This window comes from Delphinus delphis, chromosome 6, assembly GCF_949987515.2.
Source record: "Delphinus delphis chromosome 6, mDelDel1.2, whole genome shotgun sequence".
Lineage (NCBI taxonomy): Eukaryota > Metazoa > Chordata > Mammalia > Artiodactyla > Delphinidae > Delphinus > Delphinus delphis.
In genome coordinates, this window is record NC_082688.1 from 90,351,833 (window position 1) to 90,423,921 (window position 72,089).

At 44.2% G+C, this 72,089-nt stretch overlaps 1 long non-coding RNA gene and 2 pseudogenes across 1 annotated transcript; 2 read left to right on the top strand and 1 right to left on the bottom strand.

Moving 5' to 3' along the window:
• Positions 1–20,481: 20,481 nt before the first annotated feature.
• On the top strand, positions 20,482–54,408 carry LOC132427508 (uncharacterized). The gene is made up of 7 exons (XR_009519927.1): positions 20,482–20,822; positions 37,240–37,367; positions 39,348–39,454; positions 40,459–40,534; positions 41,519–41,649; positions 44,542–44,665; positions 53,707–54,408. It is a non-coding gene; the product is annotated as an uncharacterized lncRNA (long non-coding RNA).
• Positions 54,409–61,903: 7,495 nt separating this feature from the next.
• LOC132427701 (thimet oligopeptidase-like) lies at positions 61,904–63,774 on the bottom strand (annotated as a pseudogene).
• A 32-nt stretch (positions 63,775–63,806) lies between these two features.
• LOC132427702 (serine/arginine-rich splicing factor 3 pseudogene) lies at positions 63,807–67,726 on the top strand (annotated as a pseudogene).
• Positions 67,727–72,089: the final 4,363 nt, after the last annotated feature.

Here is a 72,089-nt window from a genome sequence, read left to right on the forward strand (position 1 = left end):
GCCATGAAGGAAACTTACTGTCTTCAGCTGATATGAGCCCCTAGGGGATATGTTAGCATCCCATTGACACAGGGTTATTCTTTCCAAAGATAATGGGCTCAAAATGCAGAGCTAGAAAATCAAAGCCCAATGTTGATCTACCTGGCACCAATCAGTAGGTACAAATGGTGTTTAGGGAGTTTGCAGCTTTCCTATCACCCTTTAAATGACATCATATAATCAGTAAGTCTTAAGTCTACCCGTATTCCAGGGAACAGAAAATCACCCCAGGTCTTTACTTCATCCTGCATTACTACATATCACCATTAGATGACAACAGTTGGCAAATAACTGCGTAGTCCAGGCTGGGAGTGATTTTTATTTTTTTAAGGCAGAGCCGGGTCCACACTTGGGAAAGTAAAGCGTGGAAGGTGAGTCACACGAAATAGCTTTCAGTAGGCTTCAATTTTCTCCATTGTTCCCCATCTGATAGCCCATTTGGAAAAAAATGCCCCTGGGTATTCAGTATGTGAGGATTCCAAAGAACAATAGAACAACATCCCCTGAAGAACAGAATTCTGTCAAAGTGTTCTTCCATTGCTGTATCACAGGCCTTTGACTATTCAAGTGATACTGGAGGTATAAAGAAAATACTGTAGCAAATATGGCCTTGCAGTAGATCATGCATCTGCTTTAAGATTAGGTAAGTAATGATTTTAGGTAACTCAAGGATACATTTGGTGAAATGTTACCTAAGTAACATTTTGACATGTATAGACTTAACAAGACTTAAGTTTGCTTCCTTTGAGTGGAACCAAGGACGATGTTACAAGAGGAGAAGGGAGACATTTTCAAAAGTAAAGCTGGAACGAAATAAAATAAGGCCCGCTTGAAGAAGAAAAACAGCCAGTGTAAAAAGAGAAAAAGTGATTTATCCAAAAGATCAAAATCGGTAACTGCTGTTTCACTGATTTGGGCTGAGTTCTCTTAGCCAGCATTCTGCTATAATTGACCAATCACAATCGTCCCTCTGAGAGAGAAAGGAGTATGCAAATAAGGCTATGTAGAAGCAAGGACACAACCCCTGGCTCCTATTCTCTCTGAATGAAGAGATCTACAAGTTGTCTCTGGCCTTGGGAAAGCTCTCCAGGCATTGGATGTGCTAAACACTCGAATTCCATCAACTCACCTGATACTCCCGAGGACCGCATGTTAGAAGCAGGGGTTATGGGTTGGATCCCTGGTCCGCGGAGCTAAGATCCCACACGCCTCCCAGCCAAAAAACCGAAACATAAAACAGAAGCAATACTGCAACAAATTCAATAAAGACTGTAAAAAACAAGGAAAAAGAAATGCAGGGTCCAAGACCAAGACTCTTTCCTCCTCCAGGGCAAGATGTGGCAAAGTGAGAGGAGATAACACCAGCCGCTGAGGGCTCTGAATTCAGCGCAGGCACCTGACCCTCTCCTCCGATAGGTGGTTCTCCATCCGGTTCCACTGACGGAAAGAATCAGAAGAGTGGGAGGTGGAGAAACGTGGGTCCTACCCGCTGCCAAACTGAGACCACAGCCTGCAACTGTTCCTTACCACCACCCACGATGATTGGGCAGCTCACGTCTGTGTTTGCAGTAGAGACAGCCATTTCTGTGCTACAACCTTGTCTGTTGTAGTAATAAAACTGCTTGCTATTTGTTTTGTTTTGAGCATCACATGGCCACTTCCATCGTAAAGTTTCTCATAGGTCTTCGCTTAATGGTTTTGGCAGATATTGATGACTGGGATGGAGTCATCAGAATGGAGGGTTTTTTTTTATTTCCAGCTTTATAGAGATTTAATTGACATATAACATTCTGTAAGTTTAAGGTGGATGCCTGTTGAATTGATACACTTGTATGTTGCAGAATGATTTCCACCAAGAATGGAGATTTTTTAATCCTATCATTCCTCCTGCATTTATTAGCTAGAATTATCCAATAAAGAATGTTCTCTCAACAATTGTTGAATTACCTGAAACAAAAGAGGCGGGGTAGATGCTTCTTTCTTACCGTCTATTTGTCTATTTTCAGAATAGTGAGCTGGTGCCCACACAACCTCCAAACTAACTTGTTGATTTTACATACTTGATGTGTTTCAAAGTGTTGTAATCATTATTTGTTTTTACATTCTTCCCAAATTTGGCCAGTGGGAAATCCTTCAAGTTGGCTCGTATAATCTTGCTCTGGGGCATAATAATATGCCCCTAATTCATCTCACTTTCTTCCCCAGAAGTAAAATTAGGCATTTTTCTAAGGAGCCCTGTTCCCTTTAAGATGGAAGTGGTCCTTAGATTTTACATTCTGGGTACCCAGAGTGATCATTTAAACTGAGTTGGTCATGCTTCTAGGCCTTTTCAGTGGACAGGACTAGGAAATTTGTAGTTTTTAGAAAGAGAAAAATAAATCATAAATACTGATATTTCTAATTCAAATCAAAGATTACAGAATTTTTACTTCAATTCTTTTACTTTGTTTGTCTTTGTTTACTCTGAAAACCTTATCTCCTAAGTGTATTAACTTAATTTCTTAGTTGCTTTATCTTGCTCTCTATATAATGGTATTTAAAATAATAATGTGAATATTACCACTAACAACTAGCTGAAAGAATTCAATCTAAAAGATCTTTTTTAAAATTTATTTTATTGAAGTATAGTTGCTTTACAATGTTGTGTTAATTTCTACTGTACAGCAAAGTGATCAGTTATATATACATATACATTCTTCCATATTCTTTTCCATTATGGTTATCATAAGATATTGAATATAGTTCCCTGTGCTATACAGTAGGACCTTGTTGTTTATCCATTCTCTATATAATAGTTTTCATCTACTAACCCCAAACTCCCAATCCATCCCTCCCTCCCCTCACCTCCCCCTTGGCAACCACAAGTCTGTTCTCTATGTCTGAGTCTGTATCTGTTTCGTAGAAAAGTTCATTTATGTAAGAGATCTTTATACATTTTTTTTGTCCTTAGGATATATCTCCCTAGGAATGTAAAATCGAAATATGTCTTTTAAAATCAGTTGAAATAATTCTTGAGATGGTTATGCCACAGAATTGATATAAAGTTAAGTTCACTTTTTTCCAGTTTATTTTAAAGTTTTAGGGCTTGTTGTGTTTTGGTTGCTTTTCTCTTTGATTTAACTTTGTTTTTAATTATGTAAAATATTTACATGATTCCAAAGTCAAAAAAACAAAATAAATTTCATAGAGAAGTCTATGTCCCCTCCATATCCTCTAATTCCTTGTTCCCTCCATCCCATTTTTAATTAATTTTTGGTTTATCCAGCTACTGAAATTATAAATAAGTACGTGTTTACTATGTCTCCTCCTTTCTTGTCTAAACTATAGCATTGTGCAAACACTGTGATGCATTTTGTTTTTGTTACTTAACAATATGTCTCAGCTGTCACTCTATATTATGATGTAGAGATCTTCCTGATTCCTTTTCACAGCTACATAATATGGCATTGTGTGGATGCTCCAAAGTTTATTTAACTAGCCTCCCTTCGATAGACATTTGGGTTGTTTCTAGCTTTTTGCTAATTGGTTCTCTACCTTTGTCTTATTTTGCCCTCCCAAGAGTCCAGTATGTTTGGCTTAGTCTTATTTTATAGAAAAAGAAACTACTGCATAAGTAGTTAAGGACTTGGCCAAAAGTCACAGAGTTAAGTGGGGAGGAGGGAACCAAGGATTCTCCCGCTTCCATAATTTCTGTTCTTTGCACAAATCTATATAGTTCATACTTCGGTGTAAATAGCTGGTAACACCTTTGTTTTAGAGTGAGAAGGAAGGGGAGGAAGTGAGAAGCACATGCATTAGGGTAGATTGTGGAGGAAGATTTAGCCTTAAGTTCAAGGCTGGAATTTCAGGTCTCAGCCAGACTGTGGGACGAGTATCTGAGGGAACAGCTGGCCTCTCTGGCATTGTCCCCAGTCAAAGGAATGCCACACATCCACAGGCAGGTGGGTCTATTTTTGGCAGAAGGACCTTCTCAGTGCCTGCTAAAATCACATCATGTCCCCTTCTATCGCAGGGCACTTTGCTCTTCTGGTAAATCCACTCAAGACTCCCTTTAAAGGATATAAAACAGTCCCTTCTCGACTCTTCCCTCATCTGTGACTACCCCCTTTGTCTTCTTTTGTACTCTAAAGACCAGGCAGAAAATGTTACATATACTAAACCACACAGAGCAAGCCCAGTTCTGATAAGTAAACATCATTTTACAGTCTTCTTATGGGAGAAATTAAGCTGATATTTACAGGAAGACTTAAAGACTTTGAACAGAATCTTTCATTAATTTTCCCTTTTTCCATCACTCTATTTCTTTAAGGGACAGTGTCAATTCTGAAGGAACATAAGCCCATATCATAATGTTATTTTAAAATGAGCATCTCAAGGTAGTGCCTCATCTAAGAATATGTTTAGCCCAATCTCCTCCTACCTTCTCCTCTCCAAAATAATCATATTTAAAATAAAGCACGGAGACCACTGTAAGACAGGAGGATCAGCAGCTTTTCAACTTCAAGACACAAATCATATTCACTGCACAGTCCTTCCCAAGGCGAAACAGCGGCCACTACATCTTATAGAGATTTTCCAAAAACCTTTTGGTTTGTTTAAAACCAAAAGGTTTTAAACAAAGGAGATTTCATCTCTGCCTGAGTAGTTGGAATACACCATTCCCTCAGTAGTCTTGTTAATAAAGGTTGTATTGTGCCATTGCTACACTTCTGAAACCAAACAGCACAAGTAAATTAGGCACATTATCATTGTACTGCAGACGAGGCAGCAGGGGGGGATCTGATCTGACCACGGGAGGATCTGATCTCATCATGGATCTGACCAGCTTTCAAAGCTAGTCTGGCTCAGGACTCTCCCCAGCTCAGCTGGGTGGACCCACTCAAGTAAAGCCAGTACCCCATAACTCTGACCTTTGTCTTGTCAACTTTGACATGTGAGTCAATGCCTGAAAGTTCACTCACTCAGCATACATGAAGTTACTTTCTGCCATGTGTCAGAGATGAGGAAGAAAGTTGTGAGCAAGACACACACACTCCCTGTTATCTGAGAGAAATGGGGAGAAATAGGGATATAGAAAGACAAATCTATACAAGTTAAGTGTTACAGCAGGACCTTGGGTACATTTTTAAGCTCTTTGTGCCTGTTCGTAAAGGAGGATGACAAAAGTAGCTAAATCACAAGGTTGTTATGAAGAGTAAAATACCTAGTATCAGGTATTATCTACCATAAATGTTAGATAGAGTTAGTTATTAAGTGAATTTAAAATTAATGTAAAGCTAGGTCTTCTCCCTATTCTTTCTGAAGTATATCTTTCTCCTCCAGAGTTTCATTTAATGAACCCAACAAGCCTGTAACATAGATGCTACCCACATTTGGAGAAGTTGAGGCCACAGAGATGAATGGGCTTCTCCAAGTCTTACACCTCACATAAAGTAGTGGTGGAACCCAGATCAACTCATATCAATTCAGCCCCCAAAATTCCTTATGCTTTTAATCCATACTTTATGCTACATTACCTGTGAGAATCAAAACTATGAATAAATACCCAGAAGAGAGAGAGATTAATTCTATCAGGAGGCATCTAGAGAGGCTTCTTGAAGAAAGAAAGTAGAGCATGCACTGCCCTGCTAATCCACCCATGGCTCCTTACTGCTTTACAATAAAGTACAAACCCTTTACCAAAGCCGGAAATCCTCTTTTCCTTTCCTTTTCCTTGAGTCCCCAACAAGTCCTATAAGTTATAGCCACGAATTTTATCCCAATACATCATTTTTATCTATCTGTCTACTGCTACCACCTTAACCCAAAGTACCACCATCTCACGTTCAGTTTGGTTTCCCTACTGATCTCCCTGCACCCCTTCCTGCCAACCTAAAATCCATTCTCTGCACAACAGCAAGGGTAAGGTTAAAATGCAAATCCGACTGTGGCACTCCCCCACTTTAAAGTCCTCCAGTAAATATCATTTGTATTTAGAATTAAATCTAAATTCCTTTCCGTGACACTACGTATACATGATCTGGTGTCTGCTTATTTTTCCCACTTCATCTAGTCAATGTCTTCTCTCCACTCATTATCCTGCAGCCATAAATGCCTCCTTTATTTTATCCAACAGAAAACATTTTTGATCTCATCTCATGGCTTTGCACTTGCTGTTTTCTCTGCCCAGGATGCCATGGTCTTTTCTTCCAGACTTGTTCCTCCTTATTGTTCAGATCTCAAATATCACCTCCTTAAAGAGATCTTCCCAAGACACTTCATTTAAAATAGGACCCCATTCCTCCTGCCCCTCCCACCCGCCCCGTTTTTTTCTATTACTACACACTGTTTAATTCCTTTAAGGTGCTAATCACACTCTATAATTTTTAATGACATATTTATTTGTTGACTGGATCCCCATTGAAATGTAAAACTCCAAGAAGATGGGGATTTTGTCTATATTGCTCCATATGATATCCTGGGCTTATAGTAGACATTCACGACATAGTTATTAAAAGGATGCAAGGAAGGGAGGAAAGGAAGTTTCAACAGCATTTTTTCAGCAGCATAAGACTTGAGCAGGTAAATGTATAAGGAAAGTAGGGAGGCAATTCATAGCAGAAGGAACAGCTTGAACACAAATCTTGAGTCAGATGAGTTCAAGATTTGTTTAAAGAAAGACACGTGTAGTAATGTGCCCAGAAAGTAGCTGTATAAGGAAACTAGGATCTTCAATCAGTTTACAAATGCTTGTCAAATGCCTGTGATGTCACAGATACTGTGCTGGATGTTCCCGTTACATACTGCTGCATAGCAGATTATCCTGAAACTTAGTGGCTTAAAACAATCACAATCATTTATCTTCCTGACAAAGCTGCAATTTGAGCAGAGCTCAGCAGGGGCAGCTCATCTCTGATCCACGTGGCATTGGCTTGGTAGATTCAACTAGGGGCTGGAAGATTGACTTCCAGGATGGTTCACTCACATGGCTAGTTAGCACTGGCTGTCGTCTGGGAGCTTGGCTCCAACTGTGAGCTGGGGCCCATGCTTCCTCTCCCTGTGGGCATTTTTACAGATTGTTTGAGTTTCCCCACAGCACAGTGGTTGGATTCCAACAGCAAGGGTCTAAAGGAGAGAAGCAAATGTGCATGGCATTTCTATGACCTACCTTTGGAAATAACATATCACCCTTCAGCTCTACTGTTTGAGACAGTCACAAAGTTCCATCCAGTTTCAAAGGGAGGAGACAGGGAATCCACCTCTGGATGGGGAAGTGACAAGGTTCTAGAAGAATACTTGAAATAGGAGATATTGTTGCAGCCACCTTTGTGAAATAGCAATATAACCTACTACTCAGGGATACAGCAGTGAGCTCAGAATTACAGTACCTGCCCTCAGGAAGCTCAGACTATAATGAGGAAGACAAACCCATATGGTTTTGTAAAGTGTAAGTTCAGTGATGGAGGAAAAATAAAGTGTTAAGCTGAGACCAAATGACCTGTTGCTACGCTCAAAATTTAACAGCTTAAAATAATAATCAGTTGCTTTCTCACAGTTCCAGTGGGTTAGGGATTCAGGAGTGATCTAGGTGGTTCTGGTTCAGAATCTCTCATAAGGCTGCAGTCACCACAGCAGACTGGACTGCAGTCGTTTAAACTCTTTCGCTTCCAAGATAGTTGCTGGCAGGAGGTCTCAGTTTTTTGCTACATGGACCCCTCCACAGGGGGGTCACAATGCTGGAGGCCAGAAGTCCACAACCAGGGGTCATACTCCCTCCAAAGGCTCTAAGGGAGGATCCATTCCATGTCTCTTCCAGCTTCCAGTGATTGCTGGCATTCTTAGCTTGTGACCACATATCACACAAATCTCTTCCTCCACCTTTACATAGACTTCTCATTGTGCCTGCCCTCTTCATATCTCCTATAAGGATACTTGGCATTGGATGTAGGGCCCCCCCAGATAATCCAGAATGATCTTCTCATCTCAGTATCTTTTACCTCAATTACATCTACAAAGACCCTTTTGCCAAATAAGGTAACCTGCCCAGGTTCTGGGGATTAAGACATGGATATATCTTTTGGGGGGCCACCATTGAGCACACTATGAGAGGCAAAGGAGAAGGATTATTTACTTATTTATGTGTTGACAGGAGAAGAGTTATTTTCCCAAAGGTCAGAAGGCTTACAAGTGGAGTGAATCAAAGATCTGCTGCACCACCAGTGATGACAAAGCACTCTTTTCCAAAGGTGACCTTCAACTCATTTACAAATTTTGAAAAGATCTAAGTGGTCCATAACACATTCTCTGAAAAGATGCCTTGCCATCAGCTTTGTCAGCTAACTGTGGGTCATGGGCTAGAGGGTGAAAATGTATCCAACAAGTAGTGACTGGCTTACATGCTTAGGCATGTGCCCTGTTTACACGATACTTTCTGCCAGAGTTAGCTTCATGCCAAGAGGCAAACTTGAAAAGCCACTATTGAAACAAGAGCTCCTGTTTTCGTCTGACCAGAATATCAGATTCTTTGCATCATTCACTCTCTTGGAGAATCAACCACTAGACCATCTGTGCTTCTCCCATTGTCCTTTAAATAAAGATTAATATGTGTTTGTTTCCAACTCCAGAGCTATGTCTGTGATGTGTCATAATCTATAGAACTCACATTTAAGGCACAGTCTTTCAGAGGCTAGTGGCAGCTAGTGGCAACTCACATTTAAGGCAGTCTTTCAGAGGCTAGTATGCTTATTCTTCCAAGGGAAAGACACCTTCTTGTTTACAGTCTCCGAAAGAGAAAAAGAAAGGAAATACGCTTACTGAGCATGCTGGGCATGTTCCATTTGCTCCCAGATCCACTCTCCATCTCTCTCTACTCTGCTCCCCAGATCACTTCCTGTGACCTTAATGGACTCTCTTACCAAATGGCTTCAGGTTGGGTTTGGCCACTAGAGAATTCTGAAGGAATTGGAGGGAGAGAAAGCAAGAGGGAGGGAGGGAAGCTACTCTGTTCATTTCCCAGGCCCCCAGTTGTTTCCAAGGCTGGCAATATCTCTCACAGAGGTCTCAGCACCTCTCTGGCAGCTCCCTCGGCACAGCCTTCTCCATCTCCAAGTCCCAGGAAACACTGCTTTTACCCAGACTTTACCCAGACTTTCAGGCCTGGAGCTGGTATCCCTAGAGTATTGCACTATCTTAATTTTTTATTGAAGTATAGTTGATTTATAATGTTGTGTTTGTTTCAGGTGTACAGCAAAGTGATTCAGTTACACATATACATATATATATTCTTTTTCAAATTATTTTCCATTATAGGTTATTACAAAATATTAAACATAGTTCCCCGTGCTCTACAGTAGGCCCTTGTTGTTTGTCTATTTTATATACAGTAGTGTGTATCTGTTCATCCCAAACTCCTAATTTATCCCGCCCATCCCACCCCATCCCACCTCCTGCTTTTCCCCTTTGGTAACAATAAGTTTGTTTTCTGTCTGTGTGTCTGTTTCGGTTTTGTAAATAAGCTGATTTGTATCATTTTTTAGATTCCACATATAAGTGATATCATATGATATTTGTTTTTCTTAGTATAATAATCTGTAGGTCCATCCATATTGCTGCAAATGGCATTATTACATTCTTTTTAAGGCTGAGTAATAGTCCATTTTGTGTATGTGTGTGTGTGTGTGTGTGTGTGTGTATATATATATATATACACACACACACACACACACTACATCTTTACCCATTCATCTGTAGTATATATATATATATATATATATATATATATATATATATATATATATACACATACTACATCTTTATCCATTCATCTGTTGATGGAAACCTGGGTTGCTTCCATGTCTTGGCTATTGTAAATGGAGTATTGCATTATCTTTTGTGGTTTTCCTACACTTTGCATATACATTTTTAAAATAGTCCTGCTACTACACTTTCCTCAAATTTTCCTACTTTGAATGGACCACCTGTTTCCTAAAGGGACTCAGGCTGATGAAGCCCAATCCTTTCAAGGTTTTCTTCTAGATGTCCCTTTATTTCAGTGATTACAACAGTCCTACGGGGTAGGTACTCTTAACCCATGTTACGATGAGGAAATTGAAGCTTACTGAGGTGATATAACTTGTCCTAGGAGACAAGCTAGCAAGTGAGGAGTTAGGATTCAAACCCAGATTTGTCTAACTTCAAAGACTTTGGATTTTTAGCTATTTCTCCTCAACACTGAAGAAATGTCTTTTTTATTATTGAGTTATAATTGACATATGATATTAGTTCCAGGTGTACAACATAGTGATTTCATATTTTTACACATTGCAAAATGATCCCCATGGTAAATCTAGTTACCATCTGTCACCATATAGGGATATTATGATATTATTGAGTATATGCTCTATGCTGTAAAATACATCTCATTACTTATTTATTTTATAGCTGGAAGAAATGTCTTAAAGGATGCCTGGAGAAACAAAGCATTTTAAGGCACAAAAATGCCAGAATGGCTTAAATGCTTTATCAAAGTTAAACTTTATAAAGCCATTCTGAGGACCCATCTCTCCTTAGTATTGCATAAGGAAAGAAAAAAAAAAGACAACCCTACCCAGCAGCCACAATAATTGGAATGTAATTGACATCTTTACTGTATTCTCCTAAAAAGATGCCAGGAGTAAATTACATTTTCAATGCAGAGCCAGACTTCTTAAAAGCCTCTTTCTTTCCTTCATCATTCTTTCTATGTATTCCATATATGGCAGCTACTCACAAAATCTTTTCCAACCCATCCCAAGCTTTCAAGATTTCTCCCAACAGGCTCCCTGTCTCCATCTTTTCTGGATTCCTTTATCCTTTCTGGATATTTTCCCTCCTACCAGTAACTCTACCTTTCCAATGAAAATCCCTGTTGTCTCTTCCAGGCTTTTCCAGATTTCCCTTTGGCACCATGTCCAATTAACACAGCTAAAGAGATGGATTGATTTATCAATCAGAGCAGCACAAGCATCTTCTGGGGAGAGTGGGAGTTACGTTAAGATTTCAAATAATTTTTTCTCTATATAATATAGATGTACTCAGGTTTCAAGGAGAAAAGATTTTGGTAGCACATATGAAATCTATACTAACGATGAAGGATAAACTATAAGTACTGGAGCATGGGAAGGGCAATGAGAGGGGTAAAGGGAATATTCAGTTCACATCTTATTCATTCCCTCAACTTCCCAGTGGGCTGCCAATGTAGTACAAATATTTGTTTCAGTTCAATTGTGTGAAACGCCAGACATATTTTATTTGAGAAACAGCATTATGGCTACATATTTTATCCATCGTAAATTGTGTTTGCACTTAAAATTATAATTATTAATAATGATATTTATTTCCCTATGAATCGATTTACCATTAGTTCTTCTGTGTCCCAATTTCTAACCAGGTAACTACACAGTCATCCCAGCAATACCCCCAAAGCAACTTCTACCTCCTGGAGAGTGATTATAAAATCCACTACCTTTCACATCTTTCCTTAAACACCTTAACTGATGGAAATTCAGGAAAAGATAGAATGGGTCTACAGTGAAGACAAGCTATTTGCAGTAGGTGCTTTTAAAAAAAGTCATTTATGGGTTGAAAGTAGTTCATCTGGAAGTATTCTCTTCGGTTAGCCCAAAAAAAAAAAGTTGATTAGCTCTGGGACTTAAAAGACAGACAGACCCTCACAGGAACATTAGACAATAACCCAATTCATCCTGAATCCACAGTTCATAAGATGACAAGGATCTTCATTTTTCTGGCCTCAAGAAAGGCATCAACCAAACTGAAAAGGAGACAGTTTGTTCTTTTTCTAGAGCCAAGTATGGTAGGGAGTAGAGGAGGTGAGAAAGCTATCATTTGCTGAGCCCTGCTGTGTGTGAGACACTATTGCACAAGTTAATAACTTACCCTAGGGCACAAAATAAGGAAAGAAAGCAAATACAGAGACCAAGAGTTAAGGAGTATTTGTATGTTCATTATCTGGTCTCTCCACCTCCACTGTTCTAGAAGTTGTAACATCTAGGGGAGCAAGCAGCTCTTCAGTCTGTTGCTGAATCCCCAGAGCCTCACATAGCACTTGACACATTAAAAGGAGCTCAATGAACATATGCTAAGTAAATGAGCAAATGAATGAGTTCTTTCTTACTTCATAGCCCAGGGTTATCCTACTCCACCTTACTTGTGGCTAGAAAAACAAAACTCAAACAGCACTTGCTCTGAGATTTTAAGATGTCTCCTCTGTGGTGTATTGATATCAGGATAGACTTTCTTCCTTTACAAACCAAACCTCCCCGTCCAGATAAATTATCATGGAAAATGGCACAGTACCATCAAATTGGAAATGAAAACCACAATTCCTGTTTGCAAACAAACACAATACCCTTAATGGTCATGAGAACACCTAACTTCGACTCCCACAGTTAACTTGAGAGCAAATTGGAAAGTTCAGCAGAAAAATTACATTATAATGAAAATTCCCATGAACTAATGTTGCTTTAGGTTTGCTTTGGCTGTATTTGCAGCCAAAACCCAGTCAATCAACCAATTGTTCACCCTACACTATACCAAAAGAGTGGTTTGTCTGATTTTTTTTTTGTCATTGAATTGATGAATTACTTTGGCATCATGTAGCCAGCTTTTATCTTGGCAAATAATAATTTTCTACTGGGAGAGCTATTCAACTGTGTGGTAGTACTTTATCACCAGCTGCGCGTAAGTGGTGCTGTTTGCAATTTGATAAACGTGCACAGAGGCTCAGAGGTCCCCAAACACAAGTCTGATATGTAAACATAATCAAATCGTACTATTAACCAGGGGATCGAGTTGTGATTGTTCATCCTTCTCTGTCTTTTTCAACTTCTCGGTAAAACATCCTCATACCTCATTCTGCACAGGTGAAGGGAAGGATATTTTTCAGTCTTAGATGGCACTAGAATGAGAGTTAAGTATTTTCCACCTGTTCTAAACTGAATTTGTGATTGGAGAAAACCACATCAAAACAATTTCATAAGAAAATGGAGCACTTCCAAAGGCTTTTAAGCTCATTTCAAAATATTGAGCAGTACCTAAGGAATGCAGAATAGCTTATTCTTTCAACTTTTCTCTACAAAGACTTTGGAATCATAGAATTTCAGGTTAAGAGGAACTAGAAATGAAAAACACACACACACAAATAATACACACACACACACACACACACACACACACACACACCTCCTTTCTAGACAACTAAGAACGAAAGTTAATTATTTAATTTAAGCCTTGCCAACAATTATGCCTTTTCTTCATTTTAAAGATTATGAAAGTGAAGCAGAAAAATGAAGCAACTTACTATGTGTCCTATACGTGGTAAGTGCCAAAACTGGAACTCAATTCCATCCCTAAGTCCCAACTAATACACTGCACCACTTTGTTTCTATGATACTGCTGCCAACCTACGCTTGACTTCCTTTTTTGGCCATGAACTCCGTCTATCCAATCCTCAGACATCTCTGTTTGAGTTGTCTGCTCTGTGTTAAAAGTTACCTTTCTATAACTCCTACCTACTGAACCTAGATGTGGCCTAGGGCCATACTGAATAAGTGTAATCTCTCTTCCAAGTGACAGGGTTTTGAATATTTGAAGCTGACAATCGTGTCACATGGAGTTCTCTTTCTTGTGGGTTAATATTCCCAGATCCTTCAGCCATCCTTCATATAACATGGTTCACTCTCTTAATTGCTTTCTACTTTATACATGTTCCTCTTCAACTGTCATCTGGCCTCACCAAGAAGACCGGAAATCTCACCATCCTCAATCTATTAATGCAGCAAAAATCGAATTAAGATTTCTCCATTCTGCACCAATCCTATGTTTTGAAACCTCCACTTTATGGGCACCCAACCTTGCCTCAGAGTCTCGCAACCCTCACACAGAGTGTGAAATCTCTAACAATGCTCATCTGAAAACACTAAGCAAAACCTCTATGAAATTAATCAGAGATCCCAATGGGACTCTGTATTATGCATCCTAATCCACTTGAATGTCCTGTCTCTCTCCTCAAAGCCACATGGTCCAAGGATACCCTATCTCTAAGGAGTTCATAAATTCTTAAGTGCCTGCCACAAACCCAGTCACTCTTCTAGGAAAGTGGTCCCAGGTGGCCTTCCTTGCCAGAGTTGTCATTAATGTTAATAAGGTATAGTCACCTGTCACCCTTGCCATTGCTGACAAGATTGTCCCAAGGGGCTGTACAAGGTCTGGTTACCTTTGGAGCAACTATCATGAACTACAGGGAAAATGATGAGATTCTTATCAAATGGTGCCAAAAAAACCTCATTATATACTCTCCTTAGAAAATATGTCAGAAAGGTAGTCTCCAAGCTCAAATGTGTGAGAAATATGTTTGTTTTAATTTCTTGACTTTATTTCTATTGCAAGTTCCCAGATTACTAGAGGTTTAATCTTAAGAAATTGAGGAGTCCCTCTCCTTTGAAAGGGGTTACCTCTAATTTGAGGGGATTTTATGGAGTGCTACTGCATCCTGCATGGTTGGGATGAGGGCATGTGATTTGGTTTATTTAACCTCACAGGCATCAACTGAGCTGTCTCCCTTTTTAGGTCCCCTTTCCTTCTTCAATCATTGATTCAATCATGTTTGGAATAGATGGTCTCCATTCTTTATTTTTTAAATTTATTTTGGCTGCGCCGGGTCTTAGTTGCGGCACGTGGGATCTCCATTGTGGCATGCGGGATCTTTTAGTTGCGGATTGTAGACTCTTAGTTGCGGCATGCAGACTTCTTAGTTGCAGCATGCACATGGGATCTAGTTCCCCAGCCAGGGATCGAACCCGGGCCCCCTGCATTGGGAGCACAGAGTCTTACCCACTGGACGAAACAGGGAAGTCCCTATGGTCTCTATTCTTGACTCTAGGCTTTCTCCTGGCTAACTTCCTAAACACTCAGGGTCATTCTTCGTACTTATGCCAGACAGAACTACAGGAAACTCAGTAGGGCTGTTTATGACTCTTTCCTCTTTGCATTTCCCCAAATCTCTGGGATAGTCTGTTCATACGCATCCTTTCAGATTCCCCCTGAATGCTTAGACTTTTGAAATACAAATATCAAGGAAGAACACTTTCGCCTTCTGATGTGCCATCATATTCCTGAGACAATGAGCTCAGAACCTCTTTCCTGTTATGTAATAGCAGAACGAAATTCTAGGAATAAACACGTTTAAAATGACATTCCAAAAAGCATTAATCTTTTGCAAGTAGAAGATGAGGGCACACAAAAAGATGGAAAAATCACTCAAACTCAGCAGCTGCCCCAAATGAGAATACAGGAAGTTTTCTGGTTACCATTACTATCCTTATTTCATAGGTGACCAAACTAAGATTATGAGAGGTTAAGAAACATGTGCACAGTCACCTACCTAGTAAATAGTAGAACCAGGATTTGAGCCCCAAAATCTGACCCCAGAGTAATGCTCTTAACTACTTCTGTGACAAGGAAAAGAGGCAGGAAGGAGAACCATAATGAAGGGCAATAGTGAACTAATGTTATGAAGAAACAGAAAATGTATAGTGCCACAGAAGTGTGTAATGAGGGTCAAAGGAAGAATGGGGAGATCTGATCTAACCTGAAGCTTAAGAATAGATCTCTCTGAAGAAGTGACCTTTGGGCTGAGATCTGAAAGGTTGCCTAGGAGCTAACTGGTCACCAGGAAGAAAGAATAGCACGTGCAAAGGCCCTGAGGCAGGATGACCACAGCTTTGTGTAGACCTGAAAGGAGGCCAGGACGCCTGGAGCAGAGGGAGTGTCAGGGAGACTGGTGAGCGATGAGGTTAGAAAAGGAAACAGAAGTCACTTCTGGCTGGACCTTTTAAACTATGTTAATGAATTTTACTAGAAATGGCCATCCCATCAGAAGAACCTCAAGTCCTGCGTTTATATTATCTCTTCAAGCATTCATCATGAATGAACTAACAAGACTTCGAACTCACAAGGTGTAAAATCTGATTGGTTCAACTTGGCTGACGTAGTCCCCACTTATCCAATCAGCAGGAGGGGCAGGATCACGTGGTCTTCAGAGCCAATCATCATGAGGAAGAGTGGGCGTTCTAATACAAACAAATATATGTATCTGGGCACAAGTTGCTGCATTGACCAGCATCTCTGAAATTACAAGATCCCCAGACATACTCAGGTTTACCCTGGGCAGTGGGTTTTATTGTAAAGATAAAACAGGACATTAAGTAAAACCTGATGTTCATTCAGAAAACATTAGCTCTAGCAATACACTGCACACAGCAAAAGCACTAGCCATTCCATCATGTGATCAGCCTCTCAGCAGCAGGCCTCCAGTCTGAATGCGCTGCGATTAAGGTTTCTTGGCATTAAGTCTCAGGGTCTGCTTCTTCTCCTCCTGTTATTATGACATAACTCTCTCTATCTTCGGGTCCAGTTCCACAAAAGCGAGGGTCTGACTGAGCCGAGCAGTCACCTTCTAGTATTAGGCTTCCATGTTGAAGAGCATGCTTCCCACGGGTCATTTCTGGGCAAAAGCTAAAGAGACCTGCCATCACCCCAATGACATTTCCTCCCCAGAGAGCAGAAGGCAGCACAGTGGTGCTGTGGGTGGAGCATGAAAGCTTACACAGTGTTGTTTTTAAGTTAATGTGCAACCAACATTTTTAAATAGAAAGCTTTCATGTAAAATTCCAGATTTCCAGCTGCCCTTGAAAACTTGGAATATCAGACAACACTAGCCACAGTCAACAGATACTGCATAGTGAGTGACCCGTGACCCCTTTAGAGGCCCATAAGCTCTCAGTTCAACATAGTCTCCAATATCCCTACCGTCAACCAGCTTCACTGATTTACTTACATGCCTGACCCTTGTAGGCATCTGAGTTGGCAAGCACTAAAGTATGTAATTACATGCACTTTTCTCAAAAGGGAGTTCATGGTGAGGCAGGCACTTAAAGAGTCACTGACTACAGGACTGTCACAATATGAAGTTCAGAAACTCTACCCTAGTATAATTTCACTGCTACTGGCAACCCCTGAAACAATTTTGAGATAGTCTCTGAACACAGTTAACTGGGGTCCCTGCCAACTGTTGCCTATAAGGCAAGTGAACCTTCACTCTACTATGATAGCCTAACCAGACTCGACCTGATGATTTTGAGAAAGGTTAAGGATAGAGGAATGGCTCCTAGACATTGGACCAATTCCATTCCACATCTTAGGTCATCCTGCTCTGCCCTAATAATACCTGTTACAAAACACAGTAATAGGATCTCCTTGACAAGCTATATGCTCCTCCTGGCTATCAGATGGCCCTGAGGAATGGATATTCATGCTGGTAAAATTGGGCACTTAGCCCCTAAACTAGCACGTTCAGGCTAGCATGTAGCATGTCTCAGTCTTGAGATGCTATGGCTTGTGGTAAAAACACATCTTACGGGCCAAACTGGTGTCTACCTACCGGCCAACCATGTGAACTTGGCCGAGCCCCTTCATCTTTTTCAGCTTCAATTTCTTCATCCACAAAATGTAGATAATAATACAGACCTCAGTGAATATTTTGAGGATTAAAGGCAGTGATGGGTGTCTTCCTTCTTTACCCAGGTAGGGTATAAAATAACTTCAAACCCAGCTATTTGAATTAAATTAAACCTCTCTAACCACCCCCAGCCCCCTCACCTTATCATCTTAAGAAGTTTCTTCTGGCCTTTTTCAGGTTACCACTCCTCCCAGGGCTTTCCCCAGTTCGAATATTTAGCCCTCGTTTTACAGAGAGAAAAGCTGCTCAGTCCCACAGGTGGCTGCATACTTTCAATGAGGCTGCAGCTGCCACTGTTTCAGAGTAAAAGCCGCCTGCCCCTCTTGGCTAATTCACTACCAAAATATCCCACTGTGCTGCCACATGCCCCTGACCACCAAACCCACAAGGCCAAGATGGGGCCCAGCTCAGTGCAGCTGCTGTGGTCAGCAGGCACGCAGCATGGGTGCAGAAAGAACCTCTGTGGATGATACAGGAGGGACCTGTCTCCCCTGGAGGCATATGTTGCTATGGAAGCTTCATTTGCCTATCCCAACTCTTGGGTCAGTTTTCATATTACTAACGTTTAGGCTACCTGGCTGATGTTTAGGTTATAACTGATGTCTTCTCTCCCCTATCCCTGCCTTAACCAAGAATTGGTTCTGATTCTCCTTTGCTTTACTCTAGCATAGAGACAAGAAAACTAAGTATTCAATTTTCCTAGCTGCAATCTAGCTAGAAGTGGTGATGTGACAGAGTTCTGACCAATGATATGTAAGTTTAGTGACACACACTCTAAGCCACTTTCCCAAAACAGACCTCCCATCCAGCATGGCTGAGTTGGAAAGCATTTCTGACACAGCATCACCCTGTGACAGAACCATTCTTTCTCCCGACTTCCTTAGTCTCCCAGGTCCCTGGAGATAGAGAAAGACCTTCCATCTCACACTCTCCAGCCCGTCTCCTACAATGGGATGAGTTTGTTTCATCCATGAGAAAACATCACAAACGGATAAAAGTCCTGGTCCAGCAGCAGGCACAGGGTGGATGCTCCTCTTGACCTTTTGATACTATTCAAAAATTCAACTATGTGCGTATACTATTTTCCTGACTAAAAATTTACTATCATTAGTGTATAACTGAGGCTTTTTCATTATGTTATTAGAAAGAAGCAACAGAGCATTTAGAGGGAAATATATAACTGTCCCAAGCATTTTGTGTCTGAAACAAATACTTCAGGATTTGGATAAGTAGGAGGAAATCTAGATTCTATTTCCAATGAACACAATGCTTGACTAAGCCATAGAATCAAGGATGTAAGCTGTCTGGACTTAGACTACTTTACTCCCATTTTGGACACAATGCCCAGTATGTTTTTGGCCTTCAACCTGGGCAAAAGGCAAAGTCTGTGACCCATTTTGAGTCACGACAGCTTATTGGCTCATACCGAACAACATCTCTTCTATTCTTAAAAAGTGGATTAATGTGGAATTTGCTGTCTCTGCTATGATCCCTGAAAAGGGTTACGATTACGGAGACAAGCAAGGCCATCCGAGTTGGAGGCTCATTCTTGCTGTGTGTGCACTTGACAGTTTTCTCTGCGTGGTTCCCCAGTCCCATGCTTCTAAGGCCACAAGTGTGCTATCCTGCGGGGCCCAGCCAAAGAACTCCGGGTCGTGCATTTCATCAGTACATTCAAGGCCAACGTCATGCAAAATTTATTTCAGCTGTCTCCCAGCTCAGTTCTCACTTCTACAGAGAGAAGAATCCACTAATGGAGACCTTTGGTTTCAGTGTCAGTATGAGATTATGCTGAAAGAAGAGACTCTTTAATGTAAAAATAGAGAGAAATTATTTAATTAATCATCAATCAGCAACTTTTCTTTAAGAGTTTGCTGAGTACCCAGAGCGGGGCAACATGTGAGTGCAGTGATAAATAACATGGGCCCCGGAATCAGAAAGACCTGGGTCTGAGTCCTGCTTCTGTCAGATATTTAAGGTTGAGCCACACGATATTTCCAGCATTCAGTCATTCTGAAATGTAATTCTAGGCAATGAGGAGGCACATTCTCTCTTAGCATAGCAAAACCAGATGATTTGTTTATATGAAATGGGTTCTGTGTTATGGTAATAGGAAAAAAACTAATCTCTCATGAAGGATAATAAAAGTTTTTTTCTGAATGAAATTTTCTGCCTGTCCGGTATCTTTTAATATCCATTCTATGGTATTGTTGGGGACCAGGCTTTTACTATCCTCTGGTCCCACCATCCTTAGGACATGACTCTCATCCTCATGATGGCAGGAGATGTGTTGCACCTTCAGCCATCATGCCTGCTTCCCAATCAAGAAGAAGATAGGAGGACCACAGGTCTACTACCTAATGGAAGCCCTTCCCATCAGACTAAATTTACATACCATTGGTCAGAACTGTGTCATATCTCCACCGCTAGCTGGATTGCAGCTCAGAAAATTGAATACTTAGCTTTCTTGTCTCTGTGTTAGAGCAAATCAAAGGAGAATCAGTGTTTGAGTGAACCAATTCTTGATTAAAGCAAGGATGGGAGAGAGAAGACATCAGTTATTTAATGAGCTACTCATTTATGTTATGTTTATTTCCACAGTCAGATGAGGGACTAGGGTTCAGGAAAACTGCAACAATTACCCAAAACGTAAAGGTAGGAGTCCCGCCCAAGTCATTCCAACTGCAACATTTTTGCTCTTAAAAAGAACTTTCCTTGCTTTGGACAAGAATGTGGAGTTTCCCTTTAAGCACCTCAAGCCAGAGTAATGGTCTCCCCGGGTCCCCACTTCGGGCCGGTGGGGATGGCCGGGGGCAGTCGAAGACGGGCGTAAGTGCGTGCGTGCGTGCGTGAGAGCGAGCGAGTCCACGGGGCGGGCCGCGCGCGCCGCGAGTGTTTCAGCCCGGCTCCCGGTTCGTTGTGCTCGCCTCACGCCGGCCCGAGTTGGCGGCAGCGCTGGAGGCCCCGGGCCTCTGAGCACAAAGAGGGAGCCGGGGGCCGGACGGGAGCGCGGCGGCGGCAGCTGAGGCCCAGGCCAGGCCCCCTCCCCTCAGCCTCCCGCCTGCCCGTCTGCCCCGACCCCGCAGGCGGCGCCGCGCCCCTCCCCCAAGCGCCAGACTAGCGCGGTGCGGGGACCGCGCGCGAAGACATGGGGGAGAAGCTGGAGCTGAGGCTGGAGTCGCTCTTGGGGACCGAGCCCGCCGTCTACCCGTGGCCGCTGCCGGTCTACGTAAGTGCCGCCCGTCCCCTCCTCCCGGACCCCCGCCCCTCTTCCCCCACGGCGCGCGCTGAGCCCACCGAGAAACGGAGCGACTCGAGTCGCCAGACCCTCTTTGGAGCCCCCCTTCCCGTCACGCCGTGGTTCTCCGCGGCAGTTTCCAGCCCCCGCGCGCAGGGTGGGCAGAGGGGAGCCGGCGCCGGCCGGGGGGCACAGACTCGGCCGCGGGGACCCCGCGCTTCTGCGGGGCGCCCGAGCCGGTCTGCGGTTGGCTCTGCAGGGCTGGGGACCCCGGTCCCCCCGGGCCTGGACTGCCGGCGGGCTTGCCCTTCTGTACTTTAGGATCTGACATGCAGGGTTTCTTTTTCCTGGTAGTTTATTCTTAGCGCTGTCAACGTGCTCAGTTTTTTTTTTTATTTTTCAGGGCACCCTTTTCTCCCTCACTCCAGTTTTTTTGTGTTTCTGTTTTGTTTTGTTTTAGTTAGGCATTTTGTCCCTCTGATCTTGAGTGGATGGGCTGGCAGGACACTTGGAGAGGAGGCGTTCTGTCCCCTGATCTTGAGTGGCCTTTGGAAAATGACAGGCCAGACGAAAATGTACACAGGCGTCCGGTGATTCCAGAAATGCAGGGTGTCCGGCTAGGTGGGCGCCCGGCCTCTCGTCCCCCGTGGCGGCGTGGTGCGCGTGTTCCTTGTGTCAGGGTTTACGCTTGGGCCCCGCAGCCCACCTTCCGGAGGGAAAGCGCAGCGGGCGCCTTGGGCCGGCGCCTTTGGGGCACCCTTTCGTGCACTCGGCTTGCGGGGGACCGTCCTCCAGGCGACCCGGCCCTCGCGCGGGCTCCGTGTGTGTCAGTTTGTGGAAAGTGTGTCGCGGCCGGGGTCGGGGTCGGGACGCTGGGACCGCCTGGGAGCCGATGTTGACTCCCGGGCCCCGGTTCTCCGCAGTTATCTGAGGCCCGAGGGTTTCCAGCCCACCACCGCGCACTGGTGCTTTCTATTTTTGCCCTTCCTGTGCCCGGAGGCGCGGCTGAGCCTGGGCTCTGGCTTTTCCGGTTGGGTAACTCCGGGTGGCCCTGGTGGGCGGCCTGAGCAGTGGGCAGGGCGGGGAGACATCACAGGGGAGGGAAACTGAAAGTGGGGAGAACCTTCAGAAGTCCAGCTGATCCACTTGCCTCTCCTTCCCGCCCCTCTTACTGCACTTGTCATGCACGGGTTGGCTGGCCGGCGCATTTTTCAAAATGTAATCATTTGTTTATCCTTAGTAGCCGTGAAGCATAGTTCACTTGTAGTGCACAGTTGTAGGAGTTTTGACAGATGATCGCCGTCAGGCGTCAGAGCAATCCTGTCATGCCATTTGCTGCCCTTTGGCGCCAGCATGCCTCTAGCTTCTTGGCCGCTAATCTCCTGTCTGTCCCTAAGGTTTTGGCTTTTCCAGAAAGCCAGATTAACGGAACAACAGCATGTAGCTTTTTGATTCTGGCTGCTTTGGCTCAGCAAAACCTATGCGAGATTCATCCCGGGTTTGTTTTTTGTTGTTGTTGTTGTTTTAAACATTGATTTAGTTAGTTATTTACTTGGCTGTGCCGGGTCTTAGTTGCGGCACATGGGATCTTCATTGGCGCATGCAGTATGTTTTCGTTGCAGCGTGCGGGATCTAGTTCCCCGAGCAGGGATGGACTCCGGGCCCCCTGCATTGGGAGCGCGGAGTCTTAGCCACTGGACCACCAGGGAAGTCCGTCATCCCTGTTGTTGCGGATATGAGAAGCCACTCCTTTTTCTGGCTGTGTTGTATTCCATGTTCCGTTTGTCCATTCGCCTGCGGGTGGCAGGACTTGTGGGATGTTTCCAGTTTTGAGGGGATCAGGAATAAAGCTGCTGTAAACATCCCAGGGCAGGTTTCCATGTGAACTCGGGTTTTTACCTCACTTGAGAAAATACTCAGGAGTGGGACTGGGATCTGTGCTAAGTGTATGTTTAACAACCCTTCTGCATCTTAGAAATTGGTATTTTTGAGTATTGGAAGAGTTTAGAAATGCACCGTGACCCAGCACCCAGGCACTTGAAACGAAGTTGAAAGTTCATCTGGAGATGGTCACGTTGTCCCCGTCTCTGTCTTTTATTCAAGGCAGAGCAAGGCCACAGATTTGTAACCCTTGTAAGGAAGGCCTCGTGCGTCCAGGCCCTGGCAGGACCCAGCTTTCTAGTGGTGGGTGGTTCTGAAGTGGAGAGAGCTCTTTCCCTTGCTGGCCAGACCTCGCTTGGCAGGGTGCGGGGTGTGCTGCCTGCCTAGCCGGGCGCTCTTTCTGCCGGTCAGCAGCCGTTCCTGGTGTGTCTGTCCTACTACCAGTCAGGCGGTCAGGGGCCCTAGTGAAGTGCTCAGCGAGACGCAGCCTTACCAAAGCTTTGCAGGTAATGTCTGCTACCCTCCCATTTCCCTGCTGAGGAATTTTGCTTTCTCATGGGAAGTGAGGGGGCAGTACTGTATAAGAGTTCATATTTTGTGATGACTCGATGCTGAATACGTTAAGAAAATGGGCTCCTTCCAGAAGCTTAACTTCTTAGAAGGTCAGATTACTCATGTGACCGCACGTTTGAAATGAGTGAGCTTGTTTGTTCATTGATTCATTCATTCTGCAAGCACCTCCTGGATATTTAGAGTGAGTGTTCCAGGGGGCACGGAGGACAGTAGACAGTATTCTTTTTTTTTTATTTTTGAATTTAATTTATTTTTTTATACAGCACGTTCTTATTAGTCATCAGTTTTATACACATCAGTGTATACATGTCAATCCCAATCACCCAATTCATCCCACCACCATCACAACCCCCCCGCGACTTTCCCCCCTTGATGTCCATACGTTTGTTTTCTATATCTGTGTCTCAAATTCTGCCCTGCAAACCGGTTCATCTGCACCATTTTTCTAGGTTCCACATACATGTGTTAATATACGATATTTGTTTTTCTCTTTCTGACTTACTTCACTCTGTATGACAGTCTCTAGATCCATCCACCTCTCAACAAATGACCCAATTTCGTTCCTTTTTATGGTTGAGTAATATTCCATTGTATATATGTACCACATCTTCTTTATCCATTCGTCTGTCGATGGGCATTTGGGTTGCTTCCATGACCTGGCTATTGTAAATAGTGCTGCAGTGAACATTGGGGTGCATGTGTCTTTTTGAATTATGGATTTCTCTGGGTATATGCCCAGTAGTGGGATTGCTGGATCATATGGTAATTCTATTTTTAGTTTTTTAAGAAACCTCCATACTGTTCTCCATAGTGGCTATATCAATTTACATTCCCACCAGCAGTGCAATAGGGTACAAGAAGCTAACCTTTTAGCTTCTTTTTGTTCCTTGATTGTAGTTAAGCTTCATCTTGCCTCAGGGCCTTTGTATTTGTTTTTCCCATGTTTTGGAAATAGTATTTCCAGAAAAATTGTCCATAAATGATTCCTTTCTATTCTTTGGCACTCATCTCTTAAAGATATTTTTTCCTTGATTGTTCTACCGGCCTTAGTTCCAATTTATCAGATTACCTTACTTCTTTCACAGAATAATCATAAAAACAAATATTATCTTTGGTGTCTCTTTGTATTTAGATGAACTTCTTCCCAAAGAACTCAAGCCCCACAGTGACAGAGGTTGTTACCTTTCTTATCCCTTATTCTGTGTCTTAGAACTGTGTCTGGCATGTAGTAATCACTCGAGGACTGTTGACTGTGTAAAGAATATGTGAGTAGGGCTTCCCTGGTGGCGCAGTGGTTGAGAGTCCGCCTGCCGATGCAGGGGACACGGGTTCGTGCCCCGGTCTGGGAAGATCCCACATGCCGCGAAGCGGCTGGGCCCGTGAGCCATGGCCGCTGAATCTGCACGTTCGGAGCCTGTGCTCCGCAGCGGGAGAGGCCACAACAGTGAGAGGCCCGCGTACCGCAAAAAAAAAAAAAAAAAAGAATATGTGAGTAGATGAACAGATTTGGAGTTATTTAAGGTCGCTCTTAATGATGACTGGTGTTGGTGATTAAATTAAAATTGTAGGTTTTAGAGTTGGAAGTGATCTTGCTGAGTCTCAGAGCTATGGCAAAACTCTCCCTACTGTAGCATCCCTGACAGATGATCAAGTCTGAGCTTGAATCACTGTATATGAAAGACCCTAACCAGGGCAACCTCGTAGCTTTCTTCAAGCAGATCACAGCCTTCCATGGGAGTTTGCTCCCTATTAGTCAGCTGTAATTAGGAGAAAACAGTTTGATTTACCCAGAATCATCTTCTCTCAGTCTCCTTGTTCTAGTTCCTAGAGAATAGACAGGACAGAGTTTCCTCTAAATTACATCCTTTGGGTTTGCACTCCTGCTTGTAACAAAATAAGCACCATGCTATGGCAAAATTCCCCTTGATTGTCTGCCACTTGTTGCTACATTCCTTGTTAGTGTTTAGAAATAATTTGTGTTAATGTTCCACATTATAATTGATAGAGTACAGAAGTAAAAGAGATCTCGGGGTTATGTCAGAAGCAATCAGACAGATATTTTAACTTACCCTTTTAATGTATTTAATGCTGACACTGTGAGGAATTGAGCAGTATAGTCACCGCGTTATTGCCATTGCTGAAAAAATGTCTTTATGGTGAAATTTACGGTCACTTTGAAAGCATTAGCTGATGGGGGAATTGTCAGCTACATCTTAGAGCGCTGAGCATTTCTCAAAACGTTGTGATACGAAACACCCCTGTCTTTTCTTGTATTTCTGTGACATTCACCTACTTCACAAAAAGCATTCGTCATATTCCTGAAATAATGATGGGCTTAGTTGAGATTCTTTTGGGTCCTAAGGGACCAACATATGTGCATAATAGTGTCCAGTTACACAGAGCCTGGATGTTTGGCTCCAAACTGAAAGCCCCATGGAGTCGTTTTTTCACATCTGTTCACCAATGTGTATGAATGGGAGAAAACCAAAGTTCTGGTTTGTTTGATCAAGGGGAGCCACACTCCTTTTACTTTTGCTGTGACAAACAAGTAAGGAGGTGTAAAATATCTGAAAAGAGCCTCTGAAGGTTTGGTAGAACGCTTAAGTGGGATGTAGAGAATATAAAACAAAAAGAAAAGCAAGTGAGTACTGCTGGCAGACTTTTTCAAGGACAGCTAACAAATTAATAATAGTAGTAACAACAATAGTAAGATTGATTTTCAAAGACTTAAGAGTGGCATGGATTCCTAACCACTCTACATGTATTAACTCCACGCCACAGCCCTGTAAAATGGGTGAGGTTATTAAACCCTTGATTTTCAAAGAGGAAGTGGAACACAAAGAAGTACCACTCCTGAACTCCCACCACTAATAAGTGGTGGAGCTGGGGAAAAAAGATCCAGGCAAATGAATTTTAGAGTTAGTGCTCTTCACACGTAGGTTATATCCCACAGGTAATATTTGCACATTTTGAAATCACTTTACAAATACTATTTTTACCCCTAAAGTACACAGGGAATACCCAGGGAAATTGGCATTCTAATTATTTTTATATCTTTGCCAATAATCTGTTAACTAAAATGTTCCCTTTTTTTCTGATACTTTTACAAGTCATTAATTAAATGTTGCTCACTTTTTTTTTTGTTGTTGTTGCTCACTTTTAAGGCCAATCTGTGAGACATTATTTAACTTGTCTACTCTAAAGTTCCAGCATTAACTCAGGCGGGGCTTCACCAAGTACTGATCATGTGACCTTGGCCTCTCATTGCCTCAGTTTTCTCATTTGTAACATGGGTATAATAATAGTCTTATTTCATACGCCTATGAGCAGGAAAACTATATATATATATGTGTGTGTGTGTGTGTGTGTGTGTGTCTATATATATGTATTTAAACGTCTTAGAATAGTGTCTGGAACATGATAAGCATTATAGAAGTATTGACTGCTGCTACTAGTACTGTCATTATGAGAACTAACTGTTGAGAATAATCCTTCATATAGTGGTTTATTCCACTGAAGATAAAGGAAACTCATAGAATATTAGAAATCAGATTAAACACAGAAAGCCAGTAAAATATACCAGGACAGAAGATGATGAGAGTGTGAAAGCATAGAGAAAAAAACGCTTTTTCTTTTTCTTTTTCTTTTTTAAAGAAGGAAAGAGCCTAGAAATAGGACAAAAACTATTCATTGGCTATACTGACATGGAGACCGCTGGTGACCTTCATAAGTAAAATTTCAGGACAGGGGGCAGAGAGATTATGGTGAGAGAAGTCAGATGGATGTAAATTATACAGTAAATGGGACGTGAGGAAATGGAAACAATATATGATGATAACAATTTTGAAAAGTTCAGACATGAATTGGCTAAAGAAGATATGTAGGGATTAGAGCATGAGGGAGGCTTTCATGTTACACGTGTAGATTTTAACATTTTAAGTTGGAGTTAGTAGTCTAGAATGAGGTTGAATTTTGGCAAGAATCATGCATAAGGAGTAGAATGGGTTGTAGAAAATGCAGTGCTGTGAAGTACTTGAGAAGATGAGAGAAAATGAAATGCTATCTGTAGTGCACGTGGCCTTTGAACTTGAACTCCTGTAGTGAAAGGGAATACAAAGATCAATGCAAATGCTAATGAATTAACGGATTTGGCAGTGGACTATTTACTGACTTCTGTGTTCCTAATGAGTTATGAAGCACCTCACCAGCTCAGAGTGAAGGAAGTAGAGAGGATGGAGGAAAATTTGAGGAGGGTAGGGAAAGCTTCTAAGAAAATAGTCCTTAAGGAGAATTAGAAAGAATTTACTGTAAGAGCAATATTTCCAGTCTTGAAAATCTATTTAAAGTTGGTGATTATTAATTTATTGGAATACCAATTTGCCCTGCCACATGATTTTCTCCAGGTACCTGGATATAAGTTACACAGAGGCAGAAAAGAATGAGAGATAACAATCGAGGGAAAATACAATTAGTATTTTTTTTACCTTTTTCCACTTTCCCGCTCTGGGAAGGCTTCCCAACTCTGGGAAGCCTTCATGGACCTGGCTGCCCTCCCAGCCTCCAGCAGCACTCTGTTATCAAAGAATTCAAAGAAATGGAACATAGATTTCCAACTTATTAATTTAGCAAAATCAAAAATTGTATATAATGTTTTCTGTTGCCAAAGATTTTTGCGATATAATTTGGTTCCATCTTTTGACAAGTAATTTGGCAATGTCTAGCAAGATAAAAATGTTAATAGCTTTTTACACGTTAACTCTAATTCTGGAAGCTTATGCCGATAAATAATTTATAATCCAGAAAATTATTATATAAAGATGCTCATTGTCATGCCATTTGTAATAACAAAAAATTGGAAACACCTTTAATTGTTAACAATAGGAAAACAGTTTAGGAAATTATATCCACTTAGTAGAAAATGACACAGTTACTATATTATAATTACACGATGATGAAGCAAAATAAAATAATGCTTAATAAAGAAAGAATGAAGAAAGCTGACCTAAAATTGTGTCTTCCTTATGACAGTAATTATGTAAACATATCAATATTTATTAAAACTTAAAACCAAAATAAGGTTTTAAAAGCTCTGTACCAGTAATGGGGATTTTATGTTTGTTTCAAAATATTTTTTAACATAACTCTTATAATTTTGTTTTGTCTACTCCTTTTCTTAAGAATTTCTGACTCTTACCTCATTTTTCATTTCATAGTTTCAAATAAAGTCAGCAATTTTATTATCAGAGAAGATTAGACTTATTTGACAGTTCATAATTCTAAGTTATTTGGTATAAAAAGACCATATACATTTGTAGGAGCTTTCAAAATAAAATTTCAAGAATTTTTTTTTTTTTTTGCTTAGTCTTTCCTAGTATGGAGATGAAGCAAACTACCTAAAATTGCTAGCCATTCTTCTTTCATTTTTCTCATTTTATTGATTTATCTTGCCCTTCACAGAAATGATAACAAATGAGTCTGCAGTTGCATCTGCCAATTTCTTAAATCCTCTATTATCCACATTATGAAATCATACTAGTATGAATGCTTCCAGTATTTTCAGAGCTCTTTAGTTAGTATACTTTAGCATTCTGTATGAAGTATCTCATGTAAGTGTAAAATTTAGACTCAACTTCTGGAAGCTTTGATTTCTTAGTTCAAAAGTGAGAGATCCTTAGTTCAACCATATGATTAACAATTACTTGTATAGTAAGAAGCTCCTAAATTATTGTTTTATGGATACCTGGCAGTTTTTTTGCCATTTCTCAGAAGTTCTCTATTAAACACATTCTCTCTCTTTCTCTCTCTCTATCTCTCTGTCTCTGTCTCTGTCTGTCTCTGTCTCTGTCTCTCTCTCTCTCTCACACACACACACACACACACACACACACTGTGATTAAAAGCACAGATTTTGGCATTATGAAATCTAAGGTTCAATTTCCAGTTCTGTAGTTTCTGGGCCACTTCACTTTAGGCAAGTAACCTAATGTCTCTGAACCTTGTTGTTTTCATCTGTAAAATAGAAATTACAATTATATCAGACATTCCTCAAAACATTCGTAATGATTTTAGAGTTTCAGAGTCAGGTAAAAGCAGGCACTCAGTAAATGGCTAGTGCTTTTATTACTTTATTATTATTTCGGTCTTGGTTTTCCTTGAGTCTGTGAGTCCCCATAATGAAATGTAATTTCCAGTAGATTGAGTAACACCTGTTTTCACCAAAAATTTTAACTGAGTTCATTACTTTCTGTGCAACCCAGATTAATTTTCTGCCTCTTTTTCTGTGCCGTATGTAGGTGTTCAGTAGATTTATTTAATAGATGTATGAATGCGTGAACGCGTAGATGAATTTTTAAATGCTTCTTTTTGAGAAGGTAGAACAAATGTGACACAGTAGAACAGATAAGAAAATAATCCATGGAAAAAATGGCAAAGTCATGTATGTGCCCAGGGCCAGCCTAAGAAGAATTGCTTTTTTTTTTTTTTTTAGGAAAAATGTGTTGAATAGCTTATTTTAATTATTTTTAGAAGTTAAGTACAGGGACTTCCCTGGCGGTCCAGTGGTTAAGACTTCACCTTCCAATGCAGGGGGTGTGGGTTCAATCCCTAGTCAGGGAGCTATGGTCCCACATGCCTCACAGCCAAAAACCCAGAACATAAAACAGAAGCAGTATTGTAACAAATTCAATAAAGACTTTAAAAAGTGGTCCACATCAAAAAAAATGTTAAGTACAAAAATTTGCTGATGATTTACATATTTAGGACCAATAAAATAATGTGAGATTAGCTACACTAAAACAGAATGTTGAGCTACATTCACATTAAGTGACATTATATAGTCTAAATTTATGGAAAACTTCTGAGATGGTGAGTGACCTTTGAGCAGAAAAAGACAGAAGGAGAAATGGCCTTTTCTACATTCTATTGTGCCTCTAAGTAAAATGCTTGGTAATCTAGCTACAAAGCTCTATGTCATTTGGCTTTAGGCACCTACTGTGATTTACCTTGTGAAGATCAGATTTTGCCATGGAGAGGATTTGTAAAAGTATCACACGTTCCAGTACCGTTGGCAACCACAGCTACCAAAAACTCCCATTTAAATTGATGAACCTAATATCAGATGATAGTATCATTTCCTTGTGGGTGTTCTGAGGAGAGGTGGGTAGGAAATGTATAAAAGTGAATACTTTATTGACTGAAATAACAATTCATCATTTTGAAAACATAAAATACATTAAAGTTGTTATAGCATCATCCATTAATATTTCACTGTATTTTAAACATGGCCTACAATCAATGTTTTCTGCCCTTTGAAACAGAACCATGCTTGTGGTATGCATTAATCATATAAAAGATGAAACACTGAAAAGAAATTCAGCCTTTAAAGACAATTTGCTTTGATTTATTCAGTGGGTTCTCCTAAAAAGTTAATACCAAGAATTATTGCTTGTTAAATTGGAGTTACAAATTCTTTCAGAGTTACTTAGTATTTTCTTTAATATCAGTATCAAGGAAGGCAAAGCAAATTTGCATATTTATTAGGAAATACAGGCACATAATCATAAAATAAGAAAACACAACGTTTTTATAGACTTTATTTTTTAGAAGTGTTTTAATTTTACAGAAAAATTGAGAAGATAGTATAAAGTGTTTCCATATACACTATACCCATTTCCCTCTCTGATGATCAACTTATATTAGTATGTTCCATTGTTACAATCAGTGAACAAATATTGATACATTATTGTTTACTATAGTCCATACATTAGTCCAGTTCCTTAGTTTTTACCTAATGTCCTTTTTCTATTCCAGGATTTCATCCAAAACATCACATTACATTTAGTTGCCATGTTTCCTTAGGCTCCTCTTGGGTTTGATAGCTTCTCAGATTTTCCTTGCATGACCTTGGCAATTTTGAGTAGTTAGGTTTGCGTAGGATGCCCACTACTAGAATTTGTTTGATGCATTTTTCATGATAATATTGGGATTATGTGTTTTGGGGAGGAAGACCACAAGAGTAGAAGGGTTATTTTGTCAGATCACATCAAGTGTACAAAGTATCAATATGCATTATGAATGCTGAGGTCCACCTTGATCACCAGGCTGAGGTAGTGTTTTTCAGGTTTCTCCATTGTAAAATTAGTGTTTTCCCTTCTCCATATTGTACTTTTTGGAAGGAAGTCAATATGCTCAGCCCACAACTAAGGAATGGAGAGTTATGCTTAAGATGGAGTACTACATAAACTATTTGGAATTCTTTTGCACTGGAGATTTATCTATTCTCCCGCATTTATTTACGTATCCAATCATTTATTTATATCAGAAGAACTCATGGATTTTTATTTTATACTTTGGGTTATAATCTAATTCTACGTTAGTTACTTTGTTCCTCAAATTGCTCTAGTCCTGACCCTTGTGAACTCTTTTCAGTTCAGTGGCTCGTGTGCCACTCTGAGGTATCCCCATCCTATATATTTTTTTGGAACTTCCTTACTTTCTGACACTATAAGATGGTCTTGTATATAAATCTTGTATATTTACTGCCCCAGTCCTAGAATCAGCTACTTCTTCAAGGATAACCAGGTCTTTTTAGTGGAGCACAGTATTAGACAGCAGGATCTGGGTGTGGGGTGTGCTGATTGCTGCCCGGATGTCATTGTTTCTAGATCTTCTCAGCTGACAGAGCAAAGAGATAACATGTGTGTACATTACCCATGTATATGCACACATCTATAAGTATCTCTCTACATAACCATGTGTATTAAGGTAATATGAAGCAATATTAAGCTAAACATGAATGTATATTGATGTTTCCAACTTTAATCTGTTACCACATAGACCATCTTAGCCTCATCTCTTGCTTATCTTTAAATTTCAACTCCAGCAAAACACTTGACTTTTAGAAGTATGGAAATCAAATTGTAGCTACTTTGGGAAGCCACATCATCTAGCAGAATAATTCTGAAAGGGCAAGGTGTATATCATCAAATTTTAATTTACAGTCAGCAGCACTTTGTAACATCCATAGGCCTCCAGACCTCTGCTTCCAAGAAGATGAAGTAGCCCATTTCTCCCAGGTTCTTCCACTTAAAACTAAAACCCTGAACATAACAACAGACAAACATAGGAAGACACTGAAAGGTGGAAATGAGAAGGCAGACTTAACTAGGGACTTTGGGACTTGAGGAATAACATGGTGATGAGTCCCCTGTGTTTCCTGTTGCTTCCCATACATCCTGGAGAGGGTATACAGGAACCCCCAATCAATAACCACCAACAGAACAACAGACGAAAAAGCTTCAAAAAAGAAAACACAAAACCCCCGTTCCCCCTAGCCAAGGTGTGAGGAAAGGGGTTGCCAAAGACAGAAAAGCATTTGGGCAATAATATACACACTACTCGAGCCAAGTGCCAGTGGAATATTGCACCCGTCCCCTATGTCCTGTGGTTTCAGTTGGGCCAAGCTAGGATTTGATCTTCCACACCACCCCACTCCTGCCCTCCAGAAGAGGCAGCGCTCTGATTCGCCACCAGGGCTGTTTCAGTGTGGTGCAGTGGTGAGCTGAGCCTCCACCCCTTTGCATTAGCAAAGAGACTTTCAAAGGTGGTGCCTGACAGGCTAGTTAACACTGGACTGCCCTCACACAGTCGTGGGGTCCAATTGTGGGACCTAGCCTCCGTCTCTCCCTGACATCGATAAGAATAGGATGTTACAGGTTGGAGGGAGTAGGCACCCCACTAACCCCCAACACATGGTGCCAGTGAGACCCAATGGGGTGCTGAATCCCCATAACCGTCCTGAGGCAGTAAGACAGAATGAGATGGCACAAGCAGGGCTAGTTGGCAGTTCTCTTCCTCTTCCCCTGGTGTCAGTGGGGCCAGCAGGTAGCTGACCCTCTACCCACACCCGGCATCAACAAGAAGGAATGAAGTGGGAGGAAGGACAGCAAACACTTCACTTCTCCCCTCCCCTGGTGTCAAGAAATCTACTGGGGAGATGAACTTCCACTCGTACTAAAAGGCAACACAATGATATTAATGTTCCCACTTTTGGGGGGAAGGTGTCAGAAGGGCCAATAGGATAGCTGAACTTCTACTTGATCTGTCTGCAGTGAGAGAATGTAAGTGCCCACTTTTGCTGGGGTATTGACAGTAGGGCCCAATGGAAATCTGTACGTAACCCCCCAGTCCTCATACTACACCTCCAATAGGATGACTTCCTTCTAAAAAGTAATAATAAAATTAAGTGGGATACAGAGTCATGTAATAACTCACAATGTTTAGAATCCAATTGAAAAATACTCATGGCACCAAGAGCCAGGAAATCACAGAATAAATGAGAAAAGACAATAAACCTACACCAGCACTGAGATAAAACATCTATTGAAATTATCAGACAGGGATTTTAAATAAGCTGTCACATAAATGCTTCAGTTAGCAATTATGTGTTCCTTGACGGAAATGGGAAAAATAGAAAATGTAAACAAAGAACTAGAAGTTATAAGAATAAAAACAAATGAGAACAGTAGAACTGAAAAATACAACAATCAAAAAACTTTGCTCAAGAGTAGACTGGAGATTACAAGGCATAGAATCATGAACTTCGAAGAGATCAATACAGTGTACCAAATGTACAGAGAAAAATAGGCTGAGGGGTAGAGATGGGAGAAAGAACAGGATCTCAAGAACCTGTAAACAGTAACAAAAGCACTAACATTCATATCATCAAAGTTCCAGAATGAAAAAAGAGAGCACGTAGGACTGACAAAGTATTCAAAGAAATAATGACTAAAACGTTCCCAATTTTTTAGAAGACATAAGCACACATTCAAGAATCTGAGCAAATCCAAAGAGGAAAACCACAAAGGTATCCTTGTCAAGACGCGTCGTAATTAAACTTCTGAAAAGTAGAGACAAAAAAAATCTCGAAAGTGGACAGGCAGAAACGATGCATCACTTATTGAGAAACCAGTTCCAATGACAGCATATTCCTTGTCTAAAATTATGGAGTCAGAAGCATTGACATAACATTTTTCAAGTAGTAAAAGAAAAGAACTCTCAGCCACAAATTCACACTTTTTATATCCATTTCTTGTTTGACTTATATTAATGGACTACTAACTCATCTTTCTATATCCGGGTCTGCCATCACACTTCTCCAAAAATCTAGTCACAGTATTTCCAGAGTGATCTTTCTGAAAAAGAAACAAATTTTTCTTATAAAAATACCTGACTGTCTTATGAAACTTTTCTCTCTTCTAAGTTACCAGGTAAAACCCTTCAACGGATTCCCATCTTTCTTGGAGTAAAAGCTCCCATCCAAACTCTCTTTGTCCTTTTGGGCTGCTGTAAGATTATCCTGCAGGTTGGGTGGCTCCTAAACAACAGGAATTTTTTTTTCTCACAGTTCCGGAGGCTGCAAGTTCAAGAATAGGGTGCCAGTATGGTCAGATGAGGGCCCTCTTCTGAATCACAGACTTCTCATTGTATCCTCACATGGCAGAAGAGCTTAGGGAGCTCTGTGGGGTCTCTTTTATAAGAGCACTAATACCATAATCATTTCCCAAAGGCCCCACCTACTAATACTATCAGCTACGGAAATTAAGATTTCAACGTATGAATTTGGAGGGGAACACAAAGACTAGACCATAGCACTTACTATACATACATGGACCATGCATGATCTGGCTTCTACCACCCTCTCCATTGTCTTCTTTTCCTACACTCCAGTGAGCATTTCTCTTTTTTTTTTTTTTGCGGTACACGGGCCTCTCACTGTTGTGGCCTCTCCCGTTGCAGAGCACAGGCTCTGGACGCGCAGGCTCAGTGTCCATGGGTCACGGGGCCTAGCCGCTGCGCAGCATGTGGGATCTTCCCGGACCGGGACACGAACCCGTGTCCCCTGCATCGGCAGGCGGACTCTCAACCACTGCACCACCAGGGAAGCCCCAGTGAGCATTTCTTATACTGATTATGAATGGAACTCCTTTCTGGACTGATCCTTAACCATTCATTTTTCTGGCAACCATGAATTTATCTTCTCTTTTCCTCAAAACTTCACCCTTCCTTCATGTTACATATCCATTTCAATTGCCTTCTACAGGAAGCCCTACTGATATCACCAATATACTACTGTCCACAGCATGGATTAACGTCTTACCGTGTCTTCCTATAGCACTCTGTAATATCTTTGACGGTAACTATGGATTTTCTTATTTGAGTGCCACAGTACATTGAATTCTAGGTGGCACTCTAATGATTTTAGTAGCAGTAACACTGCTGCCTAGTTTAACCCGTGACATACTTTAGGTGTTCAATAAATGTTTGTTGAATGAGTGAATGAATGAATGGTCAATTTGAAATCTTAATCATGTTACCTTTCCAAAATCTGTTAAAAGATACCACCGTTTTCCAGAAGATTAGGGATTGAGGACCTTAAACTTGATTTAACAGAGGAAATTTTTACTAATACATCATGCTTAAATACCTCAAAGTAAAACCATAAACCCAGGAATGTAAGGTTATCCATTTGGACTTTCAAGCCAATAATTGATATCTCCTGCCCCGACTGTATTAGATGGTTTCGATGCTCCACTCATATCTCCCCAGCACTCATCCTTCCAGTATATGCTGATAGAATCATGCTGCCACCTGCAATTATCCACCTTAGGGCAGGCCAGAAGTGTACAGGAGTTAATGTATCTGGGTGTAGCTTTCAACCAAGGACAGAGGGGACTGGAAGATTAGTACTTCAGGTTTCTCACCGATTCTTGGGATAACTCTGAGACATGTTCTGTAGAGTTTCACAGAACTCCCCTGAAGTACTGGCAGCAGTTCCCTGCAGGAGTAATTTTTATTCGGTAATGCACCTCTGTTGGCTGCCTTCCATGCCTCCATTCTCAATTCCCACTCCACTTCTGAGTTTTCTGGAAGCACCTCCCAGATGAGCAGTTTGCACTCAAATTATTGCCTCAAGTTCTGCTTCTAGGGGAATTCAATTGATAGCCTCCTAACAACCCAGTGCTCCTTACACAGCCATCACTGGTACAAGTACCAAGGCACGGCACATTACGTATCACTCCTCCTAAATCCTATTATTTTTAAACAGATAGGAAAGAGCATGACTTTGAAGAGAAAAAGAGTTTATATGAGGACAGCCAATGGATAAAGGGAAGGAGAGACAGTGCCATTTGTTTTCCATTAATGATGGTGTGAAATGTATGGGCAGATGGTCTAACAGGTGTGACTATAATTTGAGGAGCCTGCTCCCTTGGTTACAGAAGACTGCTGTTGTTATTATTATGGAACCACAACCTCATGACTTTATTGTTTCTAACCTTCTCCTTTACCCTTAAATCTTTCTGCATCACTGAATTGCAGGCAGTAGATTTATTTTCTCCCTATGGCTCCATCACAAAAAAAGACACACATGTGCGCGCGCGCGCACGCACACACGCACACACACACACACACACACACACAGAGTTTTGTGTATGCCAGTGCTAGAAAAGACAAGCTCGTGGTGCATGTATGCAATGGATATTGTACATTACAGGTCTCTGTGAAATAGTCTTCTGCAGGTTCCTATCTTTATTTTATGAATAATTAACTTTAGTAAAGTTAATTTCCTGAAGATCTTGTTGAAGACTGAAGAAAGGAAGTAAATTGTAAAGAAAAAGACTTTGAAACTTGCCCTTTTTGCCCTCTCTTTGTGTCTTAATGAACAAAGGATAACTGGGCCTTTTTTGAAGCCTTTGCTTGAGTTGAAGACACAAAATGCAACCTGTACTCTTATCATAATATGTTCAGTTCATGAGTACACAAACTTATAAACAGTGAATTTCCCTAAAGTTATTATACCATGTAGAAGATGTTTGCTTGGACGTTTACTTAAAACCAAACCATTGAGGTCTATATGTCCAAATAATTTCCTTCTCTCTTGCTGTCTCCATTTCAGTTTCCTGAGTTTCTGGGAAGGCCTGGTTTCCCCAAAGGAACGATTTCTGGTAGAAGTCTGAAGGTCTGACCCAAGAAAAACAAATCCAGTACAGCCAGTGAATTGAGGACAAGAAGGTTTCCAATCAGGTAGGAACATTTAATCTCATACATTACGATCACCTTAAGTAAGGTGTGCTGATAGCTGGATATGATTTAACTGCTTGGAAAAAGATGCATATATATTATATAACCTACCCCACAAGGAAGGTGTTCTCAATTCCCTTAGAGGTTGTGGTGTTTATCAGAGAGTGCCTTGGGGGAAAATGAATACAATAACAGTATGATGCTTTTTTTTTTTAATTTTTAGCTCATTGTTGCCAAGTACACTTGGTGATCTTGGTGCCTGTGGTTTAATCCCAGGAGGTTAGACAGGTGGAACAGCACATTAACCCTCTTTAGTATTTTCTCCCAAGACAAATCATTTTTATAGGTTGTCTCCATGGTCTTCTAGTTGCTTATCAAAATTAAGCATCAAGTCTTCTAAGTGAGCAATAGCCCCAGTCAGTGTGAGGAAATCAGCTTGGTTCTTATTGGGGCACAGCTTCTTGGTCTTGGCACAAAGTGAGTTCACATAGGGAGTTAGAAGGAGGAGAATGGGGCATGCGAAAGGGGAGTTCTGTGTTCTCATTTACCTATGCATGTTGAAACTCCACTAACAGCTTTATTTTCATTAGCAATTTGTGATAAAAAAACTTAGGGTAAAGGGAATAATGAAGCTGTCCCATTATATGGCAGGACAAAAGATAGTAGTGACATCAAAATCAGGGCCTATCCATCTCGTTTGCAGTTATATACTGAGTGTTTAGCATAGCATTTGACCCCTCATCAGTATTCAATAAGAGGATGCGTGTTGAATGACTTAGGGATGAATTAATGAATGAAAAAATTTAATATGGTAGAAAATGTGTTTTATCCTTGTATTTTCGTGTGTTGACTTCTGTATTTCAAGACCCAGCACTGTAACTGACCCATAGAGTATAAGCAATAAAATTGGTTGAAAGAATGAATGAGTCCCCACTATTCTAAGAATAATTTTAAGACCAACACAGACCCCATATCTGCCAAGGTCTATGACAGAAGTATCCAGAGGTGAAAGCCTGGATCTCAGCTAGTGGTAGAGCTGACAGAATTTATCTAGTTTTCATAATTTACAGCCCATCCCATTACATTTAGGCATAGTACCTACATGAGCCATACAATTAAATGTTGACTGAAAAACAATGCACAACCTAGAAATTGAGAATTATGTTTTATGTGGAGGACATACTGAGGACTGAAATCAGGAGACAGCCTCTCAGATAGCTCTGAGGGACTGTTCTGAAGAGGTAAGGGAGGGCACAGGGTATTTAGAGGTTCTTGCAAAAAAAAAAACCAAGTAGTTGGAACATCAAAAGATTACTGTTAATTAAAGAAACTAGACATCTTAAGTTAATAAATGTAGCACTTTTCTATATATGGTGAGATGCAAGAATCTGGTCTCCTGGAAATCAGTCCCTTGATGTTCACTTTAATTATCTAGGGCCAGTATCCTGTTTTCTCCATCCTGAATCCCCTCAGGGTGCGGCTTTGGGTGTGGCTTCAGTGGCTGATGGCTTGATGGCTATAACATCCTGTGTTACTGATAAGGCTGGCTACCTTCTTTCTCCACATAAATGACTTGAATATGGATAGTAAATCTGTGGATTTGCAAAACGTAATTCTTGGAGCACTTTTATAAGGACAAAGTTAAGGCAATTTCAGAATCACTAGCGGCTAAAATTGCTACTTACACTTTTCCACTGGTAGGTAGTCATCTGCTGTTGCTGTCTTCAGTAATCTGCTGTTGCTGTATTCCCAAGGGATAACAGAAGCCATTTAATTCAAGAAAGAAATGTAAAATTTAGCACAATGCAGCTTCCACAAAACCAAACACACAAACACACACCCAACTCTCGCAGATATGAAGTAGTAATCTAAAATAGAATCCTGGAACTAATTGCAAAACAAGAGCAAATGTACTCATATTGGATCATTTTATACTTTTATTAATGTTTGATACATATATGCATTTATTATTAAAATTCAAAGTTGCTATATGGGCCGCGCGCGAAGACATGGGGGAGAAGCTGGAGCTGAGGCTGGAGTCGCTCTTGGGGATCGATCCCGCCGTCTGCCCGTGGCCGCTGCCGGTCTACGTAAGTGCCGCCCGTCCCCTCCTCCCGGAACCCAGCTCCTCTTCCCCAACGGCGCGCGCTGAGCCCACTGAGAAACGGAGCAACTCGAGTCGCCAGACCCTCTTTGGAGCCCCCCTTCCCGCCCCGCCGTGGTTCTCCGCGGCAGTTTCCAGCCCCCGCGCGCAGGGTGGGCAGAGGGGAGCCGGCGCCGGCCGGGGGGCACAGACTCGGCCGCGGGGACCCCGCGCTTCTGCGGGGCACCCGAGCCGGTCTGCGGTTGGCTCTGCAGGGCTGGGGACCCCGGTCCCCCCGGGCCTGGAATGTCGGCGGGCTTGCCCTTCTGTACTTTAGGATCTGACATGTAGGGTTTCTTTTTCCTGGTAGTTTATTCTTAGCGCTGTCAACGTGCTTACTTTTTTTTGTTTGTTTGTTTTTTTCAGGTCACCCTTTCCTCCCTCTCTCCAGTTTTTTTGTGTTTCTGTTTTGTTTTGTTTTAGTTAGGCATTTTGTCCCTCTGATCTTGAGTGGATGGGCTGGCAGGACACTTGGAGAGGAGGCGTTCTGTCCCCTGATCTTGAGTGGCCTTTGGAAAATGACAGGCCAGACGGAAATGTACACAGGCGTCCGGTGATTCCAGAAATGCAGGGTGTCCGGCTAGGTGGGCGCCCGGCCTCTCGTCCCCCGTGGCGGCGTGGTGCGCGTGTTCCTTGTGTCAGGGTTTACGCTTGGGCCCCGCAGCCCACCTTCCGGAGGGAAAGCGCAGCGGGCGCCTTGGGCCGGCGCCTTTGGGGCGCCCTTTCATGCGCTCGGCTTGCGGGGGACCGGCCTCCAGGCGACCCGGCCCTCGCGCGGGCTCCGTGTGTGTCAGTTTGTGGAAAGTGTGTCGCGGCCGGGGTCGGGGTCGGGACGCTGGGACCACCTGGGAGCCGATGTAGAGGGATATGATTTCCATTTTCAAGGCGCATTCATCCTATGCAGGGAAACAGCCTGACATAAAATTTGCCTAACAAAAAATATATTAACAGGTGGAAAGACTATCTCCCAGTTGAACAGCAGATGCCTGGGACTCATTTCATTGCTTTCAAAGTTCCTTTAAAAAAGGTGAGCAAAAGTTAATACCGTATTCTTCCAGAAATCTGAATTCACCATATAGAGCCCTGGCTCTCAAGCCCGTCGTACTCCATTTTCCCTTTTTATAGCAAATACTTTTTAATACCTCTTTTACTATCCAGAAATGGGATTCATAGACAAATACAACCAACTTTTGTACTTAATTAAAAAACAAAAAAAACAATGCAATGCCCTAACTATAAATAAAGAATAAAGTAATTTATAAGAAAGTAATATGTATCTCAGTATGTAAATGTTTGGGGATGATTATACTAGAAATAAAGAAATAGTCAGTTACTTGTACCATGAATGCAATAAACTATGGACTTTGATTGGTAATGATGTGTCAGTGTTGGTTCATGAATTCTAACAAATGAAGCACACTGGTATGGCATGTTGATAATGGGGAAGGCTGTGTGGGGTGAAGGAGAGAGGGTATAAGTGGGAACTGTGTACATTTTGCTCAGTTTTGCTGTGAATCTCAAACTGCTCTAAAACGAGTCTACTAATTTAAAAAAAAGTATGTGTTGCTGACACTTGAATAACCAAAGAGATCAATAGAACAGGGTACATGTATAAGCCAAATACATGAAAGAATATTTAGCAGTGAAAGCCATCCTTCCTATATGTAGATATTCAAGAAGTATTTATTTCTGTGTCTATTTTCAGGCACTCTGCTTGGAGCTGGCAATACATTGGTAGGCAAAATGGATGTGGTCCCTGCCTTCTGGGAGTTTAGAGTCAGGTTAGGAGACCAACATGAAATAAACAAACACAGAAATAACTATATAGAAGTGAGCTTATTTTCTTCCGTCTAATCTCTCTGGAAGAAAGGATTGTAATATCGCTTGTAAACTCCAGAGGAGGAAACTTTACTTTGAATCTCATATGTTAGCATCACAGGGTTTGAATAAATGGATAATGTAGTACAGGATTTTAAACATATGTTCTTCCTTATTTTATTCTTTCTGACAGAGTTTTGAAAAGAATCTTGCTCCAGAAGAACGTTTCTCCCCCTTGGATCTCTTAACAAAATCCAAGGACAGAATGAAGAACTTGGGCTGATTATTGACTTAACAAATACTCGCCGCTATTACAAGCCAGAGGTAAATGGAAGCCGTAATTGAAAATGACCTTCTTTCTGATACTGTAATAATTCATAGTAGTTCAGTAGTTATCATCTTATGCTAAGGTGAATCCTTCTCTCGTGGGTTCAAAAAGGGAAGCTAGTGGTTTCCTTAAATACACATTTGTAATTGCTGTTTCAAAATGAGATTAAAGATATGAATTGAACTATAGTATTTGGCAGTAGGCTCTAGATATGCTTAAGAAATTCTATAAGCTTCCATGTTCTATATTTTGAAAATGAAGTAAACTTTTAGTAGTTACAGTAGTATCCTAAAAAGAAAGAAAGGTATGTCCATTATGTCTTTAGCACTTATTTTAAGCAGTTGCCTGAGCGTGTTTAAGCATCACTGTAAAAGACAATTGTTCTCTAAGTTTTATGCTTCCTTTTCCTAATGCCTTCTGATATAGTACAGAAACCCATATATTCTCTTGGCCCACGTAGGACATTCCAGTGCAAAAGAATTATCCTTCTTCTGACCTGTTCCATGGCCTTGGGAGACAGTAACACCTAATGTCTTTTAGTATTTATAGAGCAGTTTGCCATTTAGAAAGTTCTTTCATATCCATTGACTTAGTTAATCTTCACAGCAATCCTTTGCTCTTGAAGTGGAAGTAGTACTGCTATCTCCTACTGAGTGCTTACCCTGCACTAAGCTCAGAGGATAGACAACTACAATTACTAATTTTACAGACGATGAAACTGACTCTCGGAAAAGGAAGAATTGAAATTTCAGCTCTGTTATTCCTTTCTTTTATTGTGGTAAAATATAGAGAAATCATATTTATTTTAACCATTTATAAATATGCAGTTCAGTGGCATTAAGTACAGTTACAGTGTTGTGTAACCATCACCGCTGTCTATAACCAAAACTTTTTCATCATCCTCGACAAAAACTCTGTAACCATCAAACAGTAACAACCCCATTTTCCCTCCCACCAACCCTTGGTAACCTCTAGACATCATGTTTTCAAGGTTTATCCATGTTATAGCACGTAACGAAATGCCGTTTCTTTTTTGGCTTAGAAAATCCCATTGTGTGTATATAGACCATAGTTTGTTATTCAACGGTTGATTGACACTTGGTTGTTTTCCACCTTGTAGGTATTGTGAATCATGCTGCTATGATCATTGGTGTACATATATTTGTTCAAATTCCTGCTTTCAGTTCTGTTAGATGTGCAGCATAGGTAGTAGCAGAGTTGTTGGATCATACGGTAGCTCTACACTTAACCTTTGAGAAAGTGCCAAACTGTTTTCTACAGTGTCGTCTTGTTTTTAAACAATTATCACAAATTTTAAGCATATACAAAAGTATAAAAATACTGTGAGTGTTCCTTGTATACCCATGAACTCATCCAGCTTTCTTATTTACCAACTGATGGCTGTCATGTTTTATCTGTACTCCCACCTGTTTCACCCCATTCCATATTATCTTGAAGCAGCTCCGAGACAGCATGTAATTACACCTGTACGTTTTTGGTACGTGCATTTAAAATATAGGACTTTTATTCCTTAATATCATTTTTTAATATTAAATACCCAGGGAGTGCTCAAATTTGCAGTTGTCTCCTAAACGTCATAAAAAATTGTTTATAAGAATTTTGAATTAGATCCCAATAAGGTCCACACTTTGCCGTGGATTGTTAAGTCTCTGAAGTCTTGTTTAATCTATAGGTTCTCCCTCCATGTCTCTCTCACGTTTTTTTCCTCCTTGAATTTTGTTTTTAAAGAAACCAGGTAATCTTTCCCATCTAGATGTCGATGATTACATTCCATGTGTTGGTAACATATTCTTCAGTCCTTTTATTTCCTGTAAATTGGTAGTTGATCCGAATGAAGCTTGCATGTTTTGTTTTGGCGAGACAGTTTCATAGGTGATGATGTGTTCTTCCATGGAGACATATATAATTGTGTCTTTCTGTGGTATTAGCAGTCACTGATGATTCATAGCTACATCCATTAATTCAGTTGAGGCTTCAAAGAATGGTGAATTCTGTTGTTCTTTTTTTCACTTATTAGCTGGGTATATTTGTACGAGGAGAAGATTCCCCTCATCAACTGTTTGGTTGCCCAGTTGTAGAGGCATGATTCTCTTCTTTTATTTAACAGTTTTCAGAATAATGAGTTAATTCACAAATATCCTCCAGTGGTGAGCAGTTTTGTAAAATTTTATTTATTCCTATCACCGTGGACTCTGTTACAGTTATTATTCTAACTGAGGCCCTGTCTTTGGCCAGTTGGAGCTTCTCGGTGACTCCTGAGTCCTTTTGACATGACATCAGTTGTTTCTAGACTTTTTCAGTGGTCAGAGGTAGGAAATATGTATGTTTGTTTTTAATATTTTTAAAATATGTCATAGGTTCCTGCTGCTACTTTCCATTTAAATTCAGAACTAGAGAATTTTCACTTATCCTTTTCTGTCTTCTATTGATAGTCTACTTTCTCCCACCTCAAGAATACCAGTTCTCAACAATGCCTGAAATTGCCTCTATTTCCTAATTCGAATCCAAGTTCTTCTGACTGTGTTCTACTACTCTCCTTAAATCACAGCCGCTTTATGGCCCTTGAAATGTAAGATAGAACATAAGTGTAGGTAGAACTCTTTATATCATTTTGAGTTACATGTGCATTCATTCACATAGATTTGCTTTTCCTTTTGCATGCCTGGTAACTGTCCGTTCTGCAGTTTTAATGAAAATCAAGTGATAATTACTGGTTAAAGCAGCTTTGGAAAAAATGGCTCTCATCAGAATGACTGACATACAAAGTTTAATGTACTCTCCTGGTTTATAGTCTGCCTTCTCTAATTAATTTTTTATTCTTTCCCTACAAAGGAAATAATACATATTTTCATGGTTTTGCCTTATAGGACTTACCAGAAACTATTCCTTATTTAAAAAGTTGTACAATTGGGCATCAGGTGTCAGATGACGACGCTAGTTTTAAATTCCAGTGTGCTGTTAATGGGTTTCTGAAAGAACATAAAGATAACGGTGAGTTGCTTTTGTTTTTGTTTTTGTTTTTCCTTTACCTGAACTTTGGTATGCATTTTGAGTGGACTTGGGGGTTTTTAACATTTTTAATAGTTCTGACATTAGTGTCAAGTTGTGTTTGGTAACATTAAGGTGGAAATGTCAGATGGTGCTAATAGAGTATGGTGTTTTTCCTGTTTATGGTCACAAACAATTTAGTTTAGTTTGGAAAGTGATTTTTGTGAGAAATATGAACTGAGCTAGCTTACTTATCTCTTTTTTAAAAATTTGAATGGAAAATACATAAAAACATAAAAATGTTCTTTTGTCCTATTTATTGGTTGAGAGGTGGAAGAAAAGGTTAAGACTCTCGGGTTCTTAGCGTACATAAAAGAGAAAACAAAAAGCAAAGGTTCCGAGTGAGACAGATCCCTAGAAGCAAAACAAAACAGAGTGGACCAGAAGAGCGGCTTCCTCATCATATATGTGTTGAAGATATTTTTGCCGCTTTTACACTTCGGTGCAAGTGAGGAAGAACACTACCACCTCTTATTCTTATCTTCAGACAGGAAGAACTTAAAAGGCTGGTGTTTTCTTGTTTCCGCTTTAAGATCTACTCTGTTGATAGTAGGTCTTAATAGCGTGTGAATTTTAAGGATCCACTTGCCTTTTTCTAGCATCTAACTAACAGAAGGAACGTGGTGTTTGCTATGTTTTAAGGCTGAGGAATCTTTTGTCTTTGGAACACCACTGACGCCCATGCGAAAGTGTTCATTTTGTCCTCTTTCTAAATTTAGCCTGAGGAGTGTGCACTTTATTAAATAAACATAACAGACAGTAAATATTCCGTGTATATATAAAATGATGCACGTATATACATAAAACAGGGAGTGGGGAGAAGGAATAGAGATGGAGGTGGGAAGATAGGGGATAGGAGGCGAGAGAGAGAGGGAGAGACGGGCATTTCAAGATAAATTTTCATTCTATAACCTGGTTGCTTAATGCAGGTACTAGCTCTTAAATATCTTAAGCCCTCTTCACAGATCTTCCGTGTACTTTAGCTTTAAAACTTGAGAGGCTTGGCCTGTCCTGTGATAACCAGGGTGTCTAGAAAGGAGGCAAATTATCTGATTTGTTTAAACTGTAGTCACAGAAATGTTCCCTCTTAAGATGTTAGGGCGCAGCTGCCGGCCTACTCACTTCCTCCAGGCTCCTTTGTGTGTGTTCTGTCTGTTCCGCGTGGGCTAGAAGATCCTTACAAGTGCATGAGAACACGTTTGTAAACCTTGATTGTTCACATGTTATACCAAGTGTAGTCCATTGCATATGCTGACTCCTCTGTGGGTCTTCTGCATGCAGTGGGCTAACTTCACCATGCTGTCTGCCATTGCAGTCTCAGGACCTTAGTTATGATCCATTGGTGACTCTCCTCTGCTGTAAGGCCCTCCCACAGGTGCCAGGCTCACTGATAATGAGGAGGAGACTATACTATGCACTCCCTAGAATTGGTAGAGACTCAGAAAATAAATTGTTTCAGTAAACACCGAGAGCCTTATAGGTTTGTTGTTAGGGCACGGGGATACAGAGGTGAGTAGAAGTCTTTGTTCAGTAGCAACTTACAGTTATCTAGGAAGAGAAACATGTAGTGAGTATAAGTGGGTTAATTATGATAAAAGAATCAAGTGCAGCAGGAACATAGAGGAGAAATTGAGGAAGGCCTGACTGAGGAGACAGCGTTTGAGCTGGGCTTGGGGGAAGAGGATTTTGCCGGAATGAGGAAAGGACAGCCCAGGTATTGGGGACAGGTACAGAAGGCACAGGGCTTGAACTTGTGCTCTGGAGGGGCAGCCTCTGGTGTGACTAGAGGGTAGTGTGAAAGGGCAAAGAAGTCATACATTGATTTTCAGCAAATATTTGTATAACACCTTCTAAATTGAAGGCACTGTTCTAGGAAGTAGGAAGAGAACAAAGTTCTTGCCCTTACGTACTTTCCATTGTAGTGGGGGAGAGAGATGAATAAATAAGTCAATATATGGAGTGTCAAGCGGTGGTAAATGCTTTGGAGAATAACAAAAGAAGATGAAGAGGTGAGGGAATGTGGTAGGTGATCAGGGAAGTCCCCTCTATTAAGATGTCGATTGAGCAGAGCCTTGAAGTGAGAAACAAGCCATTGGCTATCTGGGAGAGTGGAGATGGGGTGGGAGGGTGTGTTCTGGGAGAGTGGAGATGGGGTGGGAGGGTGTGTTCTGGGAGAGTGGAAATGGGGTGGGAGGGTGTGTTCTGAAGCAGAAGGAATAGTAGGTGCAAAGTCCCTGAGGCACGACTGTGCTTGGCATGTTTGAGGAATAGTAAGGAAGCCAGTGTGGCTGGACAGGGGAAAGTGAGTGAGGGCAGGGCAGTAGAGAATGAGATCAGGGGAGGCTGGCAAGGCAAAGGAGGGAGGTGGATGATGTAGGTCCTTGGAAGTCATAGTTTGAACTTCTAATTCAGTTGGAGAGACAGACTGATACTTGTTTATAAAGAGTTCTCAATGCTATGCTAACAACCTGGGCTGTATTCTGTGCTAAGTGAAGATGTTCAAGCAGCAGAGCAATCCAGCCAAGTTTATATTTTAGAAAGATAACAGCGTCACTATCCAAGACACGTTGTAGACTATGTATATAGTATGTGTATAGTGTGCTGCTCTTCTATAAACTACAGGATACCTGTTACGTACAAATACTTACATACAAGATACAAGTGTGAATGTAAGCACTTGGGAAATATCTGGAAGAACCACACAAGGAACTGGGAGAGTCGGACAACTTTCCATGTCCCGTATGATTGGAATTCTGAAGGGTACACACACGAACTAATGGACGTGTGCTACCAGCCTCCGGCTAAGGAGGGAAATTGCAGGCATCAGATCAATCAAGCGCGTTAATCCGCCTGCGTGCTGAGAGTCATCTCGACACGCCCCGCGGTGGCGCATGCGCGGTAGAAGGAGGTCCGTGAGCTGCGTGGGCTTGTGCCTAGGCGCCTGTGGTTCGTGGCCTTGTGCTGGCACCGGGGACGCCGGGTTGGCGACTTTGGCACTCCTGGCGTTGGGTGGGCGGTATCTTGGGGGTGACATGAGCCAGTTCGTCGGCCTCCCGGAAAGGTAATACGCCTTGGCCCCTGGGCGTTGCCGGTGGAGCTCAGAGCCCCTGGGCCTGGGCTTCGTCTCTTGTGCTGTCGCCTGTCACAGTGGCCCCCGCGCGCTGGCCCGTCCGCGCTGTGCTAGGGGGTACTGGTCATCTCGCGGCTCAGTTCACAGTAGCTGAAAGGGACAGTGTGTGATGTTCTGGTTTCTCCCCATCGTTTTAAAAGGGAGGCTCTGGCCATTGCTCCTTGGGTAAAATGCAGGGGGACTGCTTTTTAAGATGGGACTGTCAGTGTTGGGGACCCTCCTAATTACCAGGATGGAATCCCCTTCAGTTCCTCAAGCTGTGTTGTTTAGGCACAGAAAATGTGAGTAATAGTCACTGGAACTAAGTTTGAGTGAAAAAAGGCACCGGTACCGCCGAATTTTCCATCGCAGCAGTTGATCTGTGTTGTCTCTTGGAATTATAAAGGGCGTACAGTTGCTTCCTAACCGGTGTCCTTTGAGAGCTCTACCTCTGTACGTTCAAAGGATTAATTTTGAGGCTTTGCTCATACGTGTAGTAAACCCTTTAATTCCCTAAGACCTTCCTTTCCTCCATCTCATACCCCATTAAGCCCGCTTCAGTTTATCTCCTGAATTTCTTCTGAATCTGTCAACTCTTCCTCAACATCCTAATACTGAACTTGCCTGTCTGTTGCAATGAGGTCCTAACCAGTGTCCATATATCTTGCTTCTTCCAATCCATTCTTCACACAAGAAACCTTAAAAGCAAGTTGGGACATTGCTCATAAACATGGCTCAAAAACATTGTTTTGGGAATAGAAAACAAACTGTTGGCCTTTAACACTCTGCGTGGTCTAGAATCCTGTCTGCTTCTCTGCTACGTGGACTCCAGCTTGGTGCCTCTCCAACTTTACTATGGGTATGCCTCTCTTGTGGATCTTGTTAAATGCAGGCTGTAATTCAGTAGTTCTGGGTGGGGCCTGGATTCTGTGCTTCTAACGAGCTCCTAGGTGATGGTGACCCTGAGAGCAAGGGTCCAGCTCCTGCCTTTCTCCCTTCTTTCTGGAAGAGCAGGACGTCTGCCCCCCCACCCCGGGAGGAGAAAACATCCGCAACGTGACTACTAGTAACCAGCTTCCCTCACAGGCAAGGGACCTTTACCACAGCTCCCTACCATTTTGTCTGAGGCGCAGCAAGCCAAAACACTGACACGCTGAGGTTTGCAGCAAAGAGGAGGTTTATTCACAAGGCAGCCAAGCGAGGAAGTGACGTGACAATAGGTCTCAAATCCGCCTCCCCAAAGGCAAGGGGCTTGGGGTATCTATGGGATAAAGAATAAAGAAGCAGGGCAGTATGAGGCATAGGGAGCATGAGGAAAGGTGATTGGAAAAAGGTGTGCTCATCATTGTTCTGAGCTGGTGTAACTAGGCTACGGGGCTCAGCACATTCTCGGGCTGTAGTTTTCGGCCCTCTGATGGCAGGAGGTCAAAAGGCACTGGCCCAGGTGGAAGATCGGTGGTCCTCTCCAGTCTCAACCAGCTCAGCCTAACTAGACACAGCTGATTCCAAGTTCCTGGACAATACCCGGGGCAAACATCTTATTGCTTATGCTACATGCTATTTGGAGGACGTGCAAGTGTTCAAGCTACCTTGAGGAGTGAAGACAGGATTTGACTAATCCTTACACGTGGTTTCGCCTCCAGATGAGCAGAAGAGGCCTGTAGGCTGAATCTGGCTCCTGGCACCTGGAATTGGAGGCAGATGGTTTAAAAACAGGCTCTCCCACCCTCTGTGTTATCTTAGGTAGATAGACTGTTGAACCTTCCTGTGTGCCTGTTTCTCCACCAGCAGCATGGGGACACTCAGAGTCCCTCTCTTGGGGGCTGTTATGGGGGTTCAGTGAGATATAGATGCATGCACAGGCACACGGGAGACACCCAGTGTGTGTTAGCTTCATGCTTACTTTTATTAGGAGACCAGTATTGTTAGAAGATTTCTGGTTTGGACAACAAATTAGATAGGTGGTCATTACTATAGTTTATGCAACAGCAATTCACATTACCATTTGCAAAAAAGCAGTTGGTTGTCCAGTGGGGATTATAAACATCCATTTACCATGAGCTACTGAACAGATACTTTACACAGTAACTACTTCAAGTACTATTTAAGATCAATTCTCTATGTTGTCTTAAGCAGTTGTTAACCCCCAATTTCGTGAATAGTACCAAGTAAGGCACTTGAACATCAGCTAGAGCAATCTATTTCACTTAGCAAGCCTAAAGTTATAGTTCAACAATTTTATTTACTGTTCTATGACAAAAATTACTCTCAACAGCTATGCCCTGGATAAGTAATCAGCTAAAGCTAGTTTGACTGACCAAATCTGATTTACTGAGTTAATAAGCCAGTTGATTTAGAAAGGTCTAATGTATATTTCTCATCCATTCAGCATTAAACTGTTTCCCATGCCTAAAATGTCTTTTTTCCCATTCGTACATATCCAAATTCCTACTTCTGTGCCGTAGGGCTTGGCTGAACTACAACTGCCTTTAGTGACACTTTTCTCACCTGCACAATTGGAGATAATTTTAGTCTCCTCAAGACTCCCACGGGGTTACCTCTGTTGTGACACTTGACGATTTGGTGGCATATTTTATTTTATTTTATTTTATTTTATTTTATTTTATTTTACTTTACTTTAAATAGCCTTCCATTACTCCGTGCACATCAAACAGTAAATGCTTTCTCCTAGTAAAGGTGCATAACAATTTTCTGAACTCTTCTGCTCTGGGCAAGATTCATAAATACACCAGGCAAACATAGTGAAAGAGGAGACAGTACTTGTGTTATATTCAGTTGGGTCTTGATACCTAAGTGTGACTCTTAACCAAGGATTATGCAGTAATTAAGGACACAGGTTAAAGTTGTTTAGAGTGTGTCCTAAAGTCTCACTGGCAGAATTTAAATCTCTACTCTGGAAATTGTAGACCTGAGACAAATTACTTCCCTAAACTTCATTTCCTACATCTGAGGAAGATAATAGTATCTACCTTGTAGTAGACTGAATAGTACCATTGCCCCCAAATGTCCACCTTCTAATCCCCAGAACCTGTGAATGTCACCTTAAATGGCAGAAGGGACTTCGCCAATGGGATGAAAGTAAGGGTTTTGAGATGGGGAGATTCTTCTGGCCTATCTGGATGGACCCAGATGTAACCACTGGTGTTCTCGCAAGAGAGAGGCAGAGGGAGTTTTTACTCCAAAGAGAATGTGATGATGAAGTTGGGGTTGGATTGATGTGGCCAGAAGTCAAGGAATGCTGTCAAGGAAACAGATTCTCCCTTAGAGCCTCTAGAAGGTGGATGGACGGCCTTGTCAACTCCTGGTTCCAGCCCAGGGAAACTGGTTTTGGACCTCTGTCTTCCAGAACCATAAGAGAATGAGTGTGTTTTGTTTTACGCAAGCTCATTGGTAGTAATTTGTTACAGCAGCCATAGGGAACTAATGCGTACCTCATAGGAACTATTTCTCCAATTAAAATGTGTGACTGGAAACACACTTGGTGGCATGTCTGACACACGGTAGGTATGCTACTGTGGGTAGTTCTTGGAAACTAAAGCCTTGGTTTTTGAGGAATCATCAAAACCGGTACAATGGTTGCCATGTTCCTCCTTGTTCATCCTAGTGACAAACCTGTAGAGAGAGCTCCATCCTTTCCCACAGGACACCCACCCCTAGTACTTACAGGGAAGAGGTTATGTCTCACTTCAGGCACCTTCCTCTTTTCCTTTCTACTTTTTTTTTTCATTAATCTTCATCCAACTGGCCTTTCTAAGTTAAAAAAAAAAAAACAAGACAAAACCATTTCTCAATGGATTCAGATACTACCCCTAGTTAATAATCCAACCATGTTCTTGTTCTTCCGGGTCTCATCACCAGAAATTTCTGAGCTGAAATCCTTTCTAGTTTCTAGGATCAGTCACTTTCTAATTTCTCCCTTCTCAAGTTCAGAGTCTTGTCAGTTTAGTCCCTTCCCTAACCACAACATCTATTAAGGTGACACAGCAGAGTGATGAAAGTCTCGACGGTCTGGTTTTCATCCTGGGTTTCTGCCCGCTACTTACTGTGTGGCATTAGACAAGCTATTCAACCCCTCTGGGCCTCAGTTTCCCCCAAAAAAGGTGAATATTATGAACATTACCTACCTATAGGGTTGCCATTATGAGGATTAAGTGAGTTAATATTTCCTAAGCACTTAGAAGATTACTTGTTATAGTCTAAGCACTACAGTTGTGCTTGTTAATAATAATAAATGCAATTCCAAGCGTATAACTTACTCAACTTTCTGTCATAACTTTGAAGTGTTGGTCTATCTGTTGGCCAGCGTTGCAGGTAAATGAGTCGAGGCATGGGCTGAGGCATTGCTACCAGTGAGTGGTGTGTTCCCAGAACTAGGAACAGCCATGTGAAATAGGTAGCGGTTCTACGTGGAGACAGGGCAGACTGGAAAATGACAGCGCTGGGAAGGAGGTGTGGTGTCCATAGGTTTGGTGTCAGAGCTGCTGCTTGCTGAAGCACCGATGCCGGCCTAAGCCGTAAATGGGGGGGGGGGGGTGGGCTGGGGAAAACAGGGGCAGAATAGAAAGGGAAAACAGGGGAAGAACGGAGAAAGATAGCCTAGGGAGGAGGTGTGGTTTCCATAGCTTCGGGGTCAGAGGTGCTGCCTGCTGCAGCACCAATGATACCCGAAGCCGTAAATGGGGTGCTGGGGAAAAGGGGGGCAGAATGGAAAGGGACACCAGGGGCAGAACGGAAAACGATAGCCTGGGAAGGAGGTGTGGTGTCCATAGCTTCGGGGTCAGAGGTGCTGCCTGCTGCAGCACCGATGATACCCGAAGCTGTAAATGGGGTGCTGGGGAAAAGGGGGGCAGAATGGAAAGGGACAACAGGGGCAGAACGGAAAACGATAGCCTGGGAAGGAGGTGTGGTGTCCATAGCTTCGGGGTCAGAGGTGCTGCCTGCTGCAGCACCGATGACACCCGAAGCCGTAAATGGGGTGCTGGGGAAATGAGGGGCAGAATGGAAAGGGACAACAGGGGCAGAACGGAAAACGATAGCCTGGGAAGGAGGTGTGGTGTCCATAGCTTCGGGGTCAGAGGTGCTGCCTGCTGCAGCACCGATGACACCCGAAGCCGTAAATGGGGTGCTGGGGAAATGAGGGGCAGAATGGAAAGGGACAACAGGGGCAGAACGGAAAACGATAGCCTGGGAAGGAGGTGTGGTGTCCATAGCTTCGGGGTCAGAGGTGCTGCCTGCTGCAGCACCGATGACACCCGAAGCCGTAAATGGGGTGCTGGGGAAAAGGGGGGCAGAATGGAAAGGGACAACAGGGGCAGAACGGAAAACGATAGCCTGGGAAGGAGGTGTGGTGTCCATAGCTTCGGGGTCAGAGGTGCTGCCTGCTGCAGCACCGATGACACCCGAAGCCGTAAATGGGGTGCTGGGGAAAAGGGGGGCAGAATGGAAAGGGACAACAGGGGCAGAACGGAAAACGATAGCCTGGGAAGGAGGTGTGGTGTCCATAGCTTTGGGGTGAGATGGGCTGCCTGCCTGATCTGAGAAAAGCGAGTGAAAGTGGGAGAGCTTCTCCCTAGCTGCTAAGTCTTCTCAAGGTCTAGCACGCACTGAACACTGGCCGGCTCAGCCTGGGTGTTGACATTGCACTGTACGTGTCACAGAGCAAGGGCGGGTCAGGGGGTGGTATGGGGGCCCCACACAAGCCCAGCCCCTGGAGAAACCCGGCCCGAGGGCAAAGAGCCCGACCCCTTCTGGGCTTTCTAGCGGCTGGGACTTGTCGCTGTGGGTGGCAGGTGTTTGGCACCGGATGGGCCACCATGCGGAGACTGTTGGGGACTGTGGAAGTCTTCTCCTCCAGAGCTCACCCTGCCTGGGCACCGGCTCTGCAGACCCCTCAGCCCTGGCTATGTATCGGCCAGCCCTTCCCCGCAACGGGGCCCAGAGGCCAGAGCCTGCCCAGAGCTGAGTGGAGGAGGCACCCAGAGTTTGCCAGGCTGTGGCCCGCCACCTCCGTGGACCTCCCCAGCTTGTCCGCGAGCCCTGGAGACAGGAGCGCCTTCTCCAGGGCTGCTGAGCTGCCAGCATCACCATGAGCCAGGCGGCGAAGGTTTCTGAGCAGGGGATGCAGAGCCCTGACGCGACTGGATGCTGCACCCCACGATGTCCCTTCCTGGCAGGTAGGTTCTTTCTTCACTTGTTTTTCGAAATTTGGTAAAAGAACATTTAAACCTTCGACTGTTCTTCAGGGTATACAGATGGTAGTGGCTTAGCCAGGATTCGAAGCAAGCCTGTGTGATTCCAGAGCTCGTGCTCTGGACTCTGGTGCCTCCTTATCATATATGCTTCATGTGTTACTTTTAGCCCTAAGTGCCATACCTGTAATGAACACATACACTGCCCTGTAGGAGGTGTTCTTTTGTTCAACGCGTGAATTGGTCATCCACCACACTGGGTTCTAATCTCAGAAGATAGGTCAGGGACCACCAGTTGTCAGCATAGCACCATCCCACATTTCTAATTGAGGCTTGCAGCCTAGATTTGTCCCTTTGGTCTAGTTTGAAGGATCCAGGTATGTAAAGCTTATATTCTAGATAAATATCAGGGGCTATCCTGAAAGGAATTCATCAATGAATTATTCTGTATGGATTAGAAGCCAGTTTCTGTGGCCTTCCTGGAGTATATCCAGTAAGGCATCTCATTCATGTCTAGAAAGCAAATATATCATTTATTGCAACTTCAGCATGGAGCGATGTATTGGTTTAAAATAAAGTACGATCAACACAATTTGGTCATTGTGAGTATGCCGGCTGGGTCCACTCTCTACTACACATATGTAACTCTAGAGCTTCTTACGCCCCATAGAGGAGACATACTCTTGTGTGTCTAGGACAAGGGAAACATGTTGTTATTCAGGAGCTGGAAGCTACAGCATGACAGGAAAGAATTGAAAAATCCTGGTCTTGGTCTACACATCACTTTACCTTGTTCGAATCTTGTTTCTTTGGCTTGCTTCATTGGAGTGTTTTCTCTCTCCTGGGACTGACATTGTGTGTTATATATCAGGCATGTAACATGTAGAAGTTTCAGAACCCAGAATCATATAGATCAGTGAAAATTTATATATTTTTGTTTAAAATCTATTTAAAATCACACTGGGCATAATTCATATATTCCAAAAGTAGTTTGACCCTCTGCTCATGAGATTCTTTTTATGGTATGTCAAAGCAAATTTGGACTTCCATCCCCAATAAACTTTGAGGTTGGAGGACACAAAAGCTTTTGCTCAGACCTAAATTCTGTCTGAAGAAAAAGGGTAACTATTATAAGCCCTTTCTAACCTCTCCAGGAGCAGAAATGATTTACAGCTATGGCATTGAACCATAATTTCTTGATCTCATTTGAGAAGAGCTCAGTAAGAAACCGTGTCTTGATTTTTGTTTGTTGGTTCCCTGTTTTCTTGTCTTGCTTACCAACAATCCACTGTAATCCATGAGTGAGTATGGCAGCAGGCTGAGTGTTCCCTGGAGCTCATTAAGTGAACGTTTTTTCCTAAAATGACTTTTGTCTCCTTGTTTTCAGCCCCTCTTCTTTCCTCTGTCCTTTACTATAACCAGGGCTCAGCAAAAGCTGCCTGGCTTTGTGCAGACCCTACTTAGGGTAGTCTTTTCTTCATTATTTTATTCATGGCCCCTCCATTTCATTGTTTGCCTTCTCGAAATGTGTTGAAATCTTTCTGTGGTTGATGACTTCCACAATGTCTTGGCTTTTATTGGTTGATTAATTTTGGTATTTCTGCAGTTTTATTTAAACATGGTTTCAGGAGGACCAGAAAGTAAATATATTTCCTAGTCTGCCATCTTGAGCTGAAAATCCCTGTGGATTTTAGCATCCAAAGTTCCCATGGGTAAAAAACCCAACCTTGGCATTAATAGATGTACACTCAAGATTTCAGCTTTTCTTGAGCAATCACTAAGGATTTAATATGCGGTCACTTCTAATGGGAAAATAATAACTATCTCATGGCGTTGATTTGAGGATTAACTTAGATAATGGACAAGAAAATGCTTTGTAAGGTTTTAAAATCTATAAAAAATGTTTTTGTTATTATTTGATTTGTTGCTATTTCACCTTTAGCTGACAGTTGTTTGTGACCTTGCTTATGTGAGAAAATGCCTTCTGGTTTATTGTTTTGAAAGCCAGATGATATTTTTCAATAGCTCAATGGAAATGGCATCATTTGTGAAGTTGAAGGGTGAAGGCATAAATGTTTCTTGGCATTTGAATCAACTATTGGTCTTCTGGGGCTTGTCCTTATTCTCCTGCAGTCTCTAATCAACATGGCATCCAGAGAGATCCTGTTAAAACATAAGTCAGATCATGTCACTCAAGTCTCTTCAATGGCTTCTTCACAGGAAAAGCAAAGTCCTCAAAGTGCCTCCACAGCCCTAGAAATCTGGGCCTCTGTTTCCTCTCTGGCTGTTTCCTTCTCCTCTCCACTTTGCTCCCTCTGTTTTCCACACACTGACATCCTTTCTGCTCCTTGGATACTCCAAGCCCACTCTTGCCTCATTGCCTTTCCATCTGACTGTTCCCTCTGCTTGTACTATTCACTTCCCAGATATGCACCTTGCTCCCTCTCACAACCTTAGGTTCCCTCGTAAATTTTATCTTCCCCAGAAAGCCCTCAGTGATCACTTAGTTTCCGATCGCAGCCTCCTCCTACCAGCTAACAATCTCCATCCCCCTTCCCTGCTTGCTGTTTTTCTCCAGCACTTACCTGATATACTAGTTATTCTACCCATTTATTCAATTTTTATTTACGTATTTACACTTATGATTTTATATTTGCTTCTTTACTTTTGTCTCTCCCCTCAGCTCGAGAGAGGCTATATTCATCTGTGTTAATCACTGCTGTGTTTCCTGAACATGCCTAGAAAACATCCTGAAGAAGGGTGCCTGAAATTTGGTAAGGGATCCATCAATTTTCTTGGCTGAATGAAGAAATATGTTCATAAATTACTGAACAAATCTCTGGGGTTTCTGAATTAAGGACTAATGGGAAGAGGAAGGCAAATGATTGGGACAGGGTACTGCAAGAAGTAGTATTTGGAGTACTCTGATAGCTATCCTAATAGATAACATTTTTTTCATTTAAATAGTTTGAACGAGAGAGCCGGGAACTAGGGACACACAGCATCGAGGTTTTATAATGCATTCCGTAGAGTTCTTTTCAAGTGTGTTCAAATATCATTGAAAATATATGCATGCATATAAACCTCTGTTACTTGATTTAGTGCTTTACAAGAGCCCCTCAAGGAAGGGGTAGTAGCAACTCTCAGTATCCTTCCTTTATGATGAGCTTACTTTATTCAAAATTACATCATAATTTATTTGTAACTGTGAAACTAGACTTAGTTATTTAGTAGACCCCCCTAGAAACCTATGACGTTAATAAAACCAACAAAAATGTGTTCAGTTTCCAGTGATACACACACTACAGACTCAATTATGTGTCATCCATTTTAATGAAGGGAAGAAGTGATTTAACAAACACAGAGCAAACAGAATATGAAGTTTTGTCCTCCATTAATATTAGTAATGGATAAAGTGGGCTCCAACGCCTTCAGGGTAGCTTGAGACCCATCATCTGTGTGTCATGGGCAGGGGGATGCTCGGCCAGGATGTCTTTCTCTGTCACTGAGAAAAATTTCCATAATATATAATGATACTTACTGAGACAGATATGGGGCATTTGGGTAATTAGGAATCCGTTAGCATATTTTTCCGGAAGCCTTGACTACAAAACGAAGATAGTAGATTTGGACACTTCCAGCTATGCAGAAGTTGTTTGGGTATTCATCTTTATGCCGAATGCAGTAAGCTTATTTCATCTCTGCAGCTTCCCATATACCATTTTCCCACCTCTGTTTTGTGTTTGGAAAGACTTTTAGAAATTAAAACTCAAGTTAAAAAGTGAGTGACGGGCTTCCCTGGTGGCTCAGTGGTTGAGAGTCCGCCTGCCGATGCAGGGGATACGGGTTCGTGCCCCGGTCCGGGAAGATCCCACATGCCGCGGAGCGGCTAGGCCCGTGAGCCATGGCCGCTGAGCCTGCGCGTCCGGAGCCTGTGCTCCGCAACGGGAGAGGCCACAGCAGTGAGAGGCCCGTGTACCGCAAAAAAAAGAAAAGAAAAGAAAAGAAAGTGAGTGACAACTTAAATGATATATGGACTATTTTGCTGACTTACAAGAGCATGCAGAATTAAATATGACCCAGTTGAAATGTTAATTTTATTTTAATGTGTATATTGGGGTGGAGTCTTAAAGGTGCCAGAAAACAGGCATTCACCCGTCCTGTTTGGAACTGCAGCACACAGGCACCTTCAGTTACCAGTTCCGTTCATTCCACAGAATCATCTTGGGAAAACATAACTGTTTTTTATGTACCTGGTATATATCTTAATTAGTTTGAAGAATTTCCCAAATACCTGTTAATATGTAGTTCTCCAATTCCAATCTTGCCACGTCCTGTACCAGTGACACAGCACATAGGAGTTTTATTTCTCTTTCTTTCTCTGGGTTGCTGAGAACCCAACGAAAGAACAATGGAATGGCATCAAAGAGATCAGGGTTCTTGACTCAGATTTGCCTTAAAATAATAGTGTCCTCTTGGGAAAATTATAGTTACTCTAGGCCCCTTTCCTTTTCTTTACTTTGACAGAGCTGCACTAGATGACCCCAAGTAACACTGCACTCTTTGCAGTAGTAGCTTAGACGTTATTGGTTTTCTGAAACAAATGAAGACAGTGACACAGGAAACTGTGCAACATCTCTGTAACTATGTTTTCTTAGAGTTGCCTCCATTTTACAGATGATAAGATGGCTGAGCACAGAAGTAGGTGTTTTGACCAGAGGTTCCAGAGTAGATGGAACTGAACCACAAGTTTCCTTCATTCCTGAAGCTCACTTAGCCAAAACATAGGCTTCTGAATATTAAGCTGTAAAGCATATTATCAGTATGCTTTAAAAGAAGCGGTTCTTCTAGGATTTCTAATTACTAGCAGGCGGTTTTGAAATTCTTAGAAGATCATCTGATTTTGTGAGATTTACAGCTCTATTTTCCTGTCAAGCAAGTTGTATTAGTGCCAGACAATCACCTGAGCTTCTGGATGCTTCTCTGACCCTCTTGAATTTTTCTTCTTGCTATCTGAAATTCATGCCAGATAAGCCTTTTTGTAGAGAGCATGTATAGACTTGTCTATTTTCATATAAGAAAGCGATGCAGTGAGCCAGGTCGGGGGTTAAGCCCTCATTCTCAGAGTGGTGTTGAGCTCCTGGTGAAATATTATCATCATTTCCTCAGAATAGAAAAGCAGTTATCTCAAGTTTTTAATGCCATTAACTATTTATACATTTATGTATAATACATATATTTATTGTACCTACGAGGTGTGCTCTCTTTGGGAAGTACAAAGCTATTTGAGACGTAAGTTGTTCGTTTGTTTGTTTTCCCACAAATACTGTGACCCTTTGAGCAGGAAGGTCTATGTTTTACTAACATCTAGAACAAGCAACTAACACGGTGTCTAAGATGTAGTCAATAAATATGAAATAGGTAAATGAACACATTTTTAAGGAAGGGCCAGGACATGAACAAATAGAAAATTTTCATTTTCAGTCACAAAGCCACAACAGACATAAAAATGATACAGACAACAAGTGCTACGGTCATTCAAAGAAGGCATAGAATTGATACAACAAGGATCTCCTCTATGGCACAGGGAACTGTACTCAATATTTTGTAATAACTTATAAGGGAAAAGAATCTGAAAACGGAATCACTGTGCTGTACACCTGAAACGGACACGACATCGTAAATCAACTATATTTCAATTAAAAACCAAACAAACAGACGACAGCAACAACAAAAAACCAGAGAGGTCATAGAAGTTCTTATGAGATTCCAGAAGAGAAGAGAAGCCAAATGAGGACGGGAGAGGAGGCTTTTGAATCAGTTCAGAGGAGAAGTCGCAGAGGAACTAGTCTTTGATCTGAACTTGAGATTAAGATTAAGATGAATTAATCTGAATTAATTAAGATTGCAACACAGGGATATTACAGATGAAGGTAATCACATAAACTTACTCTACTGAAACTTGCAGAGGTTATGAGTGTTGTTCAAGATCCCAAAGCAAGTCCTTTTGGAATCAGAATTTTAAGTGAGGCCTAATGAACTAAAAACAAAGAAACACAGAAACAAGCCCTTCCTGTGGCACCACGTTGCCTTTGAAGTCGTTTTTCTTTGGCGGGTTGGCAGAAACTGGTTCCAGTGTTTCTTGCAGGAATGACTGGCCACAGGACTGGGCGTCGTAGCTTCCTGCCAGGCGGCCGAAGGTCGCAGGCAGGTGGGTCACTGGGACACACGCGGAGGGGCTCCTGCCCGGCTCCCTGGCCGCTCAGTGCCCCTGCCCCAGAGCGGGGGTGGGGGCCCCAAAGCAGCCTTGTCTGAGTCCCCTGCCACTAGAGAGAGTATTGGCCCAACACTTGTAGAAAACGGGGACCTTGCTGGCAGTTCAGTGGAGGGACACAAATAAATCTTTGCCGACTTTCTGCTGAAGCTCAGGAGGGTTCACTCCTAAGCCTCTTACAAGGTCAGCTGCCGAGGCTGCGAGAGATGAGTCGGGGCTCGCCCTCCACCACGGGGAGATCGCTGGTTAAAGCGCTCACGAGGGAGTGAACCGCGTGTCCGCACCGACACGCACGGGCAGACCTCGTCGATGCCTTCTGTTCGGGGTATGAAGCCCTCTCCTGCCTCTTCCAGGCTCTCTAGAAAGCATGTGCAGAGCCTCCCACCCCACCCTCGGACTCCGCGGGCCACAGCTGGAGGGACCAGACAAGGAACCGTGGCAGGAAGAGGCCAGAGGTCAGCGGGCCTCGGCCAGAGCCCGTCAGTCGGTCCCCATTCACACACCACCAGACGATCCTCTTGACCTGGGCAGTAGCCGCCAACCGACCGCTGAGGTGAGCCCGGTGCGCGCTTGGCTACCTGGCATGGCTGGGAACCCCAGGATCTCCTGGCAGAGGCGGGCATTCTCCTGGGCCGGATCCGCGGGCGTCTGCGTGTGCAGGGCCTGAACCACCTTGGCCAGGACGATCTGGCACAGGTTGAAGAGGCCTGGGGGGCGGGAGGAAGGAGACGGGGGGCTGGCACCGTGTCCAGGCCGCGCTTTCCAGCCGGGCAGACCGGAAGCCCCCTTCCCTTCCCTCGGTCCGGCCGCATCTGGGTTGGCCTCCCGGGACTTGATGAGCTTGTCCAGCAGCTCCTGAGGGACGGTGCTGCCCGTGCCCCACCAAGACTGGCAGCAGCGCCAGGGCCTCCCAGGGCACGGCGCCCCCGGCCCCAGAGCCTTCCCTCTGGTTCTCGTCACCGGCTGTCACCAGACTTGCATGCAACGTTCTTTTCTTTTCTCTTGTCGTCTTTACGTCCCTCAGCCACGCAATGCGGTGAAGCCCTGACGCTCGCTGCCGCGTCGATACACCCTGAGAACACGATGCTCAGCGAGAGAAGTCATACACAGAAGGACACACAGGGCGTGACCCCACTGAGGAGAAACGTCCAGAGCAGGTAGATGCACAGAGTCAGCGAGTGGGTTCCTGGTTGTCAGGGGCTGGCGAGGGGACGGAGTGATAGCTAAGGGCGTGAGGGACATTTTCGGGGTGACGGAAATGGTCCAAAGCAGTAGTGACGTCTGTACAGCTCAGTAAACTGTCCCCACACGCCCCGGTGCAGCCTGTGAGAGCATCGCGCTCAGGATGAAGGGCTGACCACAGGAAGACTGAACGAGCAGTGGGTCCTGGGCCCAGACGCTCAGCTGGCGCCCCCCACGTGGGGAAGTCACGGGGACTTGCTGAGCCTCCACGGAGACTGGCAGCAGCCCCCGAGCTCACAGGGCACTGCGCCCCCGGCCCCAGAGCCTTCCCTCTGGTTCTCATCACCGGCTGTCAGCAGACTTGCAGGCAACGTTCCTTTCTTTTCTTCTGTCTTTTTTCAAGGCAACTCTTGAGTGCATGTATTTAACATGCAGGGAACCAGCCCTGACTCCTTGATCTGGGTCTTCCAGCCTCTAGAGCCTCGAGGACATCCATTTCCGTTATTTACGCGCCCAGTGCCTGGGGTCTGATGATGGAAGCTGACACCGAGGGCGTCACCACGTGCGGGGTGATGTCAGTGGAAGAATCCCATGGCGAGGGCCTGCCTGAGGACCACGCACGCCCGGGCCCTCCCCGCCCCCTGCCTGCAGCCCTGCGCCTGGGAGCGGAGCTGGTGCATCGCGTGCCCGACGTCGTGGAAGTTGGTCTCCCGCTCATCATGCTGCAGCAGGGAGGGCAGGTTGGGCGTAGGCTTGGTGAAGTTGGCCACCATGGCCACGATGGCGATCTGGCAGCTCCCATCGTGCTGTAGGCAGCCCGGCTGCAGGCCGAAGCAGGCCGCGTGCCCGGACTTCCCCACCCTGCGGAGGGACGTGGATGGGGCCCCGCTTCCACAGAGGAGCCCCGGCCCACGGCCAACAGGTTCCCCCACGCACGCACCGAGGATAGAGGTCAGGTAGAACTTGCCGATGGATGACCTTGCCCGAGGCCGCGTCCCAGACCGTTTAGAGCCTCACGTCTTAGTGACACATGCTGGTGCCCTCCTCCAGGTCGAAGGTCAGCCCCAGCAGCTCCTGGGAGATGCCCAGCAGCCCGCGTGTGAGCGCCTGCATGGGGAAAGCCTCATTGAGCAGGTACTGGTTCACGTGGTAGCGCGTCTCCTCCCCCTGTTTCATGTAGTAGCGCAGGTCCCAGGCGTTGATGGGGCCGTCCAAGTGCAGGCCCCGCCTCTGGCACTCGGCCTTCTTTAGCTCCAGGATCACGGCCGCTCCTGCTCCCCGAGGGGCTTCAGCTTCTGGGCCAGCTCACCTGCGGGCGGAGGGGAGAGGCTCGGCTACGTCCCTGGGGCGGCCCCCCAGCCACCCCCGACCCCGCGCCCCTCGAGGCAGAATGAAGGGTCTGGGAAGGTGACCCCCAAGGGCTGACACAGTGGGATCTCAGGCAGCACCACGTCCGGTCAAGGTACGCCTGACCCCATCCCCACTGGGACTCGGGGAGGCGGTGTTACCTAGGACAGTGGCCACCACCTGGCTGGTCTTGTCCACGTTCATCTCCAGCACGGAGTCGGCATGCGTGCGGAACCCCAGCAGGCGGGACTTCAGGGCCTGCAGCCTCACCAGCTCCCTGAGGATCACGCAGTTCTCCTGGAACCCAGAGACGGAAGGCGCTGGGGACCGAGGGCCACGCCCTCCCCGCGGGCCCCGGGCCAGGTCTCTGCAGGCGGGCAGGGCTCCCAGGCCACTGGCGGGTACAGCCAATCCCCTCCCTCCTCCTCCTGGCCCGGATTTCTAGACACTTTGGTGCTGTCCTAACACGTGGTCTTTATTAACACAGGTCCTTTTGGAACCAGAAACGGCATGAACGTGATGGGCTCTAAGGCCAAGGGCAGGAAGAAATGCGGCCAGTCTTTCCAGGAGCCACCAAGGGGCCTCCGCGGGCTCAACAAGACAAACACGGCTGCGTGCAGACAGTGGCTCAACCCCACGGCGCCCGAACACCCAGCCCCTGGACGGTGAGACACCTGTTGCTGCAGGTGGCCCGTGGCTCACTGATGAGGCCCGGCCCCAGGCATACGCCACCTTCTCTGGGGCCACCTCTCCGGTCTGCAGTGGGGTTCTCCTGGGAGCCCCCAGTCACCACAGGACCAGCGTGGCCTGTCTGTAGCCCAAGAAGGTGGGGACACAAGACTGTCCCCCGTGCCCCCCGCATCACCCGCGAGGCCGAGCGAGCACCAGTGGTGTCTGCGGGGAAGATGAAGGGCTCACGCACAGCCCCCATCTACAGAAGCACAGACTGCAGCCACCTGCGCTATGGAACAAACACAAGTGTCCGTGCAGGACCCGATGTCTGACTGTCAAGGCCATGCCCGGGCCACAGTGAGAAGGTGCATCCCCCATGCAAGCCACAGAGAGGGGATGGGGGGGCCATCTGCGATTCTGAGCTCATCGGGCATCACCCCAGAGGGAGAGGGAGAGGGAGAGAGGTAGACAGAAGTACAGAGGGAGAGAAAGAGAGAGGGAGGGAGAGACGTCTCTCCCTTCCCTGGGGGTTCTCTAGTGCAGCCAAGGCTGAAAACCACTGCATTTTGGGAGATGGGTCCTCGTGGAAGAGTTAAATAGTAGCTCATGGCATTATCGACACATACTAAAAAGGCCCCAAATCTTGGGGAGTCAGGGAGGGGAGTGTCGGCTGCCTCGTAAACGAGGAGAGATTGGGCATCAGGGGAGGTGCCTGTGCAGCCTGCGCCCAGGGCCCCGCAGACTTCATCTCCTAGCGGTGGTCCTGGGCTGGAAGTCAGCGGGGAGGTCAGGCTGTCCAAGCATCAACGTTGACTTCAGGGCTGATCTAAAAGGCGCCTGGTGTTTGTTGAAGCAGAGAAAAGAGAAAGCAGTAGGGAGAGGATGGGAGTGGGAGGGGGAGGGAGCCCCCCTCCTCAGCACTTCTACCGCTCTCCCTCTCTCTCTCCCTTTCTCCCTCTCTCCCTCTACCTCGCTGCCTCTCCCTCTCGCTCCATCTCTCCCCCTGCCTCTCTCCCTCCCTCTCTCCCTGTTCTTCTCTCTCTCTCCCTCTTTCCCTCCCCCTCTCCCTCTCCCCCTTTCCCTCTCCCTCTCCCCTTCTCCCTCTCTCCCTTCCTCTCTCCCTGTCCCTGTTTCCCTGTTCTGGTCTCCCTCTCCCTCTCTCCCTCTCCCTTGTCTCTGCCTCTCCCTCCATCTCTCCTTCTCTGAGAGGGAGTGAGGGTGAGGGAGAGATGGAGGGAGAGGGAGTGACAGAGGGAGGAAGAGGGAGAGAGGAAGGGAAAGGGCGAGGGAAGGAGAGGGGGAGACGGAGGGAGGGTGAGAGAGGGAGAGTCGGAGGAGAGAGGGAGAGGGAGGGAAGAAGAGACCATATTCCCTCTCCCGGTCTCCCGGTCTCCCTGTCTCTCTCTCTCTCTCTCTCTCTCTCTCTCTCTCTCTCTCTCTCTCTCTCTCTCTCTCTCCCCCCCCACCTCTCTCTCTCTCTCTCCCCCTCTCCCTCTGTCCCTCTCTCTCTCATCCTCTCTCCCTCTCCCTCCATCTCTCCCTCTCCCTCTCTCCCTCTCCCTTATCTCTGCCTCTCCCTCCATCTCTCCCTATGTGGGAAGGAGTGAGGGAGATGGAACATGGAGAGAGAGGGAGAGTTGGTGGAAGAGGGAGAGGGAGGAGAAGGAGAGAGGGAGGGAGAGAGGGAGGGAGAGAGGGAGAGACGTCTTCGCTCCCTCCCTCTATCCCTCTCTCCCTTTCCCCCCTCTCCCTCCCTCTCCCCCCTCCCTCTCCTGCTCTCCCTGTCCCTCTTTCCCTTTCCCTCTCCCTCCACCTCCTTCCGTCTCTGGAGAGGGAAGGAGGTGGAGGGAGAGGGAGAGGGAAAGAGGGAGAGGGAGGGCGGAACAGGGAAACAGGGACAGGGAGAGAGGGAGGGAGAGGGAGAGAAGGAGGACAGAGGGAGAGGGAGGGAGGAAGAGACCTCTTTCCCTCTCCCTCTCCCCCCCCTCCCTCTCCTCTCCATATCTCTCTCCCTCTCTTCCTCTCCCTCCCTCTCCCTCCATCTCTCCCTCTCCCTCTCTCCCTCTCCCTTGTCTCTGCCTCTCCATCTCTCCGTCTCTGGGAGGGAGTGAGGGAGATGGAGAGATGGAGGGAGCGGGAGAGTTGGAGGGAGAGGGAGAGGGAGGAGAAGGAGGGAGGGAGAGGGATAGAGGGAGGGAGAGGGGGAGAGGGAGGGAGAGAGGGATAGAGGGAGGGAGGGAGAGAGGGATAAAGGGAGGGAGGGAGAGACGTCTTTTGCTCCCTCCCTCTATCCCTCTCTCCCTCTCCTCCCTCTCTCTCTCTCTCCCCCCCTCCTGCTCTCTCTCCCTGTCCCTCCACCTCCTTCCCTCTCCAGAGAGGGAAGGAGGTGGAGGGACAGGGAGAGGGAAAGAGGTAGAGGGAGGGCGTGCGGAACAGGCAAACAGGGACAGGGAGAGAGGAAGGGAGAGAGGGACAGGGAAGAGGGACGGGGGAGGCGGGAAGAGGGAGGGGGGAGGCGGGAGAGAGACGGGGGAGACGGAGGAGGTAGAGGGAGGGGGAGGGGAGAGGGAGAGGGATGTGGGAGAGCGAGGGGGAGACGGAGGTGGAGAGGGAGTTGGGAGAGGGACGGGGAGGGGGGAAGAGGGGGAGGGAGAAAGGGAAAGAGAGAGACGCAGAGGAAAGAGGGAGAGGGAAGGGGGGGACAGAGGGAGAGGGAGAGAGGGAGGGGGAGAGGGACGAGAGGAAGCAGGGAGAAAAGAGAGAAAGAACACACCATGTACATTTCTGTCAAATGACACCGGAGATCCTTACACAACCAGGAGAAAATAACACAGCGAGGCTCTTTCTCAGCTGGAACTGGAACTGCAGATGGGGCCAAACACCACCAGGGTGGCCACACATGTCCAGCTGCCGCCCCAGCCCCCTGAGTCTGGTCACCAGGGCTCTGAGTGTTTGCTCCAGGGACCTGGGGTTCACCCTGTCACCCTGGAGGTCGGGCCTAGACAGCAGGGCCCCGGGCTGGACACATGGGGGGAAAAGCATCCCCACAGGACAGCTTGTGCGAGCCGATTCAGCTGCGAGATTCTAGAGGCCCGGGATCACCCTGTGGCCCATGAAACCCAGGAGCCAGGAGGGTCTTGCATCGGGATTCCTGTCCGTTGGACTGTAACGTTTGTGTAAGGAATCTTGGAAACAGTGGTAACAAGAGTGAATTTGAACGAGCTTTAGGATATTATGGACCACTCCGAAGTGTGTGGGTTGCTACAAACCCTCCCGGCTTCGCTCTTGTTGAAAATGAAGATCCCCGAGATGCAGCGGATGCTGTCTGAGAACTAGACGGGAGAACACTCTGGCTGCCGAGTAAGAGTGGACCTGTCCAATGGGGAAAGGAGAAGTCGAGATCGTGGCCGCCTCCTTCTTGGGGTCGTCGCCCTCGAGATGATTATCGGAGGAGGAGTCCTCCCCCTCACCACAGATCTCCAAGACAGAGAAGCTTCTCCTGCAGCCAGAGCAGGTCCCTTTAGTAGATATAGGAGAAGAGAGAGATCACTGTCCCAGGAGAGAAATCGCAAGCCCTCCCGATCTTTTTCTAGGTCTCCTAGCCGATCCAGGTCAAATGAAAGGAAATAGCAGACCACTTTGCAAGAGGAGTGGTGCACAGGAAATAACTTCATTTGACAGGAGTATGTACAGAAAATTCAAGTTTCGTTTGAGACTTCCGAAGCTTGATGCACTTTTTAAATGTTTTAGCTGTTCACATTTGTTTGTCTCTTGGGACGGTGACACATAAAGGTGTCATTCTCTATGGTTTGAAATGGGTCATGTGAGGCATGTAATATGAAGAATTGTTTCTTTACAATGTTCTCTTAAGCAAAATTGAATTTGCTTTGAATTTTTGGTCTTGCCTAGACTGAGAATAAAACTCTAACTCCTGCCCACCTAAAGTGTGATGTTTATTATTATGGAAACAACACTGGCAAACATTGAAAAGACTTTCTGTAGCTGGGATATGGTATGCAGCTGTAGTTAAGCAAGCAGTCTTTAAAAGGTGCTGTGAACACAAGCCAGCAGGTAGAAGTGAAAGCCGCACCCTTACCCTAGATTAGAGGTTTAAGAATTCCACTAGTCTTCACACTGGACAAGAGGTTGTCCAGTGAGTTTAGAATCTAAGAAGTTTCAAGGAAGTTAGTTTCCCTTTGAGTTAGGTCATAAGTCCCCTCTGTGATTGCTGTACAGGAATACATAGCTCTTTGTAATGTTTTCTGGAAGTTGAGATGATCAAGATACCAATGTCTTGCCAGATGAAGGGTATATTGTAGAGCTGAACTTTGAGTTACTGTGCAGTTTTTTTTTTCATGCTGTCATTTGTAATATGTTTTGTGAGACTCCTTGGGATTAAAGTTTTGGTTCCAAAAGGAACAAAGAAAAAAAAAAAAGGATCCACTTGCCAATGCAGGGGACACGGGTCCGAGCCCTGGTCCGGGAAGATCCCATGTGCCGCAGATCGACTAAGCCCGTGGGCCACAACTATTGAGCCTGCGCTCTAGATCCTGGGAGCCACAACTAGTGAGCCCCCATGCCACAACTACAGAAGCCCGCACAGCTAGAGCCCGTGCTCCGAAACAAAAGAAGCCACTGTAATGAGAAGCACGTGCCCGCAACAAAGAGGAGCCCCTGCTCGCCGCAACTAGAGAAAGCCCGTGTGCAGCAATGAAGACCCAACGCAGCAAAAATAAATAAATAAATAAAAGACGATACTGGCCAGGTGATCAAGGGTAAAATTGTTTGTCACAAGTCCCGTTGATGGGGTGTATCCTTGATGTGTGTATCCTTGATGGTGTGTATCCTTGATGATGTGACCTGAGGAGAATGACATTTTTATCTGTGTCTGGATCTTCCGCCCCAAACCCCATAACTCCAGCCCAGCCATATGAAAAACATCAGAAAACCAACAGACAAACAAATTGAGGGACAAAATACCTGACCAGTCCTCCTCAAAACTTTCAAGGTATCAAAACCCAGGGACGTCTGAGAAATGTCACAGCCCAGAGGAGACTGGGACAGAAAAAGGATGTTAGGGGAAAGCTAGGGAAATTCTAGTAAAGTGTGGACTTTAGTTAATAATAACGTATCCATCTCGGTTCCTTAGTTGGATAAGCATGTCGTACTAACGTACTAAAGTACTAACGTGTTGGAAATAGGGGTACTGGGTCGGGGGTCCACAGCACTCTGCACACTCTGTACAGATCTTTGCAACTTTTTTGTAACTCTAAGCTATTCTAAAATTAAGCAACTACTAAACAGAGATAAAAATGTTATTTCCCTGATTTGAACATGCCTGAGTTTGTTTTCATGGTCACATTTGTGCTATGTGGATGTGTCTTGGAATCAGTAGCAAAGGAGAGTTGCCAGCCCCTGGGAAGATGCGGCTGGTTTGCAGGTGGCTTGCTCTGGAGCTGAAGACCACGGTGGGAAGTCTGCAGCCTCGGGCTGCACTTAGAACCATGGGAGGGGATGAGCCAGCTCAGTTAGGGATGGAACCTATAAATAAAACTCTCTTTCTTTTCCATTATGGCTTATCACAGGATATTGAATATAGTTCCCTGTGCTAGACAGTAGGACCTTGTAGCTTATCCATCCTATATTTAATAGTTTGCGTCTGCTAACCCCAAACTCCCAATCCAACCCTCCCTCCCTCTTTCTCCCCCTTGGCAACCACAAGTCTGTTCTCTATGTCTGTGAGTCTGTTTTTGTTTCGTAGACAAGTTCATTTGTGTCGTATTTTAGATTTCACATATAAGAGAGATCATATATGTGTCTTTCTCTTCTGACTTACTTCACTTAGTATGATAATCTCTAGGTCCATCCACGACATTGCTGCAAATAGCATTATTTCATTCTTTTTATGGCTGAATATATTCCATTGTATATATGTACCACATCTTCTTTATCCATTCATCCATCAGTGGACATTTAGGTAGCTTCCACATCTTGCCTATTATAAATAGTGATGCAATGAACATTGGGGTGCATGTATCTTTTCTTCCTTTCTTTCTTTCTTTCTTTCTTTCTTTCTTTATTTCTTTTCTTTCTTTCCTTTCTTTCTTTCTCTTTCTTTCTTTCTTTCTTTCTTTCTTTCTTTCTTTCTTTCTTTCTTTCTTTCTTTCTTTCTTTCTCTTTCTTTTCTTTCTTTGTTTTTCTTTCTTTCTCTCTTTCTTTATTTTTTTGTCACACAGCATGTGGGATCTTAGTTCCCTGGCCAGAGATGGAACCCATGCTCCCTGTTCCGGAAGCACAGTCTTAACCACTAGACCACCAGGGAAATCCCAGGGGTGTATGTATATTTTTGAATTAAGAGTTTTCTCCAGATCTATGCCCAGGAGTGGAATTGCGGGACCCTATGGCAGCTGTATCTGTTCTCTGCACGTCTCACATCAACCACCTGCACTCTACTGCTTGCTCTCAACGTCATCTTCGGGAGCACAACCTGCGACAGGGACCTTGACAAGAAGAAATGGCTCAGGGAAAAGCTACCTGCACAGGGAGGAGATAGAGGCCATCGACCCTGGGGTGCGGCGGGGAGAGTGGGCACAGAGATTTGTCATTTCATCCCTGATACTCAGCCCTCCTGGCTGCCCCACTCTAGGTCACCTCGGGATACAGAAGTGACCCGGTTAGAGTCCCAGCCTGTGCAGGAATCTAGGGGCACCAGCGGGTCTGAATAATATTAGTGCAGGGTCTCCCCCATGGCACTGGGGTTATTTGGGGCGGGTCATTCTCTGCTGGGGGCCCTTCCTGGGCACTGTGTGGGGTTCAGCAGCATCCCTGTCCCCACCCATTTGATTCCAGGGGCCCCTCCCCCCCAGTTGTGACAACCACAGATTTTCCCCAGACATCACCGAAGAACTGGGTGAGACGGAAGCAGGATGGCCCTGGGTGAGGAGCTGTGTTGAAGCAGCTGTGTTGAAGCAACCAGCCTGGCTTAGGGCAAGTTCTGCCCCAGTCCCGTCAGAGCCTGCATTTAGAACTGCCCCTTCCTCTCCCACCTCCCATGCCCTGCAGTGGTCTCCGAGACATCATCCCCATGTAACAAATCACACCTTCTCAGTTTACTGTCCCCAGCACCTAGAAGAGTGTCTGCTATGTAGTAGATGCTTCCTAAATACTTGCTGAATAAAGGAGTTGAATAAAGGGATGAGTGGATGAATGAATGAAGGTTACCATGGAAGGAGGGGGGAGATTCCCTTTCTGGCTCTCGGGGGTTGGGATATCAAATGAAAGATCCATCCTAAATAGGGTGACCAGCCTTCTGGGGTTCCCCGGAAATGAGGGTTTCCCCACAGTTCCAGCGCTCAAACCTGAGCGGTCCTGGGCAAACTGGGGGCGGGTGTTGGTCACCCTGTGTAAACACAGTAACAATTGCAACTGCAATAGCAATGGTCGAGGACCTCTACGGTCTTATTGACCAGGCCCAGTTCTTTACCTGGCGGGGAAGGGTGGGCCGGGATTGGAATTCCGGTGATCCAGGGTGGGCGGGTGAGGGCACACCCCGGGCTTGTGTAGGGGAGTCCAGGAAGGTTCTGGAGGAAGTGACAATGACACAGGAGGGAGGGAGGAGTCTAAGGAAGAACATCCCACACGACAACGTGTGCCAATGGCCCTGGGCCCAAGGTCACACCTGACCAGGGCTTGCTTTTTTTCTTTTTTTCTAATTTACTTTTTCCCACATGGATATGCAATTGTCCTAATGCCATTTATTGAAAACTCCTTAATTTCCCCACTTTCTGTCATATCAAGTTCTCATCTATCTGTTTCTGGACCTTTATTCTCTACCATAGAGCTATACGTCCCATCCTTGCACCACTAGGGCTGTTTCATCACTATAACTTTATTTTTTATTCATTTATTTCTTTGGCCGTGCCAGGCGGCATGTGGGATCTTATTTCCCTGACCAGGGATCGAACCCGCACCCCTTGCAGTGGAAGCTCAGAGTCTTAATCGCTGGACCTCCAGGGAAGTCCCCAGGGCTTGCTTTGACATCCATCGAATGGTGGCGGGTGGGCACGGGGAGCAGCTGTCTGTGAGCCATCCTGTGTAGAAATGCAGGGTGGAGGGCAGGACAGCTGGAGTGGGAGGGGAAGAGGCGGAGGAGGGAGGGAGGGATGGCGGGCGGGCGAGAGACAGAGAGTTTCCGGAGACACTAGCTCTGGCCGTGTCCTAGGACATGAAAGCTGAAAATAGCTCCTAGTGCCGGGAGCCTTGGAGCCGGAGCCTGGGAGCCAGGGTGACTGGCTCTCCTCCCTGGTGTGTGTGTGTGTGTGTGGAGCGGGGGTGGGCTCTGGACTTCTCAGGCTGGGAATGGGGTGCACGGAGCAGGGACGGAGCAGGGACCCTTCTCTCTGGGACCTCGCGGGCCATCCTTAGCTCACAAAGCTGAGCCACTCCTGGCCCTACGAGTGGGGGGCTTATCCTCCCTGTCCCCTGGATCACACCCCCTCACACACAACTTCCCCTTGTGTGCTCCCAGCAACCAAGAGAATGTGTTTTTAAAAGATTTGGGGGATGGGGGGTAAA